Source organism: Scardinius erythrophthalmus, assembly GCF_964197995.2.
Source record: "Scardinius erythrophthalmus genome assembly, chromosome: 11".
In the NCBI taxonomy this organism is placed as follows: Eukaryota; Metazoa; Chordata; class Actinopteri; order Cypriniformes; family Leuciscidae; genus Scardinius; species Scardinius erythrophthalmus.
The window spans coordinates 42,523,265-42,574,358 of NC_138231.1; the positions used below are offsets into that span (position 1 = coordinate 42,523,265).

Consider the following 51,094-nt stretch of genomic DNA (forward strand, 5'->3'; position numbering starts at 1 on the left):
TACTATTAATGGACTTTTCACAGACCGTGATTATACGCGTTCATCACGGTCACAGTCATCAGCATCGCTTTTTATATTTTCATTGAAAAATTGTAGGCTCTATTACACTATACTTTGTATTATATAACCTTTGCATCAAATCACAAAAAATTAGTAAACGCTGCAGTGAGGGTGTTTCTTATTCAGCGACAATGGGAGTGACGGTAAAAATGACATCTTTCTCTCTCCCGACTGCCGTTATCAATCTGTCTCTATTTGTTGTTTTCCCCCTTTTTGATAGCTGTGAAAACACAACTGTGGAGTTTTTATTTTGCTATTTGAGCAAATGGGAACACAAAAAATATAGATATTTAATGTAGTTGAAGTTATAGAAGTTTACCCAACTATGATGACTTCCCCTTCTGAGAAGTCGGAACCGGAAATGTGAAAAGGGTCAATAGATTTAATGCAAAAACAACCCTTTGAAAAAAAGCGTCCTGATTTCTGATAAGTGTTGTAATGCTGCCTTCACATGCTCTCGGAATCATCATAAATACAAGTTTCCAAGATAAAAATTGGACATGAACGCCTTCTCAAGTGTTATTTTGACAAGAAGGATTGCTGTGACTGTATCGTATCTTCATTCGTTTTTTCCACAACCGCTACATCACCTTGTCTTGTTGTTAAAGTATGAATATTTATGAATAATCATTTGAAGCGTAAGCCTACACACAGCAGAAATAACCTGTATTTGACAGAAATTACAGAATCGTTAGCAAGCTATAACTATAGCCTAGATATAGTGAATTTTTATGGTTTTCAGTGAATGAGACTCTTATATCATTTTGGCTTTAGATTTTCCTAATAAATGGGCAAGAATTAACCTGGTGTCCTCCATGATTCCTGTTATTTCCGACAACAAAGCACAACTTTGTGGCTTGCTTAGTTGGGGACACTAAATATTCAACAATAATATTGATCTGCCTGCACTGACACCATTATATGAGAACTGAACTGAGCTGGATGAGGACATCACTGTTCTCCATATTAATAACTTGGCAATATTGACGCAATATTCTTCTAGAAACCAACTGTTGCATTATTTTCATGTTATCTCTGTAAAGCTGCTTTGAAACAATCTGTATTGTAAAAAGCGCTACATAAATAAAGCTGACTTGACATTCAATTCATATTATCCATAATATTTACATTTATATGTAAATTTATATTTGGGTTTTTTAGAGGGCAGGTATGTTTTCAATAATAATCCTTTTTTTGAAAACATTATTTTGTTTCAGAGATATATTGATGACAGTTTTGTTATTTACAAAGGCTCTATGAACTGTCTAAGGCCTTCCATCAAATGTAGGCTACATTTCATGTGGATACCACTAATGTCAACTTTTTGGACAGTTGTATATTAGCCTAATTGTTAATAAACAAATGGTCAATAATAGACAAATCACGTGAGGCAGCGTCAGTGTGAGCCTCAGAGCGCCCCCTGCAGGGACTCTGCATCGCAACACATCCCTGCATTCGCGGATGCTGACTCCAGCTCAGCGCCAGTGGAGACGACAGGTGCTTCGTGCTGTTCTAATGAAATGCGCAAAACGGCGATTCTTACGTCGTAAACTGACACTTTGAATCTCGAATATGATGTGAGAGAAAGCGTGCGATCGTTTCCACCGTGGGAAAGGAGCGTTTACAGCGCAACTATGCTTCATCCTGCGCTTCATCATCATGTCCAGCGAGCGCTCATCTGTTCTCTTCTTCTCTGCGTGACGAGGACGGTCCTGATGACGCGCTCCTCCTCTCCAACATCTGAGCTCAAATCCCAAATATCGGGCGTGGAGGAACTGCTGGAGGAGTTCCGCAAGCAGCTCCAGCAGGACGAGCCGGGCCCGAGAGGGGGCGAGGGGGACGGGGACCGCTGTGTCACGGGCTTTCAGGCGCAGGAGGAGCGCATCATCCGCGCCAGCGCGTCCATCGAGCAGGGCGGCGCGTTCCTGTCCGCGCCGCAGAGCGTGTTCAGCTGGAGGGACTGCGTGCACGCGTGCTGCGCGCTCCCGCACTGCACTGACGCCATCATCCAGGAGGAGCTCACGCAGCCGGACGGCAGTCTGCGCTGTTACCTGTTCAACTGCACCTACGGAGGCAGGAGCGTGTGCTCGTTCTCCTTCCAGCCGGGCTTCAGCACCTACAGCCGGGCAGACAACAGCAGCAGAGCCCGCGAGCCCCCGGGGGGAGACCCCTCTGCTGCCCCGGGCCGTCCCGACACTGCAGCCGGGGGGAGACCCGCTTATGGGATCGGGGTGGAGGAGTCCCTGATGGAGGGTGGGTTTCTCCGGTTGTAGTGAATGTATAAGGGAAAACAATTAGACGAGATTTCCACAAAAATATGAGGCAGCACAACTGTTTTCAGCATTGATAATAAATAATCAGCCTATAATAGCAAAGTTTCTTTAGCAGTCAGCATGTGCTTTCTGAAATGTCATGTGACACTGAAGATATAATGGTAACACTTTACATTAAGGTTCATTAGTTAACATGAACTAAGAATGAACAATACTTATACAGCATTTATTAATCTTAGTTAAATTATAACATTTACTAATACATTATTAAAATCAAAGGTTGTATTTGTTAACATTAGTTAATCCACTGTGAACATAAATGATAAACAACTGTATTTTTATTAACTAACATTAATAGATACTGTAACAAATAATGTTAGTTAATACATTACTACAGAAAAATAAGCCAGGCACTTCTTTCCAGAACTTCAAGATTAGAGTTACAGAATGTGCATGTGAAGAGATGTCTAACTTAAACTTAGAAAGAAGAGAGTTACAGGGATAGTAATTATTAGGGATGCACCGAAATGAAAATTCTTGGCCGAAACCGAAAACCGAAAAAAGAGGAAGCCAAGGCCGAAAACCGAAAACCGAAACACCGAAAGAAATTATGCCAATTATTAGTACCATCGCATTTATGGCTATGACTGTGTACTAACTTTACTAAAATCAAGGCATTGCAATTGCATAAATTAATATTAAAGTTTCAAAGAATAAATCAATTAAAATTGTATGCAAATATTTATTTAGCACATTGCAAAGTATAAAATTAAATGTTTAACTTGACCCCACTCATGTGTATGTAAATGTAAAAGTATACTGGCCTGCAGAAAGGTTTAAAAATGAAATTTCTCTCATAAAAACAAAGTGCATTTAGGTCAATACTGCCACAGCCCATAATAATATCTGCAGCTATATGCTCATGGACGTGAGCTGCAAAAACCATAAACAGCTAAGGTAAACACACACACCTCTGAGAAATGACGGCTGCTCTGCACACACACGCAAGGTCTCTCGCTCCCTCTCTCTACCGCGCGCGCGCGCGCGCTACAAATGCTCGCTCGCGATTCCGGGAAACTAATTTGCGGGCATCAGGGAGCCGCTATCAATACGAATACGATGTCTGTTTGGGATGTCTGTGTTTTGAAAATCGCTGTCTGTGGGTCACTCTCATATATATAGAAATACGTCCACACCGCAGATATGTTGCAAGTTCAAACAAGCACGTAGGTCGCGGTATCTGCTGTTTGCGTCATCACTACATTTCGGTCGTATTGTTTCGGTGATAAAAGTCTTTCGGCCGAAAACCGAAAATGCACTTTTGGGCCATTTTCGGCCGAAAATTTTCGGTGGCCGAATATTCGGTGCATCCCTAGTAATTATGTAGAATTTTAAAGTGAAGCTCTTTCCATTTGTTGGCAACAGAAACTAATTAATGCCAGTCCATATCTTAATAGTAGAAAGAGAAGGATAATTGTATTTCCATTTGAACAAAGCTTTGGGATGACAGTGATTTTCCTAATAAGGAATCTTCTAATCCAAAAATTGTTAGATTGGGAAATTGTTACATTGGACATCGGAAAGCTCCAATCCTCCAATGTGTAATTGGGGCATTTCACTGACTGATACTCTGTAACTACAGTATGACCTAACCCTATGCAAAAGTTTAGGTGAAATAGAATTAATAACCCAGTCATAAACTTTAGGTGAGGAATCCACTCCAAAAATGTCAGTAAATTCAGTATGGGAATAAAAGCTGCCACCCTTCTTTAACAAATTCAAAACAAAAATTACACCTTTGTCAGCCCAATTCTTAATAAAGATATATTTTTTTCCACGCAGCACATTCTGATTGTTCCATATAATACTTTTTGCATCCACTCTTCCTGTGTACAAGAGTTCACTTAAAGGATTAGTTCACTTCAGAATAAAAATTTCCTGATAATTTACTCTCCAGGATCCAGGATCCAAGATGTTCATGTCTTTCTTTCTTCAGTCGAAAAGAAATGTGTGTGTACAATAAAGGGACACTGTACACAGATTTATGTTTTAATCTTAAAGGATTAGTTCACTTTAGAATTAAAATTTCCTGATAATTTACTCTCCCCCACGTCATCCAAGATGTTCATGTCTTTCTTAAGTCGAAAAGAAATGAAGGTTTTTGAGGAAAACATTCCAGGATTTTTCTCCATAAAATGGACTTCAATGGGGTCCAAATTGCAGTTTCAGTGCAGCTTCAAAGGCTCAACACGATCTCAGCCAAGTAATAAATAACATTTTCTAAAAAAACTAAAAAACATTTATATACTTTTTAACCACTAATGCTCGTCTTGCACTAGCTCTGCGATGCGACACACATTATGTAATCATGTTGAAAGGTCAAGTCTGATGTAGGCGGAAGTACCGACCCAGTGTTTACAAAGCCAACGTGCAAAGACAAAAACGCAATTAACAAAAAATAAAATAAAATAAAAGGTAAAAAACAACAGATGATTTTGAAGTTGGAGGAGAAAATGAGATGGAGTTTTTTTTAACTGGAACATGTGTGACCTTTCAACCTGATTACGTAATGCATGAAATCGTGGACGTTAAAAAGTATATAAATGTTTATTGTTTTAGAAAATGTCCGCTGGTTTGTCTAGATAAGACTCGTATTCCTCGGCTGGGATCGTGTCGAGACTTTGAAGCTGAACTGAAACTCACATCTGGACCTTCAACCCGTTGGACCCCATTGAAGTCACTATATGGAGAACAATCCTGGAATGTTTTCCTCAAAAACCTTCATTTCTTTTCGACTTAAGAAAGACATGAACATCTTGGATGACGTGGGGGAGAGTAAATTATCAGGAAATTTTAATTCTAAAGTGAACTAATCCTTTAAGATTAAAACATAAATCTGTGTACAGTGTCCCTCTATTGTACACTGAACTTAAAGGCTGTAGTTTTAAATAGTGTTGGCACAAAAAACGTGATTTTCCCGGGTTTGGGTCCCACAGGTTTGGACGAGCCGCCCCGCAGTGATGCGGGTCAGGATCTGGTGGTCCAGCTGCCGACGGACTGGGCGGTGCTGGACGGCAGAGACAGCACCGATGATCATGACATCTTACATTATGACTGGGCTCTTGTGAAAGGAGACCCCTCCGTTAAAATGAAGGTAAAGTCAGTCATCTCTCAAAGTTTAACACTCAACATTGCTCTGTGTGAACATCCTGACCAGTCGGACTTAGCAACGTTTGTGAAAACCCTCGCTGTACTATTGGTTTGTACCATAGACTTTAAAAATATATGGACGACGCCCCTTTGCTCTCTTCCATTGGTGAGAACTGAAGCCGCCAGTGTCCCGATATGGCGCTGACATCTTGGGGTTTGAGTCTGCGCAGTAGCGATCTCGGGACCAGACCTGCGCAGTCGTGAGCAGGAGTAAAGCCGCGAAATCAAGGCCCCGCCCTCACCCTCGGTGTGAAATAATTAATTATAGAAATTTAGATATTAAATTTAAAGCTCCAATCTCCTCAGTCCTCCGAAGATCCTGAAAAAAAGTCTGTTGGTGCTTCAGTGACTACTTCGCTCAGAGAACCTGTCAATCATGCATCACGTAACTAACTAAAAAACAACTTATTTTAAAAACAAACACTTGAATTTACATCAGCGTGATTAAAAACTACAGTAAATGACAGAAACCACCTTTGGAAAAAAGATATTTGAAGTGTAATTTAATTGTTTAGTTAGTCTCAAGTCCCGTTGAATAACACGGGGAGGCGGGGCTTATGACCTATACTAGGACCAGCCACCGGGGGGCGATCGAGACGCTTTGGCTTCACTTTTGAGAGCTTGTGCGGCACGCTTGGTTTGTACTAATGTTTGGTTTTCCAGCTAGATGGCAATTCAATTAGTGGTAATATCATATGGCACTCTCATTTGAAGGGCCCTATCATAGACCCGGGGCAATGCAGCGCCAGGCGCGACACAAGTGTCTTTTGCTAGTTTCAGCCCGACGCAGTTTTCATTTTCACGTCCTGCGCCACATTGTTTAAATAGCAAATTTATTGGCGCCATCTGTGGCCCATGGGCTGCTGGTCTGAGAATGAGGTGTGTTCTGGCGCATTGTTGGCGCGTTGCTGTTTTGAGGAACTGAAATAGACTTAGACAGTGACCGACTGATACCTGGTCTAAAGTCAATGGCGCAGTATTTATTTTTGTTATTTAAAGAGCGCATTAGTAATATGCGCCTATAAATGGGTCCACAACACACGTACACTCTGCTTATTACACACACAGGGACGCGCAGCAGCACACAAACATGCAAAATATTAAAAATGAAAGGATTATTACAATGTAAAAGATTATTATTGTGTACATAAAGATATGGTGGAATATATTTCAGTTTTTCCGCTTGGAAATTCCGGCATGTAAATAGCGAATCCGCAATGGCGCGAGCACAACTGGCTTTTTGCACGTTACGCCCAAAACACACCCATTACTCATTAAGAGAATAGGGACAACTCTTTTAGACCATGATGCGCCGGGAGCAAACTAGCAAAAGTGGATTTGGACGCGCCCTAAGTGCACTTGCGCCCTGTGCTTTAGACCATGCGCTTAGATCGGTAAAATAGGGCCCTTATAGTCACCGCATATTGTATCACTACTCATTTGCAGTAGTTTGACTCAGATCAACTTTGTTCCTTGTGTTGCTTAAAACGGCCAAATCTGACTTCCAGTTGCGTTATCGCTGCAAACTGCTTTTAGTTTGAATGCCTTTTAAGCAATAACAGCATCCTGTGGCTAAACTTAACTTAACTTAAACACAAAGTGCTTGTGTTGACTCGTACGCCATCGATTGCTATCCACAAGCGGTTACATTTATTTGTTTTATGTTTGTGTCAGTCACATTGTAATGCTCTCCGCAGAGACTGCTAAATGTAGATCTGAGTAACACCGTGACCTCAATGTTAATGCCGTATGTAGCATTCTTCTCCAGTCTTGTTCATTCTAGTGAAAAATATCTGTGATCTGTCTTCTGTGAGAGACTGCTGACAAGCCTAGGCAGAGTGGATGGGGAAGATCATGTTTCGGTCACTGCCCACAGAAAACAAAAGAACATTTCACAAACGGTCTGCATTCTACACGATTCACGCATGAATTTTTAGCTGCGAGAAATGAAATAACATTATTTTTTTAACGACCAATAAAACTCATTCGGGATTTTCAGTAACAATAAGATCATGTTTTATAAGCGTATAAATATATATATAAGCTGTCGTCTGAGTGTTTACTGGTCTGAGTGTTTACTGGTCTGAGTGTTTACTGGTCTTATGTCGTCTGAGTGTTTACTGGTCTGAGTGTTTACTGGTCTTATGTCGTCTGAGTGTTTACTGGTCTGAGTGTTTACTGGTCTTATGTCGTCTGAGTGTTTACTGGTCTGAGTGTTTACTGGTCTTATGTCGTCTGAGTGTTTACTGGTCTGAGTGTTTACTGGTCTTATGTCGTCTGAGTGTTTACTGGTCTTATGTCGTCTGAGTGTTTACTGGTCTTGTCGTCTGAGTGTTTACTGGTCTTATGTCGTCTGAGTGTTTACTGGTCTTATGTCATCTGAGTGTTTACTGGTCTGAGTGTTTACTGGTCTTATGTCGTCTGAGTGTTTACTGGTCTTGTCGTCTGAGTGTTTACTGGTCTTGTCGTCTGAGTGTTTACTGGTCTTGTCGTCTGAGTGTTTACTGGTCTTGTCGTCTTGAGTGTTTACTGGTCTGAGTGTTTACTGGTCTTATATCGTCTGAGTGTTTACTGGTCTTGTCGTCTGAGTGTTTACTGGTCTTGTCGTCTGAGTGTTTACTGGTCTTGTCGTCTTGAGTGTTTACTGGTCTGAGTGTTTACTGGTCTTATATCGTCTGAGTGTTTACTGGTCTTATGTCGTCTGAGTGTTTACTGGTCTGAGTGTTTACTGGTCTTATGTCGTCTGAGTGTTTACTGGTCTGAGTGTTTACTGGTCTTATGTCGTCTGAGTGTTTACTGGTCTGAGTGTTTACTGGTCTTATGTCGTCTGAGTGTTTACTGGTCTGAGTGTTTACTGGTCTTATGTCGTCTGAGTGTTTACTGGTCTTATGTCGTCTGAGTGTTTACTGGTCTTGTCGTCTGAGTGTTTACTGGTCTTATGTCGTCTGAGTGTTTACTGGTCTTATGTCATCTGAGTGTTTACTGGTCTGAGTGTTTACTGGTCTTATGTCGTCTGAGTGTTTACTGGTCTGAGTGTTTACTGGTCTTATGTCGTCTGAGTGTTTACTGGTCTTGTCGTCTGAGTGTTTACTGGTCTTGTCGTCTGAGTGTTTACTGGTCTTGTCGTCTGAGTGTTTACTGGTCTTGTCGTCTTGAGTGTTTACTGGTCTGAGTGTTTACTGGTCTTATATCGTCTGAGTGTTTACTGGTCTTGTCGTCTGAGTGTTTACTGGTCTTGTCGTCTGAGTGTTTACTGGTCTTGTCGTCTTGAGTGTTTACTGGTCTGAGTGTTTACTGGTCTTATATCGTCTGAGTGTTTACTGGTCTTATGTCGTCTCAGTGTTTACTGGTCTTGTCGTCTGAGTGTTTACTGGTCTTATGTCGTCTGAGTGTTAACTGGTCTTATGTCGTCTGAGTGTTTACTGGTCTGAGTGTTTAGTGGTCTTGTCGTCTGAGTGTTTACTGATCTTGTCATCTGAGAGTTTACTGGTCTGAGTGTTTACTGGTCTTGTCATCTGAGAGTTTACTGGTCTGAGTGTTTACTGGTCTTGTCGTCTGAGTGTTTACTGGTCTTGTCATCTGAGTGTTTACTGGTCTGAGTATTTACTGGTCTTGTCGTCTGAGTGTTTACTGGTCTTGTCGTCTGAGTGTTTACTGGTCTCATGTCGTCTGAGTGTTTACTGGTTTTGTGTCGTCTGAGTGTTTACTGGTCTTGTCATCTGATCTATGCAGGTGACTCACCCAGGCCTGCTGAAGCTGATCGGACTCAGAGAAGGGATTTACACCTTTGAGATCACCGTAACCGACACAGCAGGACAGAAGAGCTCTGACAACGTGTCGGTCAGTGTGCTCGCCCCTGCGCCAAACGCTGAAGGTCAGACATTACTGCTTTACAGTCAAAACAACATTTATTCAGACACCTTCAACATTTCTCACATTATCACATGGTAATAAAATATGACAAAACCTCAAGTTATCAAATCAGTTGATATTTCACTGGTTTTGGCCATCCTTCTGTTAGACTGTCTCACAGATGAATAAGGTTGAATAGCTGTCAGCTGTTTAACTACACAATTAGATAATACCAATTTAGGTCAACATCATTTTTGGTCCCAAATTCGGTCCAAATTGGTCCCAAATTTAATGAAACAATGGTTTGAAACAATGTGTATTGTGTAATATATATATATATATATATATATATATGTGTGTGTGTGTATATATATATATATATGTGTACATGTATATAAACAGAGATTTTGGGAAGTTGCTTTTCTAAATTCACCCCCTTAAAAATACAGTACTATCGCAAGAAATAGAAACACTAGTAAGAGGGAAATAATCTAGGTAATCTCGTTAGTTGAATCACTAATCAACTAGTCAATTGCTCCGCTTTTCGATTATTATTATTATTTGTAAAACAATATTTGTTTAATCATAATATATGACCTTTAACACTGTTTTCTTACTGCTGTACATGTGTTTTTATTGTCTTGGTTTCTTAAAGTATTGTTCTGATGTCTGTTATGTGGAGACCCTTGTAATTGCCCGGTTGGGGTTAATTAACTGTAAACATGAATCTGTATGGACGTGACACAGATGTGTGTGTTTCTCTGAAGTGTGTACAGGTCACTGTTCTCGCTATCAGTTCATGTGTGATGATGGCTGCTGTATTGACATCGGTTATGCCTGCGATGGAAAGCAACACTGCCCTGACCGATCAGATGAAGATTTCTGCCAAAACTGTAAGCCTAGACCACCAAGCCTTTCTCTGGCCATCTTCTCAAAAGCCTTTTCAGTACCCCAATTATTTTAAGATGTATAAAAGTGTTTGGTCTGTTTTATAGTTGATACTGGTCACAAGTCCAACCCCTCCTCTAAACACGGGCTAGATATAGAAAAACCTAAAGCAGGAGCCCAGACGCCATCAGAGATACAGCTCACTGACAGCCCTAAACCTGAACAACACCAACATTATGGCTTCATCAACCAAGGTAAAGCTCAAGATACATCATTCAAAGCACACACACACACACACACGCGCACACACACATTCAAAGGAATAGCTCATAAAAAGTGAAAATTTCATCATTATTTAGTTACTCACTCTAAATGTCTTGAAGAATGTTTAAATGCCTTTAAATAAGCAAGACATTACTGAAGACAAATCACTCTGACTGCTCAAACACATGATGAGTTCAGAATTCATCCTTTCCTTCCATTCTCTTCCAACAGCTTTCATTAACAAAGCCTGTCTATGGCCATATTTACATTACATGGTACAAGTGACCCAATTCAGAATTTTTAATTTTTTTGTGGCACAGATCAGATATGACCCACGAATGTGGAAGCAGGAAACAAGCACATGGATTCCGATATTCTCAGATCGGTTTCAGACCTCATTCACATGTGGAAATAAATCTGATATGAATCGGATATATCAACTCGGGTGGACACCAACCGTGATCACATGACTCTTTTCAATGCCAAAGCTGCAACAAGGGCTCTCCTCTTTTTTTTCTCCGGCTTAAGAGACAAATGTTAAAAGATGGTGCGGAAAGCAAAAGCTTGTAATATAATTTCATCTGCGTCCATTGCAATTTGCGCCATTTTTAGTTCATTTTTGGCCTAAGCTTTTCCCGGACAGTACGTCAACCCTAAGTGTGTAGTAAAAATGCAGATATCGGTTTTGAATCACTTTTAAAAGAAGATGTACGCTGGTCATCAAAACAATCAGATATAGTCAACAAATCGGAATTGGGCATCAAGACCTGCAGTGTAAATGCGGCCTATGTCTATACCCTTGATAGTGTGTAGAGAGCAAAAGTGTGTGTGTGTGTGTCAGATCCCTGTGCAGCGCCCCCAGTGGCCGGCCCGTGTAAAGGGGTTTTCCCACGCTGGTATTATGATCCTGAAACGGGAGACTGCCAGCACTTCCAGTACGGCGGCTGCAAAGGAAACCACAACAACTTCCTCCAGAAGTCGGATTGTGTGAATGAGTGCATTCAGAAACCATGTGAGACTCGACCACCTTTGATAGTGATGGGAGAAACAAAGCTTTTTAAAGTTTTGAATCAATTGAACCGTTTGCTTCGTAAAACGATTCACTGTGACCTCTGCTGGTCAGAGCAGTGGAAATGCAACAGAAACTCAGGCCAAACATGCATAAAACAACCTTTTACAAACGCTTCCTTGAAAGTAAAATCTTTACTTGCAATAATCATCTAATAAGATTAAAAATCAAGTGTTCTTTAATCAGTTTTTGGCTCAGCTAAACAGGCCTATAAGAGGCTATTAACTACTATTATTCATTTTAATAGTACTTAAGTCTAACTAAAACATCTACAAATGTATATGATCAGAGATCAGGTAAAACCCACTGACACTTGTTCAATGGTTCGCCAATCTCAGTGACTCCTCATGATTCATGGGTTCACAGAGATCATCGCCCACCAGCGGTGAACCATTGGCATTTCGAAACGTTATGACGTAACGAAGCCTTGTTTACTGAAATCACGTGACTTTGGCAGTTTGATATGCGCTCTGAACCACTGATTCGAAACAAAAGATTCACAAAGGTTTCGAAGCTTCATGAAGCAGAGTTTTGAAATCACCCATCACTATTCTCTGATTAGCTGATTCAATTTATAAAATAAAATTTATTTAATTGAGAATGCTGTGACTCTAAAAATGATTATTTGCCATCTTTCAGCAGTAACAAAACATCAGGCCACTGCAACTCCATTACCCAGCAGGACAATATACACATGTATGTACAACAACATCAGGTCTTGTTTCTAATGATTTAAACATTGTAAATCTAATGCACGTTCACTCCGTGGTTTCATTGATTTCAAAGAAGAATATAGTTTCCCCTTAAAGTGAAAATCAAAGTGTGCTTTCACGAACAGCATGTACTGTTAACATCAACAATGCGTGTTAGTGTCTCATGCCCCATTATTGTTTTTTGTGTGACTTTAGTTAGGGTAGTCTATGGAAGCTTGTTTTAAAATAAGAATAAAAAATAATAAATAAAAAAGCTATTATAACACGCAATCGCGACTTTATATCACGAAATTCTGACTTTCTAACACAATTTGTGACTGTTTTTCTCACAACTGCGCATTTACATCTCGCAATTCTGACTTTCTAACACAATTTGTGACTGTTTTTCTCACAATTGTGCGTTTACATCTTTATAACACGCAATTGTGAGATATAAAGTCAGAATTGCAAGATGTAAACTCGCAATTGTGAGAAAAAAAGTCGCAATTTTCTTGTCAAAAGTTTTATTCTGTGGCGGAAACAAGCTTTCATAGTAGTCAGACTCTGTAATGTCCTTGTGTTAACTTTGCTTTTGATCAGATTAAATGGCTGCAGCTCGTAATGATAGAAACAACTGCTCTTCTGTGTGCAGCTCCCATAGCCTCGGCCCATGAGGAGAAACTGCAGGATCCTCTCTTAGAGCCAGCGTCTAAAATATACCGTGTGCTGGAAGGACACCCACCCCCTGAATCAGGTGCGTCTTACTTCACGAGTCCCCAAACACACACATACGTCACTTATACTTCTGTGTGTGTGTGTATTTCCTCAAACATTTGAAGTGTGTGTGTGTGTAGGTGCAATCCTCCCGCTGGCTCTGGGTCTGATCATCAGCGCTCTGCTCTTGCTGATGGCGGGCGTCAGGCTCTGGCTTGTGCGTCGCAGACTGAAGAAAGCTTTGCCTCTCACCACAGAAGAGTCCGATTACCTCATCAATGGCATGTATCTGTAGCAGAACAGCCACCTGTCAATCAACCCTCCAGTCTGATGCACTGTTTGTGCATGAGTGTGTGTGGTAGAGGATACTTTAGTTGTCAAAAGAGTCAGGAGTAGCCAGCCCTGCTCATGATGCACCAGCTGTGCGTAAGCTACAGTGACAGCCTAGTCTACGTTCAGACTGCAGGCAAATGTGGCCCAAATCTGAGTTTTCTCATGACAGTGTGAACGGCACAAACCACATGGAATCTGATCTTTTTAATTCTGGTTTGTGCCACTTCCATATCTGGTCCTAAATCCGACACAGGTCAGATGTTTTGTAATGCGATCACAGTCTGAACAGTCACATCAGAATTAATGTGACTTTCATGTCACTCTAGATCAACATTTGTCTCAGTTCTGTGCTCATGGGAGATTTTACACACCCGAAGTTATCAAGACAGTTGTTAAAGGTAGTCAGTGAAGGACAGTGATGTATCAGAGCTCATAAGTATTACAGTGACGGCTCTGTATACTAGCAAAACATGAGGGCTCGTACCATAAATGTTTAAAATCTCTGCTCTCTTTTTCACATCCTCGTCTTTGTTTTTTACATCGCCTGCGCATAAATCCGCTGGCTTCAATATATTGACATTGGCCACATCTAAAACAACAGTGCATTACAAAAAAAAAAAAAAATCAGATCTGAGCAGTGAATCGGACGTGAGCACTGAGGCTCGCAGTGTGAAGCCCAAATCACATCTTGCGCACAACTAAATATTTTTGCACCATTAAGCTTAGTTGACTCTGCGTATAAACAAAATATTTCTACCAGCCTCCGACAAGGAGTAACGCAGCATATCTCAGTATATATCAAACTGCATCAAAATCAGACTTCAATCCTTGAGACATAAATGATGTTGACATTTACACTCGTTTAGATTTTAAAAGAGAAAATTACGTGAATAAATGACTTGTCTTGAACGCCTATGTGTGCCATGTTATAAATGACAAATTTAATCAATCATAATAAATGTAATACATTTTTTTGTTTTTGTTTTTGTAATATTATTTATTTGTGGCTCCTTATTAAATTCAAACACAGTTTCAGAATGTTATTAGTTGCAAACCAGCTAGTAATTCCCATGACCCGAGTGTGGACTTTACGTTCTAGTTTAAGCAGGACCTTACGAACGGCTGGTGCAGAAGCTAGAGATGCCGATGAAACACACCTGAAGCTCATGACCAGGTGTGCTGGATCACATGACCAGGTGTGCTGGAGCAGGGCCAGGTAGTTCTCCGAAAGCAGGGTTGACTTCCACTGATCTATTGATTGAAGATCAGAAGCATTCTTGCTGTTGGTAGTGCAAAATGACACAACTATCTCTCCTATATAGTATGCCAAAGTAGGTTAAGTCAGTCTCAAATCATGGTACCTTGAAAATTTGAAAATAAAATATCAATCATGTGAATGAATATTTTTTTAATGCAGCATGATATACCACAAGCCTGATGCTTCTGTATGACCTTAAATGAGTCTTGCAGTATCACTGAACATTTAATTCGGGAGAATGTCTGAAAATGTGCTCAGCCTTAGTAGGATAAACATTTAAACCAGTATGTTTCTGTATCCTTACATGAACTTGTGCTTGACATTGTGTTTTTTATGAATCTCCGTCCAGGCCAGGGAATACAGGCTTAATTATTAGAAGTATTGGTGCCATCTTAAAAGTTCTAGATTGCAACTTTACAATTAAAAACAGACCATAACAAGAATTCCTTGGATTAAGAAATATGGCCTTATATCAGAGAATATCTGGTTAGGACTTGAAAGATTTCAGTGTGGTTTTATGGCTAACTGTGATATTAAATACTAGTCTGTATAATTAGTGTAATTGTGCTAAAATGTTTTGAAACTATATATGATTGTAAAAAATGTCACATTATATTTGAATAATCTTGGAGAAATACATTGTAAAAAATCAATTAAAATGTGGACCAATATATGAGTCTCCATATTTTGGATTTTTGGATTTTGTCACATGCATGCTTAATTGTGCATACATAAATGTGTGCGAAAAACCAAAGTTTGCCAGCGTTGTCTTACAATGATTCAATTCAATTCACATGTTTTTGTATAGCACTTTTCACAATATATATATCGTTTTTCAAAGCAGCTTTACTGAAAATGCAAGTGTCTACTTTACAATTTAGAGTGATCTGTTATCAGAGGTGACCGTCAAAGTCATCTGTCAAACATGGACAGTTCTAAGATAATATAAATCATTAGCTAATATCATGTATTCATTTAGACAGAAACAATGATCTGATTAAAGTGATTAATACAAGTTGTGATTATAATGATTACAATAAATAGAACATTTTGCAGTGGTGCTGATTCAGAGTTGGCGTCATCTAACTAAATTCGGTGAAGAGCTGATGAATTGTCAAGGACAAGTGTGAAAAAAGTTGATTTTTACAAATGAAACCATGGCATGCATTCAAATTTAGTTTCTAGGCCTTATTGTACAAACGTCATTAGCATAAATAAGTTTGAGCCGTTGGAGGCGCTAGAGGGTTTTAGAAAGATGCTATGGTAAATGTTTAAACTGTTTTGAATTTGTGTGCCAAATTTCATAACTTTTCTTTGTTTGGTTCTATGTGCTGCTATAGACATGCCCTTAATAAAAAGTTAATCTGCATAAATTTGAAAAGTTAAAAATTTGTTTTAATAGAGTTGGTTTAGTTTAGGATTCGTGGATTACAAGTAAATATGCCTATAAGTGGGGCTAGACTGTGTTATTCTCTGTCATAAAAAACTACATTTACTGTGTAGAGACAGTGGAGCCATTTGTGCATTACAACAAAAAAGTCTTGGTGTAAGTTATGCGTCTAATTCTACAGGAAAGGGCGATGCAACACATTAACAAAATTGCTTATCATACAAAATTATTTTTTTTTTAATAAATGTGCTTGATATCTTAATACTGTATTAATTAACAACATCCTTGTTTAGAATGTTTATCATGTTTATTCATGCACTCTAAAAATGCTTGGTTGTTTCAACCCATTTTTGGGTCAAATATGGACAAACCCAACCGTGTAAACCACAAACAACAACCAAGGTTTTTTTGAAGATAAGCATCAATTGGCATGTGATCTGACTAGCTTCTACCAAGAAAATTCACACCAACAGTCTGATTGTACAGCCAGCATTTGAAGCTAACAGAAATATAGAGGGATTGCTTTCTCTTCTCATAACAGTTCCTTAACGTGTTATTTGCTATGCCCAATTATATTACATATATTAGACCATATGCGCCAGAGAAACGAGGGCGCCGCCATCTTAGAATATTGTCTTTGAACTTCCGTTTTTGCGGTCGCTCTGTATATTTCTATGCATTTCTATGGCGCTGCTGTCCAGGAGTAATTAGCTTTTGAAGTAGATTTACTTAATGTAAAGTTAACGAAAGTTATGATGAGGATTGTAATGTTTAAAGCAGATGATTAAACAAATGTAGTAGACGTGGAAGATTTTAAAACGAGCCGTTCATTCATAAATACGCAAGATCGCTGTGAAAATACAGACCGGAAGTCAAAATACAACGAGGGCAGCGATGAAAAGGGGCGGGGCTACATAAGGTCATGTGACATGTCATTTGTGCTTGTTTGACCTGCTCTTCACAGATACGATAGTGGCAGCGATCTGAAATACTCAAGGCATACTGAGAAGTGAAAACAAATGAGCAGAGAAGCATTTTGTGGCATCTCATGTCCAAAAAAGAATGAATAAAATAGTTCTGGTGATGAGTGGGTCTGTTGAATAATCATAACAGAGATGAGGATGTCAAAGAATACTGAGAAGTGTCCAAGGATCAGGTCTCTGTCCAGTGTAATCGTTGAGAAATGAATAAGCACTTTAAATGAGTGAAACATATTGTTTGGCCATTGTAAATATATGGACATGAGACAAAATGTTCTTGAAACTTTATATAATTAAAAGTCTACTTCTCTTTGGAGAAAACAAATGGGATTTTATTGCTGGATCCCAACTGTTCAGGTTCAACACACCCTGAAGGAACATGTGAAGCCATGAAAACTGAATCACAATGGGTCAGATGAAGTAGCATTATCAACACTAGAAGGTATCATCGCTAAGATTGTGTGAAAGAAGAGACGAGAGAGTGAATCATTGCTTAGCAGCGAGTTTATTCGTTAAAGCACTGTTTGTGCGTGCAGGTAACACACAAACATGCAGAGAATTGGCATTGAAAACCGCTTACAATCAAAATGACCACTGAAGGTTTAGCTCAGTCCTGTATGCAAGAGTGGATCTGAGTGGGACTTGACTTGCTGCACACGATAGATAAGAGACGAGCTTATTTTGAGTTCTGCAGTGATGTGAAGCACGTAAGCATCGCTACACCTGTGCGCCAAACTCTGCTCTTATCACTCCAAACCTGCTGATTTTCTTGCTTCTGTGAAATTCACAATGAGATGTTAGGCAGAATGTTCAAGCTTCCGGTGATTTTCCATACAGTGATTATTGCTGGCAAGCTCAAAGGACAAAAAAACAGGGTTTCTGCGGGCCTTAATTCACCCGTACACACACGAATAAAAGCAGGCCTTAAATAAGAGCTAAAGATCATGGCATTAAATGTTGCATGCACTGCAAAAACTAAATATCTTCCACTGTCCTGTTTTCCAATAGAAATATCTAAACATCTTTGATACAATTACTCGAGATGCAAATGTAAAAAGTTTATTCTTAAAACAAGAACAAATATTTCTCAGTGAGTTATGAAATATCCCTTTGATTGGCAGATATTTGTTCTTGTTTTAATCATAAACTCACTTCATTTTGATCAATTTAATCTTTTTTTTTTCATTATCAAACTCCAGTATGTATCTTGATTTAAAAATCTTTAGACATTTGTTCTGGAAAACAAGACAAATATGCTGATGAAGAACATCCCTTTAGTGCCGTGTGATCAGAAGGTACAGTTATATATACTAGTGGCTGGGTGAAGAGCGATTCAAGCTATTTTTGCTTTGTAAAATGAATTAAAAAGTGATGGATATCTTCTGGAAGTTGTATTTTCAAACTCTGGTTTCTTGCTTACAGAACGCATTGAGCTTTTCATTTAGAGAAGTCCTCGACGTGGTCTTAAATGTACCTTCATAAAACCTGCAGAAACCCTGAAAAAGTACCACAAAAGCAACCCATACAAGTCATGCACTATAATCCAAGTCTTCCGAAGACTCTCGAGTATCACACTTGCCAAGAGCATGAGAGAATCAGTGTTGTTTGGGTTCAACAACATCAAATTTGGTATGACTTAAGGCTGCAATCTTGAATTTAACACAAACTTTTAAAAGCTTAAAGGGACAGTTCACCCAGAGATGAAAACTCTGTCATCATTTACTCCCCTGGTGTTGATCACACAGGTTTGGAACAACATGAGGGAGAGTAAATGATGACAGAATTTTCATTTCTGGGTGATCTGTCCCTTTAACAGTATAAAACATCACCCTCTTCCATCATGTGGAAAAGCATCTCCTTATTGTTTCACAGAACAGAAAATAAATCAAGACAAAATAGTTATTTCGGGTGAACTACCCCTTTGCATTATGAAGTTGATTTCTAAAATTTTAACTTATACGTGTAAACTAACTCAGACTGTAAAGTCTGATTAGAATATTTTGTACAAATGCCCGTTAAAACACACACTGCAAAATTCCCATGAACGCACACCTGAACGCTGAGCGGTCGATATTAATGTTGCTGTGCAACCGTAAACAGCTTAAAGTCATAGCTAATGGACTAAATTACCAGCCGGAAGAGCTGCTTTTCTTTTTACATTGTTATAATTATTCATAAATGTAGCTATTTATTGAACATTGGTGTCTTTTACAATATTGCTGCTGCCTCTAATTTGTACATTCTGTTGTCTGGAATACCTGATTGTGATTGAATGATTTGAACATGTTTTAGTAATGACGCTAAAGTGAATAATTGATCCAGACAACCAATTTCTCATATTCTGCACTTTCTTCACACAAATTAAACTAATTTAAACTTTCAATTCTTCATGTCCATTTATTTATTTGGTAAGCGTCCAGGAATAATCGTTCTGGTTTATTCTGCTATAATGACCAGCTGACTGCACATTATCCCACACTAAGCCAATCGAGACTGTTACACTGCTTTGACCACGCTTAAAGAGGTTTGCTTTGTGTCAGACCACAGAACATCCCATAACCGTGGTCAAATCCTTCTAACATGGCCTCTCGTGGCTTTTTGCTCAACTCTTAGCATCTTTAGACAGAGTTATCCAGTGGTTTATTCTGCCTGGACAGCACATGCTTCCGCTGAAAACATAAGCCGCTACTATTGAAATGGATTTGTAGAGTGAATTGCACATTATATAGCAGTGAATTATGTTTTAATAACAGGCTGGATTCAGCACAACGGCCAACCCTGTGTTGTGTTTACAATACGCTGAGATGTAATACTGAAGTCATCACAAGAATCAAAAAGAAAAACTAACAAAAAAAAAACTGCATTCACGCAATTCTCAAACTGCAGGCATGAAAATCTCAGCACAAGCCCAATTCCACTTTTTCTCCTTTTTAAATAAAAGAATCTGATCAATACATCCATCTTTCATGACCGTCAGACTGTAAAGGTTATGGAAATTGAGCATTTATAAATGCTCTCCTCAGTGAAGTCCATTTGGATGTGTGTATGTATGTGTATGTGTGTGTGCACGTGTAGTGTGATGAGTATTGCCAGGTCATCCTTTCAAAGTTCATCCCTATAAAAAAAACAGAGAAAATAAAGTTACTATGGACATCAAAGATACACAAAACATCACCACTTATATGTGCATACTGTATACACACAACTCATGCAAAAATGTGTTTCAGCAATCAAAGTATAGGCTGTGTTCAAACTGCAAGCAATTAGTTTTTCAAATCCGATCTTTAGGACTGATAGTCTGCACTTTGCCTCTGATGACATAGAGTGGTACAGGCATGACATCACTTTGTAGGCTGAAACGCTGAAGCGAGTTAGCATTTTAGCACTTCCGGTTCCATCGTCCCGAAGTCAATGGGTTTTGTTTAAATGGCTGAAATAAGGTCTGAGGTGAACACAAGCTCAAGACACTTTCACGTTTTATTCTACAACATAAAATACATCAGTATCACCCCACTCATGATGTTTTGAAGTCGTTACGTGTCTTGAAAAATGTCTAAATGGGACTACAGAGTCTGTCGAATAGATTAAACATCAGCATACTGAACATGTAAACTCAGACTGTCTTTACAGCCTCGATATGCTTATAACTGTGCTCCGTAACTCCAGCGTTCTGGGAACATGCTTTCAGATTAAAACTGAAAGAGTTAGTGATGGTGACGTTGAATTCGTGAGACCGTGGTGTAGTTTAAAGCCTAGCTTTAACTTCTGGCGACTGCATTTAGGCTTCAAAATTCATAAAAGTTGTTCATCCATGATAATTATCATGATGGACAAAACGTGCAAGTATCATAAACTTCTGTCGATCACAGAGCTTGTTTTTAGCGATAATCCAAAAGCCTATGGGAAAATCCTATTGGGTTTTTGTCGAGGGTGGTTAGAAAGTGACGTCACACCTGCATCACTCTATAGGATTCAGACAGTGCACTTGTACATATCTGGTGTATCTATATTAGGGCTGTCACTTTACATTCGAAAATCGACTGCACAATCGATCGGACCAACCAACGCAAGTTTCAAAAACGAAAATCGATTTTAGCGGCCTTCTCTCGGAGCGCGTCCAGATCGTCACGATAAGCCCGCAGTGAACGCGCGTCACACAGCGACTGCAGGCTCTGACACACACACACACACACACACACATAACAGCAGATTATACCTCTGCATAATGTGTCTCTTTTTACTACAATTATTCAGACAGTCTCATGCAAACAGAGACAGATTCGGGCTACGGTCTACAATTTGTTTGACATTTCTAATGGTAAACACAGCCATGTTGAAGACTGCAGTGATGTTTTTCATTTATATTATGGCTTATTGTTTTTTCGAGAATGTTACACTCCTGTTTGTCATTATGCACGAAACTTCACGCCAATAAAACATCAGAAATATTGCTGACTTGTGCACGTCTCTGCGATCTCTTTACGTTCGTCCTAATGCCTGTTAGTTGTCCGTGGATTTGCCTATATTTGGCGTTTAAAATGGAAACGTCTTTAGACATGGAAAATCGATTTTACAATCGATTCAATGAACACTTATGATCGAACAGGATTTTTTCACAAAAGTGACAGCCCTAATCTATATTGGTCGCTATGATAATGATGTAGGCGACAACACGAAACCTGAAATGGTCAGTTCGGATGCATTTTTCCACTACATTTGCATCATGTAACAAAGGATGCATTATTTTACACATTCATCTCTACTGTAGATTAGACAGGACACACGTCACAATGGCAGTTGTCTAACAGGGTGGAAATTTGAAGGCTAAATTAGTTATTGTGCTAGGGTCAATAACTATCCTCTCAAATTGTAACAACACTATAATCAATTCAGTTAAAATCAAACTGATTTCAGGAATGACTTTCGAGGCATTGAGTTTTAATTGATGTCATGGTTGGATTAATACTATATTTAATGAAAGATTTCAGTGTTTTTTGCTGTTCAGACTACAAAACCTTCACCGGATTTGAGTCTGATCTGCTTTTAAAAAAAATGGATTTGAGCCACCAGAGTGAACAAAGCCATAGCGCCAAGTCTAAACAGGTTCTGAGTTGTTCATGCTTTCACGTCTCATCATTCAGAAAGCATTTTTGAGGGGGAAAAAACAAACAAACTCAAGCCCATTCCTGCAGTGATTTAAAACATTATAATATGGTTTAAGGTCAAATCAGGCTGGAGGGTTAAAGTAAAAAAAAAGAAAGAAAACTGTGCAGCTGTTCATCATGGTATGGAGCAGCAAGACAGAGGTCAAGCGGCAAACGCTCTGTCTGCTGCCCCGGACCACACGCTTCACCTGTGCCCTAGAAGAGAGAGGGGACAGAGGACAGAAGTCACTTCCACCTTGACCACTGCTTTTCTTTGTCTGTTAAAGGCACGTAGATCACGCCCATCAGTGGCTTCATTTTGGTACTGCCATCCTCCAGCTTGTCGTACTGCTCCAGCATCTGGTTCCCTCCTGCGGGGCCGACGGGCAGGATCAGACGCCCGCCTGGCTTCAGCTGGTCCAACAACTGCAACACACACACACACACACACACACACAACCCTCTCAAGAACACGTCATACTTCACCCTAAAAATCATAAGAAAGAAATATACGCATGACACTGATGGAAAACTAATGAGAATCACTACTGAATATTATCAAAGTCCTTTTCATACAAGTAATTCAACTCGGCGGCCATCTTTAAAACGCCTCTCGTTGATTCAAGAGTACAAATCTTGCATCTCTTTGAATGGGGAAACACAAAATTCTCCATATCTGTTCACCAAGCTTATGATTAAATTTCATATTTGAAATCAAGTTCATTTCAAATCAAGCAGCGATGCGATGACTTTTATTTAGAAGAAGGAACTTATTCCGCCAAACTGTGCAATGAATGCAGTTTCTCCCATTCATAGTAATACGAGTGCATCGTCTTTCTATATAATTAAAGGTGTCCGAAAACCACACTTGTGGTCTTGGCCACTTGAGAGCGCGTGTACATGACAGGAGGGACGCGAGGCTAAGCGTATCCCATCATGCATTATGAAATTGCGTGATGTCGAGGAAGACATTCCACTGTAATTTAAATGAATTAGACATTACATCTGGTAGTAAAACAAAGTGTTGCACATTTTATTGGAGCAAAGATAAGTAGGCTATCTATGTGTGTTTTGTACAACATTTGCAACAGTTTTTTTATCACTTAATTAGCAGCACCACAATTTTAACATTTTAACTTCTGTTTAGTTACATAGACATTTAGAAGTTTATTTTAAAATGCAAAATATTGAAAATAAAATAAAGCTCTGTAAACACTTGCATTTTCTGCAAGACTATAAGTGTCTATAAGTTCTACACACATTTGCAGTCTTTATGCCTACTTGAACACTTGGGCCGAATACAGGAAACACGTCATGCAAGTACACAAATGGTCAAGTGCAAGAGACCAGAAGTGTGGGTATTGACAGGACACTTGTGTGACGAGTATCCCGAGTGCTCTTTCAGCGTCGCCCTGTAATGACGTCGAGAGAAGAGAGAATATAAGGCCCCGTTTACACGTACATGGTTATTTTGAAAAACGGAGACATTTCCCTTCGGTTGTGCCCCTCGTTCACACGCAAACGGAGAATTCGCCTCTGAAAACGACTCTTTCTAAAAACTCCGGCCAGAGTGGAGATTTTGGAAAACTCTGTTTGCATGTAAACTGAGAAAGACTGAGTTTTAGGCAGTCAATGTAACAGTATGCGACAGAACCTGCACTGCGTCAAAGGTGCGACCAATATTTTCGGGATTCTGATTGGCTTCTCGTTACACTGCCACCTACAGGTTTGGCATGCTCTTGACGGCATATACACAGGTTTGTGAAAACAAACACTTTTCTGAAAACGGAGAGGGTGAAATGTCCGTTTATGAAAATAACCGGCCACGTGTAAACGTAGCCTAAGCAGAGCATAAGAAAGGGTGAGCTGGTTCTCCACTGCAGCAAATGCTAATATAGTGTGTGCTCTCCGTCTCTGCTTCTCCAGATTCAAGTGAGGACTGACCGGTCAGCACTGGAAAGCCACAGACCTTTTTCTGCACACTTCATCAACCCTTGAGCACAGAACTCCGGGGTGCACTGCAAATCAGTTTGGTTTGTGCCCTCATTCAACCCTCCACAAATGGGAATTACAAAAAAAGTGTTACAAAATGGAAATTTTGTGGAAATACGTGCTTAATTACCATGAATAAAAAAAGAAAGCCGAAAATCTTCAAGGTCCTAAACAAGGCTTTATTTCCTTGATGCAAAATATAATTTATTTTTTTTATTTCGGGGTGGAATAACGACATGGATGTGTTTTCTTTAAATTCTTCCACACAGAACAAGACAGAAACCCACTGACTTCAAACAGAAAATATAGCTGCGAGCAGCGATTACGGGCCCAAGCCGGTGGCACCGCAACCCCGGTGCCTTTAGGGTGGCGGTGCCGCCGGCTTTGGCCCTTTATCGCTGCTCGCAGCTATATATATATATATATATATATATATATATATATATATATATATATATATATATATATATATACACATACATATATATATTTATTTATTTATTCATTCATTCATTCATTTTTTTTTTTATTATTTTTTTTTTATTCAGATTTTATGATACACTCAAAATATTCCACAACAAATCCTTTAAATTTAATGTAAAAGTAAAAATGAAAGTAAGCAGTGTTGGGCTCACGTAACCCTCTCATCAGAATCAAAATGTTTCAACATTTGCGATGTATTTGGATGCTAAACTATTCTTTATTATAGGCTTTGTTCTTCACTCGTGTTCCAATATTGATGGAAAAAATCATCCTCTTCACATGCGCAAAAATTTGCTTGGAAACATCACAGTGGAGCGAGCGGTGCTTACTGTGAATGTACGAATTGTACTACTGACTATTTAGAGCAGTGTAATTTTTATATGTTAGGTTGACTATTTTATTATTATATTTTATTAAGGCTATAATGAACAGGCTGCGATGTCAAGATTGTAATGCTGGAGTGTGTGTGTGTGTGTGTGTGTGTGTGTGTGTGTGTGTGTTCATGTTTATGTTTTTCTATCCCGGTGGGGACTTTAACCTGAATGCACACAGACTCATGGGGACTCGTGTCACAGTGGGGACCTAAATAGAGGTCCCCATGGGTAAACAAGATTATAAATCATACAGAATGAGTTTTTTTGGAAATGTAAAAATGCAGAAAGTTTTATGGGATAGGTAGGTTTAGGGGTAGGGTTAGTGTGAGGAGATAGAATATACAGTTTGTACAGTATAAAAACCATTAAGTCCATGGAGAGTACCCACAAAGATAGTAAACCGTGTGTGTGTGTGTGTGTGTGTGTGTGTGTGTGTGTGTGTGTGTGTGTGTGTGTGTGTGTGTGTGTGTGTGTGTGTGGCGTGGGCGCGATTGAACAGTAGACACATAAAAACATACTCCATCATTATACAGGACGACCAGTGGCGGATTTAGCAAATCGGGGGCCCAAGGCGAAGGTAGGCTATGGGCCCCTACCCATCCAATCTTTAAAAGAGAAAGAAAAAAATATGTACCGACTGAATGGTGGATAGGGAGGTAAAGCTAATCTACGGGTAGGTGAAGATTAGAGAGGAGAAAAAACGTCCCCTTTAAACCCTGCATAGGCTACACTTCTTTACTCCTAAACAGAAACATGTTACAATGTTTACATGGTACAATTTCTGGTAAGCTATGTTTTTTTTTTTTTTTTTTTTTGCTTGGCAAATTTCACCATTTCGATTCAATTCTTGTGATTTGATTCAATATTGACTCATTTGGATAAATATTAGGTAACGTTTCACAAGACAGGCGTTACTTTTTATAAAAAAAAAAAACAAACAAACTATCAGCTGGTATAATTTAAGGTTAAAATAAGTAATAGGCCTATAGTACACATATTTAGCCAAATACTCTCTATAGCTCTTTTTTCTAGCCAATTAAATGGCTTTCCTGAGGTAAATGTTATGTGACGATTGTTCTCCAGCTGTTTTACCTCTTTCCGCGGTTGAAAAACACTTATTGATCGATATTATGAATAAGGAATATACATTTCGGTAAGTTATACGGTATCTTTCAACATTGTTAATTCATGTTTATTTACTATTAGGTAGTTTTTAGAATTAGATCAGTTCACGTGCCGCTATAGGAATCTGTCACATCACATTAAAACGGCAAAACGGTATTATTTGAATTTCGTAATAGAATTGACAGAATCTGAGAGCTGAGATTTTTTTAAATATCATGATTCATAAACTGCTCAGTTTTGTCTGTCGATCTTCTTTGCTTCACGATTTTTCTGTGCGTTGGACGTTGTTGTTCCTGATCTGTATCCCCCACAGTAGCCGTAAAAAAGTTTGTCATCTTTGGCAGCGTTCCCAAATACTTATCAGCATCTTTTCACTTTTTTTCTTTTATTTGAGCCGCTTGGGTAACTTCGAAACTTTAAATTTTCGCGTTTAGACTCGTCTTGCTCTGGGGATCAATTGCTCTATTTCCCAGTTCTCCTGTTACTGCGTGTTGTTTATCTTTCGCGCCGCGCACTTTTTCTGACTTTTTGCTTTCCTCCCGCTTCCTCCTTTTTTCAGCACCGCTTGGGTAGCTAGCTTCGCTTCATTTTTACTCTGTCTACTATGTACACTCTGTCTGTCAATCACTTCTTTTTCTCCGTCAGTTTTTTTGGCACAGCCTTGTCACTTTCACAGATGTGCAGTAAAAGTGAGATAATGGAATAGTCCAATGTAGTGAGGCGGGGGGGCCCCCTCCTGTCTGCGACACTAATGATTGATGCCATTTTTCGCAAATGGAGTTTTAGAAATATATAATTTGAAAAAAAAAAAAAAAAACTTAAGCATAAGTTAATAGGGCATTTTGGGGGCCCCTAGGTAGCTCGGGGCCCAAGGCAATTGCCGACCTTTGCCTAATGGTAAAGTCCGCCCCTGAGGACGACATTCAAACTGCAAAGTGTTAACTTATATTTGTGTACAGTTGCAATAAAACACAAAATTGTGCTTTTGTAAAATAATTTCAAGCAATCCACCCCCCGAAAGGCGCTAATTTTAAAATGAAACTAAAATGCTCATGGCTGCACGGGCATTCATAACGGTGCACGTCCATGGCGAGGAACGAGCAGAACAGAGTGAACGTTTTTCAGTTAATTCCTACTTCCATAGGAATTCATTTGAAACGGTCGCTCAACCAATATAAATGTCAGTGCGGACGAACATATTTTACTTTAGTTTTTAAGTTAGCGATTAAAAAGCCCCCAGCGGTGTCACACGTCAGTTAACCGGTGGTAAAATATTCTCACCGTCACATACCTAGTATATTTATATATAGACATAATAGGCCTACCTGATTTTGAACACAAGAGGGCAGTATAGCACTATGTTTGACTTTATTTATGTATTGTTTAGACTAAACAACCATTCTGGCAGTTTTTAAACTTAAAATTCATTCTTAAATTGAAAAAAAAAGAATAAAATGTTTAGTTGTGATGTTTGTATACTTTTATATAGAAATAAATGGTATATAATTACATTTTTAGAAAATTTGAGGCTTTAAGTTTTTCCTTTTTGGACATTACTTTAATCCCTCGCCATAGCAAAACCGTTTGAGATATTTATTATCCGTTCACAATTTAGCATATTTAATGTATTTTCATCATGTTGAAAAAGTTTGGTGGGAATAAAATAAATAGTTTAAGAGGAGTGGCTAAAAATTCATAGGCTGATTTTGCAAAAAAATCCACATTCAGACCAAAATATCTGACTTCCTTTTGCTCTGAGCTAATGAATGTAAATTAGAAAGTTGTCCGGCTTGATGAGAACAATATAAAAACATTTTTTTTTTACTGTATTTAAAACTAACCCCCCCACTTTTGTCAAAAGCATGTTGAAAGTGACACACTTCCTGCTGCCAGTTGGTGGCGCTATAACTTTGACTCACAAAAGTCACATCCATCTGATCGGCCTCTTACCACGAACACACTGCTGAAGTTTCATCAAGATCAGTTGATGTATGCAGAAGTTATAACACTTCGTGTCTCTCTTTTCTCGCCATAAATTCGTTTCCTCACCACGGCCAAACCGTTCAAGATATCAAAAATCCGTCCGCAATTTAGCATCCTCAATGTCTTTACTTCATTCTGACTGAGTTTGGAGGTGATTGAATGAATTCTCTAGGAGGAGTACATCACATTCCACAGCAAGCATTTTCCAAACAACCCATAATAGCTGACTTCCTGTTGGGCTGGCGTGAAACTTGTCAGAGGGAAAGTTGTTCGGCCCGACGAAATCTATATGTGTACCGAGTTTCATATTATTTCATGCAAGCGTGTTTGATATATGGACCAAGTTTTCAGACCCTGTTCAAGAGGGTGCTGTTGAGCCCCCCTGCCACGCCCGTTTCTGAAACTTTTCACATGTCTACTGGCTAATAAGTGTTATGTGTCTGTCGAGTTTCATCCAATTTCAAGCATGTTAAGAGTCTCAAACGCATCCGAAAAGAATATTAAAACTTGATGCGTTGCCACGGCAACAGTATCTAAGATATCAATAATCCTTTCACAGGTCTACATCTGCCCTGTGTTTACATTATACACAAAGTTTGAAGCAAATCGGGTAAAATTAAGAGGGTGACTTCAAAGCATTTTGAAAGTGACACACTTCCTGCTGCCAGTTGGTGGCGCTATAACTTTGACTCACAATAGTCACATCCATGTGATCGGCCTCTTACAACGAACACACTGCTGAAGTTTCATCAAGATCAGTTAATGTATGCAGAAGTTATAACACACTTCCTGTGTCCCATTATTCGCCATAAATTCGTTTCCTCGCCACGGCCAAACCGTTCGAGATATCAAAAATCCGTTCGCAAGAATTCATCCTCAATGTCTTGACTTTATTCTCACCGAGTTTGGTGGCGATCGGATGAAATCCCTAGGAGGAGTATTTCACATTCCATTGTATGCGTTTTCCAAACAACGTATAATAACCGACTTCCTGTTGGGCTTTTGTAAAACTTAGAGCACGAAAGTTGTTCGGCCCGATGAGATCTATATGTGTACTGAGTTTCATATTATTACATGCAAGCGTGTTTGATTTATGGACCAAGTTTTCGGACCCCATTCCAGGGGGCGCTGTCGAGCCCCCCTGCCACGCCCCAGTACCAGCTTCAGCCCGGCCCTGATGGCCGCAGGTTCTGACGTGTGTGCAAAATTTCAAGAGTTTTTGAGCATGTTAAGGGCCCCAAAAGTGGCAAAAAGGCAAAAAAAAAAAATAATGAAGAAAAAAAAAAATAATCCTTACGGAAACAATAGGGCCTTCGCCCTTTCAGGGCTTGGGCCCTAATAAACTCGCGTTTAGAACATTGTTGGCATACGCTAGACCTTAAAGGGATAGTTCACCCAAAAATGAACACTAATTATTTATCGTGATAATAATTCTCCAAACCTGTATAACATCCTTTTTTTTCTGAGGAACACAAATGAAAATATTTTTGGAAGTGGAAGTTTTGTAAATAAAATTATGTTCCAAAGATGGAAAAAGACCAGAACATGTCTCAGATGCAGGGTGAATAAATGATGACAATTTTAATATCTGGGTGATTTATTCCTTTAAAGTTCCTGCTTAAGGTGCAACAATGTCTTGGTATCAAAGAGTGTTTGTGATTCAAAGGAAACGTACTGCTTGTGGCACTGTGGGAGCTGCGGCTCCGACGTGTATGGCGTCATAAGGTGCTTCTTCTGGAAGGCCCATTCTTCCATCTCCAACTGCACACACACACACACACACACACTATTACACAACACCACAGCTGATAACGGTTTTGTTCTGTCCCTATAGTGCACTGCCTCCCTCTGAATATAACACACTGCTAAATGACAAAAATAAAGAACTAGTCCCACACTTTTTTGGCAATTGCAATGACTATGAGAGAAAATCTGAGGAATGGATTTATGAAAATATTATATATAAAAAAAGATTCACTTCTTTCCTAGCTACAAGTATTATTTTAATTTCTCAGTAAAATGTCAATTTTAATTTTTCAATTCAATTTCGAACTTTCAGACAAACGTTTGGTCTCATTTTGTCCAAAATTGGGAGTATTTTTTTGGTCTTATTTCGAGAATACATTCATATCTGTGCTTATTAGTGGTTGTTTTTTCTCTGGTCTGCCAATACATGTATTCATTCACGTCTACATACAAAAAGCCCTGTGTTTGATCAGTTCAGTACACGTACAGTTGCACCTGTAGTCTCAGACTAAAAAGCATGTTTGAGCTGTTTTAACTGAAAGCAACCTGCACTGACAATCTTAAAATATGTCAGATCCATTGTTTTGTCTCGAGATGCACATCAGTAATGTTTTTTGTTTCTAAGGCATGTTTATAAAAGCTACTTAAATGTCCTAATTGAACTAAGGCCTAATCCTGGCTTAATCTAAGCCCTGTCTGTGAAACCAGGCATATAATTTTCTGATGTTTAAACTAGGTTATAATATTTAATGAACTTAAACAGAAAAAAAAACTGTTGGCCAGTCAATATCAGTCAGAAATTAAATTTTTCTGCATATCTAAAAAATGAACACATTATAAAGAACATGATGTAAAACAGCCAAAAACAATTGAGAGACCAAAGGTGTGGACAAACCGAGGAGTCTGATTCTCCCTGAAGAGATCAAACTAGGGTCGTCCTTCTTTACATTAGTCTCTGAATCTTCCACCAGCTCCTTTATATGATCAATGCCAATCACCTTCCCCGTCGGCCCGACCTGTAACACACCACAACACATCCGCTGTAATCCACACATACCATGGGTCTGCAAACTGCCAGAAGTAAATACATGTAGGCATGAAATACATACACAATATTCATCCATATCTAATAATAGAATTATTACATTTATTAATTTATACATGAATCCCTTTCCCACAGCAGGAACTTTAAAGGAACTACTAAAAAAAAAAAAAATTGTTCTAGACAGACATACATGATGAACAAACCCAAAAAAGAAGAGTCACCAGCGTCCATATGTAAACCTGTTGTAGCTGTTAGTTACTCAGGCTAATTTTATACCACTAAATATGGAGAGGCATTCCAACAAGTGGACAAGCAGCGAGGTACAGTACAAGCTTTACCAAGCGTTTACTCCATGGAGCAAAGCCAGAGAGAATTTTCCAGGGTGCAATGATTGTGGTTTCAGCAACGGCGCCTGTAACTTTAATCGTTGTGTTTTATTAAACAAGTTAAAGGGATAGTTCACCCAAAAATGAAAATTAGCCCATGATTTACTCACCCTCAAGCCGTCCTAGGTGTTTATGACTTTATTCTTTCAGACGAATACAATCAGAGTTATGTTAAAAAAAAATGTACTGGCTCTTCCAAGCTTTATAATGGGAGTGTGGGTATTTTTTTTGTTAATAAATGTCTTCTGAATCCATGCGTCCTTCCAATTATATTAGAAATCCTATTGCTATCGACTTTAAAAATCTGGAAACAATTTCGACAACATTTTCGGTTGGAGTCACTATCTGTTTTAAGTCCTATTTGCAACAATCACTTGTTTTTACCTCCAGCTATTGATCACACTTTTAAAAGATGGAAAGATAAGGGTATGGCCTCTTTTTCAGATTTTTTTATTGATAATTATTTTGCCACATTCACCAATCTTATGTCCAAATTTAACCTGCATACTACAGGCTTATTCAGCTATTTTCAACTCCGCAATTTTGTTAAGACTAACTTCCCTAGTTTCCCTCAATTACCAGAAAAGTCTCTGGTTGAGAAGTTATTGTCAGCCCCTACAGGTGGTAGTCGTATATCCTCCGTCTACACCATGTTACTCTCATCTAATACGTCCTCTCTTCTCCTGCCTAAAGATGACTTGGGAAAATGAGCTGCAAATTAAGTTTTCGGAAGAGCTATGGTCTGAGGCCCTTGCTAGAGTTAATTCTACTTCTGTATGTGTTCGGCTAAGTCTGATTCAGCTAAAAGTCTTTCATCGAATTCATCTTACCAAAGCTAAACTCCATAAATTGTTTCCAGAAACAGAGGACTCCTGTATCAGATGCTCATTTTCTCCTGCCGATCACACCCATACATTCTTTAGCTGCCCAAAACTGGCCTCACATTGGTCTTCTTTTTTTGACTTCATGTCTAGGGCTCTGCACATTTCTCTATCTCCATGTCCCCTAGTCGCCATCTTTGGTGTATCTCAATTGTCATCCATCACGAGACAGAAAGCAGATGTTATTGCTTTTGCTTCTCTTATTGCTCGAAGGTGCATCTTGTTGCACTGGAAGTGTCCAACCCCCCCTCCAACTACCTCTTGGTTAAAGGATCTGATGTCATTCCTTTCACTTAAAAATTGAAATATTCGACTTGGGGCTCAACTGATAAATTTTATAAAACTTGGAACCCTATTTTAAATCTTTACGACTCTTGTATCCTCTCTAGATTCTGACTTAATTATATAATGGTTGAGCAAGGTTTTGTTTTTGTTTTAAGTATAATTGTTTGTAGAGACTGCAGATTTTTCTTTCCTTTTAAGGTATGTGTAAAAAAGAAAAAAGTGCAGACAGTGTTTTCTCTTTTATGCTCGTCTCTTTAATGATTTAATGTAAACTCTTGTCTGTATAATAAAAATTGTTATAAAAAAAAGTCTTCTGAAGCGAAAAATATTCACATTTAAAGCTTTATCGACTAAAATAACTAGCTTCCGGCAGACGGCCAACAAAAGTCGACTTACGCCAAAAGAGCAACTCTGACTCTGCAACCCTCCATCATTTTGTTATGTTTTTGCTATTGTATTACGTGTAGAAACAACAAAAACGTGGTTCAGGAACTACATACACAAATATGTATTTATTTGCATCCATTTATATTTATTTGTATGTACTTGTAATAGTAAATATAGCAAAATGAAAGTAAAACAGAAAATAAAAAGGACTAAAACCAACAAGAATAAATAAATGAAAGAATAAAGAATGCAATAATATATAATTGTAGGAGTAAATAATTGTATTTTTTAAGTCGTCAATAAGAAGAACTCATAGCTATGGAAGCTTGTTTCCGCAACTGAATAAAACATTTTAAAAGATAATTGCGACTTTTTATCTCACAATTGCGAGTTTACATCTCGCAATTCTGACTTTATTTCTCAGAATTGTGAGATATAAAGTCAGAATTGCGTGAAATAAAGTCAGAATTCTGAGATATAAAGTCAGAATTCTGACTTTTTTTCTCGCAATTGCGACTTTATATCACACAATTCTGACTTTATAACACATAATTGCGAGTTTATATCTCGCAATTCTGACATCTTTTCTCAGAATTGTGAGATATAAAGTCCAATTCTAAGGGGGGAAAAAAAGGTTTTTTTTTACCTTAGAATGGTTTATATCTCACAATTCTGACTTTATAACACGCAATTGCGACTTTATATCTCGCAATTCTGACTTTAAAACACGCAATCGCGACTTTATTTCACGCAATTCTGACTTTATATCTCGCAATTCAGAGAAATAAAGTCAGAATTGCAAGATGTAAACTCGCAATTGTAAGTTAAAAACCGCAATTATCTTTTTTTTTTGTGGCGGAAACAAGCTTCCATACATAGCTCAGAACTTAATTCTCTGAAAACTGAATAACTGTAGGTCTCTCCATGTGTTCATTTCTTTCTGCAGGTTTGGTCCTCTGTACCACACACACACTGTTTCTAATGTAGAAAGATCATTTATATGCTATGATTGTTTGCATTCAATTCCATTACAATTAATTTAACAGAAAAAGTGAAAATCCTAAGCAATCCCATGTTTGCAACAGGAAGTGAAGTGACTCACCATTCTGGCGAAGCAGACGGACAGGATTCCCGAGCCGGATCCCACATCCAGAGCCTTCGCTCCCTCATACAGGTGATCGTGGAGGAGCTCGAGAGCGTATGCGTGCTGCAGCACACACATGAGGGGTCGTCAGCACCTCAAACAGGCCAACCACGGCTTTCACAGATCATGAGAACTCACAACAGCAGTTTAACTTACCATATGAGGTGCACTGATTGTTGCTTGGTAACCTGTACGAAATTACAAAACAGACCTTCATGCCAAAAAGAAAACACATCAGCAGAATCACCAGACTAACACTGAGCACGCTTACATGCACACCAGTACTCTGATGACGTACATCAGCTTATTGAATCGACCTGTCGTCAGGGTATACATGCAAATTGAAAATCAATAATCTGACAACCACGTCGTTAACAAGTCTGTATCAATAAATCAGGTTATTTCCCCGTGGTGACGTCACAACGTAATAATTTGCATATCTGACTCTGAGTATTTCATTTGTTATGTCGTTTGTGAAGTTAAATAAAGCATTAAAAACTTAAGAGTATATATATATTATCCTATCATGCAGTTACAGATGCAGCATTGTGACTGTAACGCTTCTACTTCTGCTTCAGCACGAGATTTCAAGAAAAGAGTGTGATGAAGAAAGAGTGAGTATGCGATATCTCTCCTCCTCCCTTACTGCAACACTCTCGCTCTGTCTGGACGCACTTAAAGGTGCAGTATGATATTTCTCAAAGTCATTGCTGCTGAACATTGTTGATATTTGAAATGAACCCAAACAAACACGCGCCCCTCTCTTCATAGCTCCGCCTCCAAAGCTCACCCTCCAATCCTATCCGTCCTGCTCCGAGTCGGTCTCGAACTGCTGACATGCGAGGCGACTAACATGCGAGGACACTAAACAGTAAACACTGCGTTCTCTAGCAGTCGTCAGCCTGCACAACTCTCACTAGCTGGCCTCCGTTACAAACGCAACGCAAGAGTGGATGTCTATTTATCGAAGCAGAAGCGCAACAAAATAATGCTTCATGAAAAATAAAGCGAAGATGATGAACAAACGAGAAGGAAGCACGAAAAAATGGACATAGATACATGGGTAAATACAAACAAGAGTTGGTTGTGTTAGTTGCCAACAGCACAGCAGCTCCAGACAAATGACCCTCAAACCCAGTGTTACTCAGTGTTACTCACATGTGGAGCGAATCAACGCAACCTCTGTGTCTGTTTTCCGGCCTTCCTGCTTCTCTCTCTCCTGCGCTAGAAAGCTTTGCTAATATTAACACGGGTCCTAAAGCTCGTTCCTGATCATAACCCTTCATTTTCCAGTGATTTCTTCTGAGCTTTTCTCTATTGTAATGTCTCTCGGCCATCTCTCTTTCTAGTCTTTCCTCAGATCTCCCTTTTGCTCGTTCTCTCTCCATAGTCATACACTGATTGGCTACACATTAGTTGTTGTGTCGGTCCGACCAAATTTCAAACAGCAATTTTCAAATACCACACCTTTAAATCCACAGTAAGGACGCGTTCCTGTCACACATCACACACACGCACACTTCAATAAGCTGACAGAAAGCAGGTTAATGCGTTTACATGCCGGGCGAAACCGAAGTAAGGGCCAAGAATCCAGCTGTGGCGATCAGTCTATGCGTTTATGACCTTCCTCCGATAGAGGAAAACGGGTTAGCACGTTTACATGATCACGTGCGTTGTGGGCTTGGTTAAGAGCGTGCATGTAAACTCACTCAGTGTGTCGACAATAGAAGGGCCAGACATCACATTGCTTTATAACAGCTTGAAGACGTCAACACTAGGGTTGCAAAATTCTGGGAATTTTCAAAGATGGAAACTTTGCATGGGAATTAACGGGAATTTATGGGAATAAACTGGGAATTTTCAAAGTTGAGGGTTGGCTCTTTATAGGGGAACTTAAATATACACACATTTGAGCCTGTGGACTAAACAAAGTGAAGTAAGTTTTGATGATATTATGGGGAAATATATTTATTAAATGTTTAAATTGCAAATATCACATACAAATGTATTCATCTAGTAGATAGCAAACTGATAAGTTAGATGCTAAATAAGCTAGCATAACTTTATTTACCACATAAGGCAGATGCTAGCTACCTCATGTGGCTGTTTTTCTCTGCCTCCTGCAATATGGTTTGAAGATCATTCCAGTTGTTTAGCTAGCCTTACTATTTATATATCTTACAAGCTTGTGTCTTATTTTACAGAAAAATGCCTAATATGGAATATTTCCAAAATTCCCCAGCTTAACTTCCCATGGAAATTTACCGGAATTTTTTCCGCCCCTTTGCAACCCTAGTCAACACACAATCATCTTTATTAAAGGGGACCTATTATGCCCTTTTACGAAGACTTGATTCAGTTTTTGGGGTGTACTAGAATATGTTTTCAGGCTTGATTGTTCAAAAAAATTCATTATTTTTCACATATTTGACATTATTACAGCTCCTCTCTCCCCAGTCTGTTTTTCAATGAAGCCCCTCCCTCCGACATACGAAATGTGCTGACACCTTAGTAACCGTGATGACATCATCCATAGCAACGAGATCAACCCCGCCCTTTCTCTTAGCTTAAGACTTCTTCTCTCTATTCCATAGTAAAGTTGGTCTCAGGAGCTTTGTGAATAGGTTTTAAGAGAAAACTTTTACCTAAGAACATTAACTGCTATTTAGAAGAACTATATGCTTTGTGAACACTGCCCCAGATACAGTAGCTATCCAATCAGAAAAAACACATGTAGTGTGTAAACAGGCCCTTTATTTCAGACAGACAGAGAAAATTAATCGTCTGAATTAGCAGCAAAAACAGAAACCGGGTGTTTCATCAATGGAAAATGAGTCTGAATGCACTTTGGCCACATTGGGCGCTAGAAGTGGAGACTTTAATCAGAGCAATACAGCTGTAGATAACATGGTGTCAACAAAATGATAACTCTGTCTGGACTGGAACTTACCTATAGATTGTGGCGAGTCCATATATGGATTACATCTGGAGAAATGAGCACGGTCTGTGGCCAACATAACTTCATATACACGGTCTGATTTAATGATCCCATTCTCTGGACAAAAAACACAAACACATTAATATAGGTTATATAGGTTTCGTACAGGTTTATACCCGTTTAATTGTGTATGTACAAGCTTTTTTCAAGATCGCTTTCAAGAGATTTCCAAATTCCAATGGGACTCATTTGCAGCTTCACAACACTTGGTGATTGTGTGAACAACATTCTTCAAAATATCTCCTTTTGTGTTCCTGATCTGATCTCAGTCATTAAAGGGATAGTTCACCCAAAAATGAAAATTCTGTCATCATTTACTCTCCCTCAAGTTGTTCCAAACCTGTATGATTTCCTTTCTTCTGCTAAACACAAAAGAAGATATTTTAAAGAAGGTTGGTAATTACACAGTTGCTGGTCCCCACTGACATCCATAGTATTTTTTTTTCCTACTATGGAAGTCAATGGAGTCCATCAGTCGTTTGGTTACCGACTTTCTTCAAAATATCTTCTTTAGTGTTCAGCAGAAGAAAGAAACTCATACAGGTTTGGAACAACTTGAGGGACAGTAAATGATGACAGAATTTTCATTTTTGGGTGAACTATCCCTTTAACTAATTTGCGGTATCGGAAATACTGGAGCAACAAAACCTTGCGGCATGCCAGCAATCCTACGCTGGTATTCAAAACTTACTATTAATAACAGTCTGTGCCTATTTGAATATAGTAAATACTGTACATTTACACTCACAGACGGAAGTTCTGAGACCTTAATATATATATTTATTTAACTTAAATAACTTTTTTTCATAGACAAAAAAATGTAGTTGTGCCAGGCTAACTATTGGGAAAAGTCCAATGGGGGTGAAAATTATATATTTAAGGCTCAAGGGGAAGTAGAAACTGTTCTTAGTACCGTTCATACCTAAATACTTGATTACCTTTTTAATCCAAGTGACCTTAATAAATTACACAAACTGCACGGTGCAACCAAGAATTACACATGTTCCAGCACATAATGGCGAGAGAAACAATCGACTTCCATTGGTAGGACACGTTACAAGTTTAATTCTCAGGACTAGGAGTTTGTTCAAATCGCAAACCCTAAGAATCAGCGACAGTAACAGTGATACTCGAATTAGCAAGCACCACTAAATATAGCACACTGACCACTTGACCTCAGAATAAAGCCAGGAGGAGTTCAGGAGGACGGGTTACATGCCAAATGACTATTATTAGTCTCTCTGGCCAATGGTCAACTGTGAGATTAGTTACTTAAAAATACTAATTAAATGCATGGATTAGATGCATTCCTTCACAGAGATTGAGCCAAAAGAATACATTTATAAAACAAAATCATTTTTTTGATTTCAGGAGAACTAAACATTACATAATAAATAATAAACGCAGCATTAATATTAAAGCTCAAAGTACTAAACTGGGTGACGTCATCATACAGTGACACGTGGTGTGCCACGCCCACTGAACGACTCCTCTATTAAAAACTGCACATGCGAGCATTAAACGACAAAACAAGTACAATAACTGTTTCTTGCATTCTTATTGTATACAAACTACGTATACCTGCTGGAACGAGCAAATTCTAGATTCAAGAGATAAACGCCAAAGGGTGCAACTATGTGAAGAAAACCCACAAGATATCTGTGTTGCAAAATATGAACCGAAATAAGGCATAACACATTTACCACAGCCATTATATAAACAGAGCAGACGATTTGCATGTGGTTTGCTGAGTGACGAACACATATTAGACTGCTAACAGCTAGCTAACAAAATGAAGAGCACTGAAGCACATCGTAAGTTTTAAACAGCTGTCGTGTGCTTGTCTGAAATAACAGCACACACACGCACGAACAACGGTGAGATGAAGTCATCCCATGCTATCCTCACACGCACAGCGCACTTTCCCCTCAGATGCAACGCAATGCTAGTTCACACAGAAACGCACTTTCCCTCAGCGCACTGAAGTAAACAAACCCCCGTTACTAAGCGAAGCGGCGAGCATGACTGCTTTTGCTCTTTTGATCACGCAAGACGGGTTGGACTCACTGCGGAGGTTGTTGACGAGCTCCGCATGGCTCGCTCCTCCGGATTTCCACGCCATTACCGAACACACTCTGCGGATCAGGTAGAGTGCGGCTGTCAGCGCCGCGCCTGCGCACAACGCCCTTCCCACGACCGTTACCACTTCCAGAACCGATACGTCACCAGACATGTCCCGTAACGCTCTTAACGGCTCACCGCTGCGTCATTCATTCCGCACGGTCATGTTTTCAGCCGTATTATAAGCACATTTGTGTGCATTTTCGGGCTTGGCGACTCTAGATAGCGGTAGATTCGCTCTGCTCTGCGCTGCCAGCTGGAGGACAGCACGCGCGCATTATCAGGGTGACGTAAGGGATAATGATTTGGCACGTTTTCTAAATGCAAATCGAAACACATTTCTAAACTTAATAGTGGAATGATGTAAATGAGAGCTATTGGCATAAGTGATTAATAAGGCAGAGTGTCTTCTTTCTTGTCAGTTTTTAAAATTTATCAGTAAATAATACAGAAGTTCTGCGTATACGTCACTAAGACAAAGTTTCCAAATTAACATTTTTCATAGACTGTGATTACACGTTTTGATGGTCATCAGCAGCACTGTACATTTTTTTTATATTTAAATGTTTTTAACACTAAACTTTGTATTATATTAACTTTCCATCATCCATCGTCTGACTGCTGTTATCAGTCTCTCTATTTTTTAAACTCTTTTTGAAAGTTGTGAAAACACTATTGTGGAGTTTTTCTTTTGCTATTTGAGCAAATGGGAACACAAAAAATATATTTAATGTTTTCTCTTATTCATCGCTGTAGAAGTTTACCCAACAATGACGACTTCCGCTTCCGAGAAACCCGGAAATGTGAAAATGTTCTATTTTATTTATCTTCGCTTCATGAAGCTTTACTTAGATGTAATAATAATATAATAATACCGGTAATAATAATAATAATAAGTAAAAAATATTACATTATTAATGTGCCGTGAAAATCTAAAACTACTAGGGGAACTTATATTTTCTCTTTTTAATTTGTCTTTTATAATAATAATACAAATATCTTCATTTTTAATCAGTTTAATATTGTTTTTATCAAAACAAATCGCGTTTGGCCCTCTGAGGCCGCCATACTAGGCGGACACAGGCGGAGGTGGCGGGATACGTTCTGCTACATGTGAAGCACGCTAAACTGATCAACAACACAACACGGCACCAGTGAGACCCAATGGACTCCATCAACGCCAAATACATCTCTCAGAAGATCAGCAAGACGCGCTGGCGGCCCGTGTCCGCGGCCTCTCTGCAGCAGCCGGAGCTGTTCGCCACGGGATCCTGGGACAACGAGGCGAGACCCAGCGCTAGTTCAGATGAGTTTCGCCACATATCTCACACACACACACTGATGTTTCGGTGTTAATCGGCATTCGTTGTGTGTGTTCAGAACAACAAAGTGTCGATCTGGTCGGTGGGCGATCATGGAGTGTCAAACATGGATGGAGAGTTTGATGAAGAGCCTCAGTTACTGTGTGACTCCCAGCATGACGGAGACGTGCTGGACCTGCAGGTGAGGGTCAACACACACACACACACACACACACACACACACACACACACACACACACACACACACACACACACACACACACACACACACACACACACACACACCCACCTGCTCACTGTATGCACTCACTGGACATATGTGTAATGTTCTGTGAGTAGAGGAGATCGGAGGCGGCTGTACCCTTCACTACCTTTTTTCTTTTTGTTATGGAAAATATTAACATTGAGAAAGATTTTAATGCAAGTAGTCACTGGAAATACTCACTGTATCTCAAATAGGACGCTTGCAAACATTACTGAATCACCTTTATATTCTACTAGTTCTTTTAGCCATGTATGTGCATCTCTCTTTATTATCTTGTGTAAATCTAAACTTAAAATGTAGGCCAGATCCTCCAGGGAGTCCTGCACTGGTCCTGTCCCGCACTCGCAGTTCTTAAAGCTTACTTAAAGTTCTTAAAGTTCACTCAAAAATGAAAATTGTGTCGTCATTTACTCTCCCTCATTTGTCTTTCCAAACCTGTATGAGGTAACCAGACAGTTGTGGGACACCACTGACTTCCAGTGTAGCCTATTTGTTTTTTCCTGCACTGGAATTGTGCCTTTAACCGAACACCCGTCCCGTTATTTGTCAGCAGCACTAATTTAATCCCCGTACCCGACCAGACCTGTTTGACAAAGACTGTGACCCCGAACCGCACCCGCGTTAAATCTTCTACATCAGGTTAGCAAAAATTATCCAACCTTCTCCATTGACTTTGCATTGCGAATCCCTCCTTGACATTTCTTGCTTTTAAAGGAACACTCCACCGTTTTTTGAAATAGGGCTTATTCACCTTCTTTCCTACATTTAGATAGGTGGGCAAATGCATTTTTGTCTCAGTGCATGCATTGTTTTAGTTTGACAGGGTCGGCGCTAGCTTAGCTTAGCATAATGAATGGAATCCTTTGTTGCCAGCTAGCATGTCCTGAGTAAAAGTGATACATTAAAATAGAAAAACACCTAATTACTTCTTGTGGCCTGCATATTCACAACGAGTAGAAATAGTGATGCAGATTAACATTAGGCGATTTCCTAGGCAGATATTTTTCTATATTTTTTTATATTATATTTGAATTGATATTTGCTACTGACACACTACAGCAAAATATATAAATAACTGACTTAAAACCTTTTTTTGGGGGGGGGGGCTGCGGGTATTAACATGCCTTAGACTTTTGCACAGTACTGTACATAAAACAAGTCGATAAGCAGTTAAATGTGTCAGTTCACACACAAAGAAAAGTTTAACATTTTGCATAAAATGTTTACTTAAAATGTTAAATTTAATTTACAGACTGAAAAACCTTTTGTGCGTGAGAGAACCTGCACTAAACTTTCTCAACGGCATTTTGTTTTCATAGTTAGACCGATATTGTGATATTTTACATTATAGGATTGTCTAGCAATATATCGATTATCGCAGAATTGCTGAAACGACTCAACACCGCATATCACGCTCTGATTAGAAAGCAGTTTGCCGGTCTTCAGACTACAGCGCATGAACACACATAAGCACAGCGTAACTATTATTGCACCGCTACATCAAATATTAGCGGCCCGCGTGCAGGACTCCGTTTCAAGCCATGTTTTAAATCCGGTGTGTGATGCAGTGAGAAAAGAGAATGAGATCTTTAGTTTGTGGACTAGTTTGAGATGAATTAAACCGTCATTTGCATAATCTGTGCAGTTTCTAGATCAAGACAGGCTCGTTTCTGCATCATCCAGTGGGGCTGTGACGATTTTCAAGCTTCAGTCTGACTGTCAGGTATTTGCTATATTTGTTTGGAATGATATTTGCATCATCTGACCAGTGTGAAAGCAGTGTGTGGTGATGTCCAGGCTCTGTCGTCGGCTCATGTGTGGGAGAGAGCTCATCAGTACTCCTGTGATGACGCGCCCTGCACCTCAGTCGTGTGCAGAAGCCCTGAGATAGTGTCCGTGGGGGAAGACGGGCGAGTTATTCTCTACAAGGCAGATCACACCGAAGTCGTGCGAGTTATTGGTGAGTGTTTTGTGGCTTTCTTTGTATCACAGACATTCGAGGTGCACAGAACTGAGAATCTCCCACGATTCTGAACAGACAACTGAACAAAATAACATGGAATTTTCTAGAGGTTCTGACAAAATGTTAATATCTGCACTGCAGTGTATTTAAAATGTTTAATTAATCTAAATGAATCATTGTTTCTTCTGTTGAGCACAAAAGATATTTTAAAGAATGTTGGTAACCAGACCGGCGTTGACGATAGCCATTGACTTCCATAGTATTATTTTTTTTCCTGTCAATGTATAATTTAATTACTAGGGCCCTATAAATTCCGTTTTATTTGTTCCCAAATTCCGTTTTATTTTTTCCCAAATTCCATTTTAATTTTTGGGAATTAAGTTTTTTTTTTTTTTTACCCTTTACTGTTATTTTAGTCGTAAAAAGAGTGCTTTTAATGTTAATGATTAAAATGTACACAAATAAAATAGGAATGACCTTAAATTTATTGAGGTAACAAACATCACATTTACACAGTACTTTTCAGTAACAACAAAATATGAATGGTAATGAGCTTTATACTGTATAGTGGGAGAATAGGGTTGCATTGACAATCCAACACAATGGGCAGCACATTGAACACATTTTATAAGTGGTCAGAAACTTGTAAATAACTCATGAACGAATAAAGTTACGTTGAAACCAAGCACACCATTGTTTTTCTTGTGACATTACCAATAAGTTTGATGTGTCACATGGCCCTCTTCCTATTGAAAAAACAAAAGTTGTATCCAAGATGGCCGACTTCTAAATGGCCATCATGGTCACCACCCATCTTGAGGAGTTTGCCCCCTCACATATACTAATGTGCCACAAACAGGACTTTAATATCACCAACCATTCCCATGTTATTACGGTGTATCCATATAAATGGCCCACCCTGTACATTTAAAGTGCATCAAAAACAAGGCAAAATACAGCAAGTAGGGCCTAGGGTTGTGTCGCCCAGATTTGCTTCCCCCGGTTTACGTTTTCCTCAGACATACGTTTTACTCCCACACAAAAACAGAATTTTATTCCAAATATGTAAAATTTCGCGAAATTCCTCGTTAATTTGCCAATTCCGCGATTCCGTCCGCTATTCCGTGATTGCGGAAATTATAGGGCCCTAAATTACATTTGACCTTCAATGCAATGTGTTTTGAATCATGCAGTTAGGACTAATAGCATCATGTTATTGTCTTTCAACAGAAAATGCAGATAGCAGTACGATTCATGCCGTGACGTTTCTGAGGACGACTGAAGTTCTCACTGTGAACTCCATCGGCCAGCTGAAGATGTGGGACTTCAGACAGCAGAGCGACAGTCCGGCACAGATTCTCTCTCTGTACGCTTCACTCTCACGAGATTAAGGAAACATATTCAAATTATTCTTCGAATAAAAACTGCATTCTTTTGAATTTCGGGAAAACACATCCGTTCACATCAAAGTAGAAAAAGAAATATTATTTTGCATGAAGAAATCGCTTATTTTTAGGACCACTGAGTCATTTTCATTAATTTCCATGTTTTCATTTGCGCAATGTAAAAAAAAAAACACTCAATAGCCTCACTCACAAATTACTGCATTACATTTTACAATTAATTTTAAATTAACATTTATACTTTAATAATTTTTTTTTTTTAATGTTTTAACTTTTTAAGATAAGAAATTGCTTATTTGCCAGCATTTCGAGTCAGTCATATCAATATCAATAAGGCCTCGTTTACACTGCAGGTCTTGATGCCCAATTCTGATTTGTTACATTTATCCGATTTTTCTGACCGTCCGTTTACACGTTCTTTCAACTGTGACCCATATCCGATTCATGTGTTTACACTTGCCATACTCTCTGAAACATCACTCATGCTTAAAGGGTTAAATCATCTTGCACAGATGGGCGGACGCGAAATATGCTTGATGCTAGCTCTGCGATATACGCGAAGTTCGCCAAACATCAGCATGATTATGAGGCGGAGGAGGACGAAAAGTGCCATCATTGCACATGTGCTTCAGTTATTGTGTGTGAGAGAGATCTCAGGACTCAGGAGCATATTGTGTTTAAATATTGGCTTTAACGAGGAGCAGTGGGTCCGAAATTTTGTTGTTCAACATGTTGTGTCAACGTGTGTCCACATTCCTCTCCTACGATGACACAATGTTTTGTCAGGCCATCCGTCCCTTTGCAGAAGCGCTTTGGGGTTTCTCTCGTTATTAAACTGCGGAGACGTTGCCTAATGCCTCAGAAAACCTGATCTGCCTGCATGACAATCGCATTGGCACATATCCGATTTATTTCCACATATGAATGAGGCCTGAAACCGATCTCGAAATATCCGAATGCATGCGTTTTTTCCCTGTTTACACTGTCATAGAACACATCCGATCTGTGTCACATATGAGCAAAAAATCGGAATTGGGTCACATGTCACTGACAGTGTAAACGAGGCCTAAGTGGCCCAATTTATCTGAATTCACTCTAGAAGATCTGAAAGTTAGACCATAAGCTGGTCTCTTTTCTGTTATCTTATTCTCTTTTCATATATGTTGTGTTCATGCAGCACCGGGGACAGAGTGCCCTTGCACTGTGTGGATAAACACCCAAACCAGCAGCACATAGTGGCCACAGGAGGGCAGGACGGGATGCTGTGTATCTGGGACGTGAGACAGGGCAACACGCCCTTCTCTCTCATCGAGGCCCATTCAGCAGAAAGTCAGTACCCTTTGAATTACACAACATATGCTTGAGTTCTGTAAACACACATACTAGACGTTCAGAAAAATGAACTTATTATCGACATGAAATGAAAATTCACCCTATTTTCTGAATGCATGTTATATATCTTCTTTGTGAACAGTGCGCCCGTGCATGTGTTTTCAATTGTCAACTCTGTTTCTCTGTTAATCGTTGCGACAGGATGGAAATAAATAATTAACGTTAGCCAATCACGGAGTTGATCATAGCCAGTGCTAATACTTAACGATTTTTGTGCTGTTCCAGCACCAAGTCCAAGCCTGTTCATTTACACACACAATGTAATACCAAATGTATCATTTTAATCAACAGTAAAAAATTTGTATCGTATTGTGCAATATATTTGTATCGTACAATATCGTATTGTGAGTTCAGTCTCGTGATATGTATCGAATCGTGACATCAGGGTATCGTTACACCCATAATAAAGAGATAGAGATATAAAATAATATTAAACAAATATTACACAAAATATTACTGTAGGAATGACCTTATTCATGAATTCAGTTTGGTCTTAGCCAGTTTAAAAATGAAAATTTGCAAGGAATTGGTATCATTAATTAGAACAAATGATGACATGACACAGTCCATTTTCTTTTGTTCTAATTAAAGATACCAATTGTCCTTCAAATTTAAAGATGTCGTGGAAAATCCCAAAGAATACTTTACTCCTCTAGGGTCTGTGTATAATGAGTGTGAAACGAATTTCGTTATCACCGTAGTACCCGCATACTGTAGACGCACAGCATGATTGTTCAAACCGCACGTACACTGTACGCACATGCGCATTGATTTCTTTCTGCACTAATTAGAAAAAACTGAATAAATGGAAAAGACAGAAACGCATGCGAGCTAAAACAGCAATGAATGGCTATGTGGATGAGAGATTGTGCGAGGAGGTCTGAAAGAATCCGCATTTACTCTACCCTAAAAGATTATAAAGATGCGGGGTGAGAGATTGCCCAGGCACTGGTAGTGCAAGTTGTCGTAATGCGCATGTGTCGTCTGCTTGTGTGTATACTTTGTAGAAGTGTGTAAAAGTATACTTTGGGCTTAAATGTTACAAACCTGATCATTCAGTAACACTGGCAGTGATTTTGATCTGTTTTCTACAGTGTGGGAAGTACATTTCCATCCATCAAACCCCAATCACTTGTTTACATGCTCAGAGGATGGGTCTCTGCTACACTGGGAGACGACTTCGGGATCAGACATGAGCACACTCCTACAGAGTAAGCCAACACTCCTTCACATCTATTATAATAATGAGAATTCTATATATATCTGTCTGTCTATCTCTGTCTAATTTTTAGCTTAAATATTAGGTAACAGTTTACGATAAGGTTCATTAAGTTAACATTAACCTTAGTTAACATGAACTAAGCATGAACAACACTTCTACAGCATTAAATTAGTCTTATCATTTCAATTTTATTTACTTATATATTATTAAAACTAAGATTGTATTTGTTAACATTAGTTAATTCACCGTGAACTAACATGAACAATGAACGGCTGGATTTTTATTAACTAAAATGAACAAATAAATACTGTAACAAATGTATTGCTCATTGTTAATTCATGTTAGTTAATACATCAACTAATGAACCTTATTGTAAAGTGCTACCAAATATTTTAATAAATTGGATTCCTATCTGATTTAGAATGCATGTTGCATTTACACTTCGCCACATAAATGTATCTCTAAACTTAAGTGTTGCGATTGGTCTACCGCTTAGATAACCCGCGTCAGTTTTGCCATATCAGTTAAGAGTCCAATAATAACAGTCAAGAAGAACAATCTGATCAACCCGAACCACCTTCACAAGCACGACTTGTGCTGGACATTTCACAGTGGGAATTCTTTCATTTATACACCTTGCATTTCAGATGTGATGTTATAACATCTAACCTGCATCAAATTGCATGTTTCAGAAAGCGGTCATTAGAGAAATGGTGAGAGCAAAAGGTTGTGGTTGTGTACTGCTGAGTAGGGTTGGGCATTGTTTGTGTTTTTTTATACGATACTGGTGCCAAATCGACACTTTTAAAATGGTACTGGTGCCTGAACCGATACTTAAAAAAGTGACACAATATGATGATGGATGAGACTAAAGAATGGCTTTTTTATTGATTTTTTTTTTTTTTTTTTTTTTTTTAATTGAACAATATATTAAAAGTTTAAAGTATACTTAAATATATAAATATGCATAAATTCACAATAAAACCTAAGCCAACTAACCCAACTACAATAATTTAACACCAAATAACAGTTACAGTACTAAAAACAGGCATTAGTAGAGGAATACAAGTAACCGTGATATTAACATTTTTGTGTATTGAATGTTAAATAAGTGAATAGTGATAACAAGACTGTGTTCATCATGGTGATTATGCGGTCTGTGTACCTGCGTCTGTCCTTCAGGTCAAATCATATATTCATCAACAGCAACAAAAAAAGTTTGCCATGTCCAAGGAAAGCGAAATCTTTGTCGTATCATCCTTTTAACATTTAAGGGTATTTCCCATGAATGGCGTCAGTGCTGGTCAATTCATTAAATACCTATCGGACATATATCATTGTATTGTATTGTATTGTATTGGATTGTACATATTATAAATCCAAAAGCAAAACCGAAAAAAGAACTATAAAGGGAGTGAAAATGGCAAATGAGCTAATGATTGCTCCTCTGCAGACATCTACTGGTTATAGTCTACATATTAAAAGTGTTTTCCACCAGGTGACAGAAGTCCTCCACTAAAGTGTGGCACATTTTCTATGTTATCTCCATGCATGAAAATCAGAAATGTAGATCATCTTTAAAGTTAATTTGACTGCTCAAATGTAGAGTTAAAAAAATAGTGTTTAAATCATTACGCTTGTTGAAAAAAAATATAAAAAAAATGTATCCACATATTGCCAAACTAGAAAATCACAGTAATATAAAGTTTGTCTATATTTTTATGAATATTAGCTATATCCAGCTTGGATGATGTACTCGACACTATCAATGGCACAATAAAGAAAACAGCTGAAGAGATAATTGGCCTTAGAAGACATAAAAACGCTCCTTGGATCACAGATGAAGTCCTCTCGCTGGGTGATGAACGCCGAGATGTGGGCAAAAGGAAGAACAACAGCATTCTGTCTCCAGATCTCTTCAATATCTATCTGGAGCACATTAAGCGAGAGGCACTTAATTGGTCTGGAGAGGCACGGAGCATGTGTAAACAGCAGCACATTTAACAACTTACCATTTGCCGATGATATTGGTCTCTGACACAATTACGTAGACAAAAAGAGGACGTCCAAGAACAACGTGGATGTCATCAGTGCTGGCGAGATACGACGTTGGACAATAAGTTCTAATAAGAATTGCGCAAGATAGAGACAGATGGCGTTTAGCCTCGACTCATCCGAGAGCCTATGTTGAAGTGCAATAAACTGCAAGATAAATAATAATTAGCTGTTTATTTTAAATGATAAGAAATTCATTCAATATTCAGGGATTGACCTGATAGGTAGTGTAGAACTGTACTTGTTTTGTTTATTGTATTTTTTTATCTTCATATAATTTTCTGTTTCCTGGTTTGTTTCAGGGGGCTGGAACAGCAGGGTCATCTCGCATAGTGCCGTTCCACAAGCAGGGGAGAATGACTCAGTGGTCAGCGCCTGGCTTGCTGGGGACTCCAGCAAAAATAGACTGGAGGCGACTCATATGCTGCCCAGCCAGACACTGTCTGTCAACAGTCTTGATGTGCTTGAGCAGTGTTTAGTATGTGGGACTGATGGGGAGGCTGTGTACATCCACAGACAAGTTCCTGTTTGATCACTCGCCTAAAATGAGAATGCTTGGAATATTTTTATATATTACATTTCTTTGTTCAATTGATTAAAACTAAAGAATTAAGTCATTAAAATTGCATTGTGTACAGTCTTTGTTTCACAAAAGTTATGTTGAATTACTCATAAGTTTTGGATACAATGATAGGGACATAATAAATGTTTACCATATTTCTTGCAAAGTTACTTAATCTAGAAGTAGTTTATTAAAAGCCAATTTTTTACTTTGATGTTGAAATTATTGCATTAGCTTTGTAGAGCTACGATAGTAAGTGTTATCGTATGGCGAAGCCTTATGTGCACCTCTTCGAAAATGTAATAATGCATTGCATTTATGCAGACCACAACAGCTATTTTGTAATGAGTAACCTTCCCCTGAGATGCTGATAAATGTATATATGCGGTTGATTTTCATCAATTGAGAATGAATATAATAAAGCTTTATTGCTTAAAGCTTCTAATGAAAGAAGTGAGTCTGATTAGTCACAAATGGGTTGGACAGAGATCATCATAATAAATATATATGGATATCCAAAAACATGAATATATTTATACATATAATACCAGTAGTAGTCATAACATGACAGATGGATTTAAAGTCCACTGAATGTCCAGTTGCAACAAAAGTAGCTGTCTATTTGTTAGCATTGTTGCAGCTTCTCCAATAATGAAAGTAATCAGACATATACCCCTGCTTACACTTTGCTTCTGTAGTGAACACCGCACTGCGCCTGTGCTGCAGTCTGGGCCGTCGTTAGTTTCCCCACAGGATTAAACCATGGGGCACTTTGAGAGCAAAATGAATGTTCCAACCCTATTTCAGTGCCAAATTGAACAGAGTAAGGAAAAAAGGTTTTTCATTGACTTGGACTTTAAAATGGACTCAAACGTCTTTTTAGTTGTGACTAATGAATGCAATGATAATAATAATAATTTAATATCTCAAACCCCTCTGGTCATAGTAAATAATAATATTTTCAATAAATTACAATGTGCTTCTACAATTGCCACTAGCAATAATAAATACAAAAATAAAATATTAATAACCAACTTGTAAGCAATAGGTCTCAGAAGCATTAGGCGAAGATGGAGAGGTAGGCAGAGATTCTTTCACAGCTCTACACAGCAGTCTTTTATCATCTGTTTTCACGAGCAGCAGCCTTAAGTTATACTTAATTATAATAACAGTATAGCAAAATTGCTGCCGTATTTCTAACAATGATGGGCTTAAGTATTAGTTCTAGTGAGGTATTAGTTATTTATTTAATGACACTTTTTCTCTATATAAAAGTTTTGTTTTTCGTGTTTCTAAGATGACCGATGGCCCCATACATGTTGCAAAGTTCCGGAAGTGACATCTACATATAAATACTGAATTTACTCTCAAAATTGCAATGATTGATAGTGATAACCATAGCCATGGACAATACAAAAAATTATGTGTCAGAATAGATGTTCATTAAGCAATGTAAATGCAGACTAATATATTAAAATAAAAATATAAAAATAAAATATAATAAAAATATTTTTAAAATGCTGTTGCAATTATTTGTAAAGCAAAATCTTGTAAATCTCTCACTGTACAATGCTATACTTGTTATGGTGGTGCCTAGGAGCTGTTGCACACATTACTTCTGCACTAGAGCACCCTCAGTGATTTGATTTTGAAACCAGGCTTGCTTGGGCCTGATATAAACCCTTATCACAGGCCCCTTCTTACTGTCCAGTTGTCCTTTGGGGGTCATTGTGTCATGGATTTTGGACATCAAAGAAAATTGTGAATAATCTTGCACCTTCACCTTTGAAAGAATTTGTCTCTTTGCATGCTGAGAATATAAGACAAACAAGA

The 51,094-nt window shown here is 38.7% G+C and overlaps 3 protein-coding genes across 5 annotated transcripts; 2 read left to right on the forward strand and 1 right to left on the reverse strand.

The window, feature by feature from the left end:
- Positions 1–1,511: 1,511 nt before the first annotated feature.
- lrp11 (low density lipoprotein receptor-related protein 11) lies at positions 1,512–15,297 on the forward strand. Its single transcript, XM_081378660.1, has 9 exons — positions 1,512–2,313; positions 5,330–5,487; positions 9,276–9,417; positions 10,163–10,288; positions 10,391–10,537; positions 11,389–11,559; positions 12,256–12,312; positions 12,961–13,062; positions 13,163–15,297. Exons 1-9 carry the CDS (start codon positions 1,695–1,697, stop codon positions 13,315–13,317), a joined length of 1,677 nt encoding a protein of 558 aa, XP_081234786.1. The 5' UTR covers positions 1,512–1,694; the 3' UTR covers positions 13,318–15,297.
- A 2,172-nt stretch (positions 15,298–17,469) lies between these two features.
- Positions 17,470–39,367, reverse strand: pcmt (protein-L-isoaspartate (D-aspartate) O-methyltransferase). 2 transcript variants are annotated; one of them, XM_081379527.1, is made up of 8 exons: positions 39,024–39,367; positions 36,909–37,013; positions 34,115–34,146; positions 33,917–34,021; positions 30,726–30,846; positions 29,760–29,845; positions 22,337–22,553; positions 17,470–20,098 (listed from the first exon to the last, which is right to left on the reverse strand). In XM_081379527.1, the coding sequence occupies exons 1-7, from the start codon at positions 39,187–39,189 to the stop codon at positions 22,374–22,376; spliced, it is 795 nt and encodes a 264-aa protein (XP_081235653.1). In that variant the 5' UTR covers positions 39,190–39,367; the 3' UTR covers positions 17,470–20,098; positions 22,337–22,373. The 2 variants fall into 2 exon arrangements, with proteins under 2 accessions (XP_081235653.1, XP_081235652.1); XM_081379526.1 differs by having other exon boundaries at positions 22,384–22,553; positions 39,024–39,364.
- nup43 (nucleoporin 43) lies at positions 39,184–49,336 on the forward strand. 2 transcript variants are annotated; one of them, XM_081379524.1, is made up of 8 exons: positions 39,184–40,361; positions 40,458–40,580; positions 42,310–42,387; positions 42,462–42,624; positions 43,858–43,993; positions 45,208–45,359; positions 46,517–46,633; positions 49,002–49,336. In XM_081379524.1, the coding sequence occupies exons 1-8, from the start codon at positions 40,242–40,244 to the stop codon at positions 49,229–49,231; spliced, it is 1,119 nt and encodes a 372-aa protein (XP_081235650.1). In that variant the 5' UTR covers positions 39,184–40,241; the 3' UTR covers positions 49,232–49,336. The 2 variants fall into 2 exon arrangements, with proteins under 2 accessions (XP_081235650.1, XP_081235651.1); XM_081379525.1 differs by lacking the exon at positions 42,310–42,387 and having other exon boundaries at positions 40,135–40,361; positions 42,434–42,624.
- Positions 49,337–51,094: the final 1,758 nt, after the last annotated feature.

Coding starts and splice junctions, on each gene's coding strand:
- lrp11 (XM_081378660.1), top strand. CDS start 1,695: ATGCTTCATCCTGCGCTTCATCATCATGTCCAGCGAGCGCTCATCTGT. Junction 10,538..11,388: donor TTATGGCTTCATCAACCAAG/GTAAAGCTCAAG, acceptor TGTGTGTGTCAG/ATCCCTGTGCAGCGCCCCCA. Junction 12,313..12,960: donor CAGCAGGACAATATACACAT/GTATGTACAACA, acceptor TTCTGTGTGCAG/CTCCCATAGCCTCGGCCCAT.
- pcmt (XM_081379526.1), bottom strand. CDS start 39,189: ATGTCTGGTGACGTATCGGTTCTGGAAGTGGTAACGGTCGTGGGAAGG. Junction 34,022..34,114: donor CAATCAGTGCACCTCATATG/GTAAGTTAAACT, acceptor TGTGTGCTGCAG/CACGCATACGCTCTCGAGCT. Junction 30,847..33,916: donor CCGTCTGCTTCGCCAGAATG/GTGAGTCACTTC, acceptor GGTGTGTTACAG/GTCGGGCCGACGGGGAAGGT.
- nup43 (XM_081379524.1), top strand. CDS start 40,242: ATGGACTCCATCAACGCCAAATACATCTCTCAGAAGATCAGCAAGACG. Junction 40,581..42,309: donor GAGACGTGCTGGACCTGCAG/GTGAGGGTCAAC, acceptor TAATCTGTGCAG/TTTCTAGATCAAGACAGGCT. Junction 43,994..45,207: donor CCGGCACAGATTCTCTCTCT/GTACGCTTCACT, acceptor GTGTTCATGCAG/CACCGGGGACAGAGTGCCCT.